Raw genomic sequence first — 71,701 nt, 5'->3', positions numbered from 1 at the left:
AGGGAATACGCAGGAAACCTGGAATCAGGTGGGAATAAGCAGGAAACCTGGAATCAGGGGGGAATACGCAGGAAACCTGGAATCAGGAGGGAATAAGCAGGAAACCTGGAATCAGGAGGGAATAAGCAGGAAACCTGGAATCAGGAGGGAATAAGCAGGAAACCTGGAATCAGGAAGGAATAAGCAGGAAACCTGGAATCAGGAGGGAATAAGCAGGAAACCTGGAATCAGGAGGGAATAAGCAGGAAACCTGGAATCAGGAGGGAATAAGCAGGAAACATGGAATCAGGAGGGAATAAGCAGGAAACATGGAATCAGGAGGGAATAAGCAGGAAACCTGGAATCATGAGGGAATAAGCAGGAAACCTGGAATCATGAGGGAATAAGCAGGAAACCTGGAATCAGGAGGGAATAAGCAGGAAACCTGGAATCAGGAGGGAATAAGCAGGAAACCTGGAATCAGGAGGGAATAAGCAGGAAACCTGGAATCAGGAGGGAATAAGCAGGAAACCTGGAATCAGGAGGGAATAAGCAGGAAACCTGGAATCAGGAGGGAATAAGCAGGAAACCTGGAATCAGGAGGGAATAAGCAGGAAACCTGGAATCAGGAAGGAATAAGCAGGAAACCTGGAATCAGGAGGGAATAAGCAGGAAACCTGGAATCAGGAGGGAATAAGCAGGAAACCTGGAATCAGGAGGGAATACGCAGGAAACCTGGAATCAGGAGGGAATAAGCAGGAAACCTGGAATCAGGAGTGAATAAGCAGGAAACCTGGAATCAGGAGGGAATAAGCAGGAAACCTGGAATCAGGAGTGAATAAGCAGGAAATCTGGAATCAGGAGGGAATAAGCAGGAAACCTGGAATCAGGAGGGAATAAGCAGGAAACCTGGAATCAGGAGGGAATAAGCAGGAAACCTGGAATCAGGAAGGAATAAGCAGGAAATCTGGAATCAGGAGGGAATAAGCAGGAAACCTGGAATCAGGAGGGAATAAGCAGGAAACCTGGAATCAGGAGGGAATAAGCAGGAAACCTGGAATCAGGAGGGAATAAGCAGGAAACCTGGAATCAGGAGGGAATAAGCAGGAAACCTGGAATCAGGAGGGAATAAGCAGGAAACCTGGAATCAGGAGGGAATAAGCAGGAAACCTGGAATCAGGAGGGAATAAGCAGGAAACCTGGAATCAGGAGGGAATAAGCAGGAAACCTGGAATCGGGAGGGAATAAGCAGGAAACCTGGAATCAGGAGGGAATAAGCAGGAAACCTGGAATCATGAGGGAATAAGCAGGAAACCTGGAATCAGGAGGGAATAAGCAGGAAACCTGGAATCAGGAGGGAATAAGCAGGAAACCTGGAATCATGAGGGAATAAGCAGGAAACCTGGAATCAGGAGGGAATAAGCAGGAAACCTGGAATCAGGAAGGAATAAGCATGAAACCTGGAATCAGGAGGGAATAAGCAGGAAACCTGGAATCAGGAAGGAATAAGCAGGAAACCTGGAATCAGGAGGGAATAAGCATGAAACCTGGAATCAGGAGGGAATAAGCAGGAAACCTGGAATCATGAGGGAATAAGCAGGAAACCTGGAATCAGGAGGGAATAAGCAGGAAACCTGGAATCAGGAGGGAATAAGCAGGAAACCTGGAATCAGGAGGGGATAAGCAGGAAACCTGGAATCAGGAGGGAATAAGCAGGAAACCTGGAATCAGGAGGGAATAAGCAGGAAACCTGGAATCAGGAGGGAATAAGCAGGAAACCTGGAATCAGGAGGGAATAAGCAGGAAACCTGGAATCAGGAGGGAATAAGCAGGAAACCTGGAATCAGGAGGGAATAAGCAGGAAACCTGGAATCAGGAGGGAATAAGCAGGAAACCTGGAATCAGGAGGGAATAAGCAGGAAACCTGGAATCAGGAGGGAATAAGCAGGAAACCTGGAATCAGGAGGGAATAAGCAGGAAACCTGGAAACAGGAGGTAATAAGCAGGAAACCTGGAATCAGGAGGGAATAAGCAGGAAACCTGGAATCAGGAGGGAATAAGCAGGAAACCTGGAATCAGGAGGGAATAAGCAGGAAACCTGGAATCAGGAGGGAATAAGCAGGAAACCTGGAATCATGAGGGAATAAGCAGGAAACCTGGAATCAGGAAGGAATAAGCAGGAAACCTGGAATCAGGAGGGAATAAGCAGGAAACCTGGAATCATGAGGGAATAAGCAGGAAACCTGGAATCAGGAGGGAATAAGCAGGAAACCTGGAATCAGGAGGGAATAAGCAGGAAACCTGGAATCAGGAGGGAATAAGCAGGAAACCTGGAATCAGGAGGGAATAAGCAGGAAACCTGGAATCAGGAAGGAATAAGCAGGAAACCTGGAATCAGGAGAGAATAAGCAGGAAACCTGGAATCAGGAAGGAATAAGCAGGAAACCTGGAATCAGGAGGGAATAAGCAGGAAACCTGGAATCAGGAAGGAATAAGCAGGAAACCTGGAATCAGGAAGGAATAAGCAGGAAACCTGGAATCATGAGGGAATAAGCAGGAAACCTGGAATCAGGAAGGAATAAGCAGGAAACCTGGAATCAGGAGGGAATAAGCAGGAAACCTGGAATCAGGAGGGAATAAGCAGGAAACCTGGAATCAGGAGGGAATAAGCAGGAAACCTGGAATCAGGAAGGAATAAGCAGGAAACCTGGAATCAGGAGAGAATAAGCAGGAAACCTGGAATCAGGAAGGAATAAGCAGGAAACCTGGAATCAGGAGGGAATAAGCAGGAAACCTGGAATCAGGAAGGAATAAGCAGGAAACCTGGAATCAGGAAGGAATAAGCAGGAAACCTGGAATCATGAGGGAATAAGCAGGAAACCTGGAATCAGGAAGGAATAAGCAGGAAACCTGGAATCAGGAAGGAATAAGCAGGAAACCTGGAATCAGGAAGGAATAAGCAGGAAACCTGGAATCAGGAAGGAATAAGCAGGAAACCTGGAATCAGGATGGAATAAGCATGAAACCTGGAATCAGGAGGGAATAAGCAGGAAATCTGGAATCAGGAGGGAATAAGCAGGAAACCTGGAATCAGGAGGGAATAAGCAGGAAACCTGGAATCAGGAGGGAATAAGCAGGAAACCTGGAATCAGGAGGGAATAAGCAGGAAACCTGGAATCAGGAGGGAATAAGCAGGAAACCTGGAATCAGGAAGGAATAAGCAGGAAACCTGGAATCAGGAGGGAATAAGCAGGAAACCTGGAATCAGGAGGGAATAAGCAGGAAACCTGGAATCAGGAGGGAATAAGCAGGAAACCTGGAATCAGGAGGGAATAAGCAGGAAACATGGAATCAGGAGGGAATAAGCCGGAAATCTGGAATCAGGAGGGAATAAGCAGGAAACCTGGAATCAGGAAAGAATAAGCAGGAAACCTGGAATCACGAGGGAATAAGCAGGAAACCTGGAATCAGGAGGGAATAAGCAGGAAACCTGGAATCAGGAGGGAATAAGCAGGAAACCTGGAATCAGGAGAGAATAAGCAGGAAACCTGGAATCAGGAGGGAATAAGCAGGAAACCTGGAATCAGGAGGGAATAAGCAGGAAACCTGGAATCAGGAATGAATAAGCAGGAAACCTGGAATCAGGAGGGAATAAGCAGGAAACCTGGAATCAGGAGGGAATAAGCAGGAAACCTGGAATCAGGAGGGAATAAGCAGGAAACCTGGAATCAGGAGGGAATAAGCAGGAAACCTGGAATCAGGAGGGAATAAGCAGGAAACCTGGAATCAGGAGGGAATAAGCAGGAAACCTGGAATCAGGAGAGAATAAGCAGGAAACCTGGAATCAGGAGGGAATAAGCAGGAAACCTGGAATCAGGAGGGAATAAGCAGGAAACCTGGAATCAGGAGGGAATAAGCAGGAAACCTGGAATCAGGAGGGAATAAGCAGGAAACCTGGAATCAGGAGGGAATAAGCAGGAAACCTGGAATCAGGAGGGAATAAGCAGGAAACCTGGAATCAGGAGGGAATAAGCAGGAAACCTGGAATCAGGAGGGAATAAGCAGGAAACCTGGAATCAGGAGGGAATAAGCAGGAAACCTGGAATCAGGAAGGAATAAGCAGGAAACCTGGAATCAGGAGGGAATAAGCAGGAAACCTGGAATCAGGAAGGAATAAGCAGGAAACCTGGAATCAGGAGGGAATAAGCAGGAAACCTGGAATCAGGAAGGAATAAGCAGGAAACCTGGAATCAGGAGGGAATAAGCAGGAAACCTGGAATCAGGAGGGAATAAGCAGGAAACCTGGAATCAGGAGGGAATAAGCAGGAAACCTGGAATCAGGAGGGAATAAGCAGGAAACCTGGAATCAGGAGGGAATAAGCATGAAACCTGGAATCAGGAGGGAATAAGCAGGAAACCTGGAATCAGGAGGGAATAAGCAGGAAACCTGGAATCAGGAAGGAATAAGCAGGAAACCTGGAATCAGGAGGGAATAAGCAGGAAACCTGGAATCAGGAAGGAATAAGCAGGAAACCTGGAATCAGGAGGGAATAAGCAGGAAACCTGGAATCAGGAAGGAATAAGCAGGAAACCTGGAATCAGGAGGGAATAAGCAGGAAACCTGGAATCAGGAAGGAATAAGCAGGAAACCTGGAATCAGGAGGGAATAAGCAGGAAACCTGGAATCAGGAGGGAATAAGCAGGAAACCTGGAATCAGGAGGGAATAAGCAGGAAACCTGGAATCAGGAGGGAATAAGCATGAAACCTGGAATCAGGAGGGAATAAGCAGGAAACCTGGAATCAGGAGGGAATAAGCAGGAAACCTGGAATCAGGAGGGAATAAGCAGGAAATCTGGAATCAGGAGAGAATAAGCAGGAAACCTGGAATCAGGAAGGAATAAGCAGGAAACCTGGAATCAGGAAGGAATAAGCAGGAAACCTGGAATCAGGAGGGAATAAGCAGGAAACCTGGAATCATGAGGGAATAAGCAGGAAATCTGGAATCAGGAAGGAATAAGCAGGAAACCTGGAATCAGGAGGGAATAAGCAGGAAACCTGGAATCAGGAGGGAATAAGCAGGAAACCTGGAATCAGGAGGGAATAAGCAGGAAACCTGGAATCATGAGGGAATAAGCAGGAAATCTGGAATCAGGAGGGAATAAGCAGGAAACCTGGAATCAGGAGGGAATAAGCAGGAAACCTGGAATCAGGAGGGAATAAGCAGGAAACCTGGAATCAGGAGGGAATAAGCAGGAAACCTGGAATCAGGAAGGAATAAGCAGGAAACCTGGAATCAGGAGGGAATAAGCAGGAAACCTGGAATCAGGAAGGAATAAGCAGGAAACCTGGAATCAGGATGGAATAAGCAGGAAACCTGGAATCAGGAGGGAATAAGCAGGAAACCTGGAATCAGGAGGGAATAAGCAGGAAACCTGGAATCAGGAGGGAATAAGCAGGAAACCTGGAATCAGGAGGGAATAAGCAGGAAACCTGGAATCAGGAGGGAAATAAGCAGGAAACCTGGAATCAGGAAGGAATAAGCAGGAAACCTGGAATCAGGAGGGAATAAGCAGGAAACCTGGAATCAGGATGGAATAAGCAGGAAACCTGGAATCAGGATGGAATAAGCAGGAAACCTGGAATCAGGAGGGAATAAGCAGGAAACCTGGAATCAGGAAGGAATAAGCAGGAAACCTGGAATCAGGATGGAATAAGCAGGAAACCTGGAATCAGGAGGGAATAAGCAGGAAACCTGGAATCAGGAGGGAATAAGCAGGAAACCTGGAATCAGGAGGGAATAAGCAGGAAACCTGGAATCAGGAGGGAATAAGCAGGAAATCTGGAATCAGGAGGGAATAAGCAGGAAACCTGGAATCAGGAGGGAAATAAGCAGGAAACCTGGAATCAGGAAGGAATAAGCAGGAAACCTGGAATCAGGAGGGAATAAGCAGGAAACCTGGAATCAGGAGGGAATAAGCAGGAAACCTGGAATCAGGAGGGAATAAGCAGGAAACCTGGAATCAGGAGGGAATAAGCAGGAAACCTGGAATCAGGAGGGAATAAGCAGGAAACCTGGAATCAGGAGGGAATAAGCAGGAAACCTGGAATCAGGAGGGAATAAGCAGGAAACCTGGAATCAGGAGGGAATAAGCAGGAAACCTGGAATCAGGATGGAATAAGCAGGAAATCTGGAATCAGGAGGGAATAAGCAGGAAACCTGGAATCAGGAGGGAAATAAGCAGGAAACCTGGAATCAGGAGGGAATAAGCAGGAAACCTGGAATCAGGAGGGAATAAGCAGGAAACCTGGAATCAGGAGGGAATAAGCAGGAAACCTGGAATCAGGATGGAATAAGCAGGAAACCTGGAATCAGGATGGAATAAGCAGGAAACCTGGAATCAGGAGGGAATAAGCAGGAAACCTGGAATCAGGAAGGAATAAGCAGGAAACCTGGAATCAGGATGGAATAAGCAGGAAACCTGGAATCAGGAGGGAGTAAGCAGGAAACCTGGAATCAGGAGGGAATAAGCAGGAAACCTGGAATCAGGAGGGAATAAGCAGGAAACCTGGAATCAGGAGGGAATAAGCAGGAAATCTGGAATCAGGAGGGAATAAGCAGGAAACCTGGAATCAGGAAGGAATAAGCAGGAAACCTGGAATCAGGAGGAAATAAGCAGGAAACCTGGAATCAGGAGGGAATAAGCAGGAAACCTGGAATCAGGAGGGAATAAGCAGGAAACCTGGAATCAGGAGGGAATAAGCAGGAAACCTGGAATCAGGAGGGAATAAGCAGGAAACCTGGAATCAGGAGGGAATAAGCAGGAAACCTGGAATCAGGAGGGAATAAGCAGGAAACATGGAATCAGGAGGGAATACGCAGGAAACCTGGAATCAGGAAGGAATAAGCATGAAACCTGGAATCAGGAGGGAATAAGCAGGAAACCTGGAATCAGGAGGGAATAAGCAGGAAACCTGGAATCAGGAGGGAATAAGCAGGAAACCTGGAATCAGGAAGGAATAAGCAGGAAACCTGGAATCAGGAATAAGCAGGGAATCAGGAGGGAATAAGCAGGAAACCTGGAATCAGGAGGGAATAAGCAGGAAACCTGGAATCAGGATGGAATAAGCAGGAAACCTGGAATCAGGAGGAATAAGCAGGAAACCTGGAATCAGGAGGAATAAGCAGGAAACCTGGAATCAGGAGGGAATAAGCAGGAAACCTGGAATCAGGAGGGAATAAGCAGGAAACCTGGAATCAGGAGGGAATAAGCAGGAAACCTGGAATCAGGAGGGAATAAGCAGGAAACCTGGAATCAGGAGGGAATAAGCAGGAAACCTGGAATCAGGAGGAATAAGCAGGAAACCTGGAATCAGGATGGAATAAGCAGGAAACCTGGAATCAGGAGGGAATAAGCAGGAAACCTGGAATCAGGAGGGAATAAGCAGGAAACCTGGAATCAGGAGGGAATAAGCAGGAAACCTGGAATCAGGAATCAGGAATAAGCAGGAAACCTGGAATCAGGAGGGAATAAGCAGGAAACCTGGAATCAGGAGGGAATAAGCAGGAAACCTGGAATCAGGAGGGAATAAGCAGGAAACCTGGAATCAGGAGGGAATAAGCAGGAAACCTGGAATCAGGAGGGAATAAGCAGGAATCAGGAGGGAATAAGCAGGAAACCTGGAATCAGGAGGGAATAAGCAGGAAACCTGGAATCAGGAGGGAATAAGCAGGAAACCTGGAATCAGGAGGGAATAAGCAGGAAACCTGGAATCAGGAGGGAATAAGCAGGAAACCTGGAATCAGGAGGGAATAAGCAGGAAACCTGGAATCAGGATGGAATAAGCAGGAAATCTGGAATCAGGAGGGAATAAGCAGGAAACCTGGAATCAGGAGGGAAATAAGCAGGAAACCTGGAATCAGGAGGGAATAAGCAGGAAACCTGGAATCAGGAGGGAATAAGCAGGAAACCTGGAATCAGGAGGGAATAAGCAGGAAACCTGGAATCAGGATGGAATAAGCAGGAAACCTGGAATCAGGATGGAATAAGCAGGAAACCTGGAATCAGGAGGGAATAAGCAGGAAACCTGGAATCAGGAAGGAATAAGCAGGAAACCTGGAATCAGGATGGAATAAGCAGGAAACCTGGAATCAGGAGGGAATAAGCAGGAAACCTGGAATCAGGAGGGAATAAGCAGGAAACCTGGAATCAGGAGGGAATAAGCAGGAAACCTGGAATCAGGAGGGAATAAGCAGGAAATCTGGAATCAGGAGGGAATAAGCAGGAAACCTGGAATCAGGAAGGAATAAGCAGGAAACCTGGAATCAGGAGGAAATAAGCAGGAAACCTGGAATCAGGAGGGAATAAGCAGGAAACCTGGAATCAGGAGGGAATAAGCAGGAAACCTGGAATCAGGAGGGAATAAGCAGGAAACCTGGAATCAGGAGGGAATAAGCAGGAAACCTGGAATCAGGAGGGAATAAGCAGGAAACCTGGAATCAGGAGGGAATAAGCAGGAAACATGGAATCAGGAGGGAATACGCAGGAAACCTGGAATCAGGAAGGAATAAGCATGAAACCTGGAATCAGGAGGGAATAAGCAGGAAACCTGGAATCAGGAGGGAATAAGCAGGAAACCTGGAATCAGGAGGGAATAAGCAGGAAACCTGGAATCAGGAAGGAATAAGCAGGAAACCTGGAATCAGGAGGGAATAAGCAGGAAACCTGGAATCAGGAGGGAATAAGCAGGAAACCTGGAATCAGGAGGGAATAAGCAGGAAACCTGGAATCAGGATGGAATAAGCAGGAAACCTGGAATCAGGAGGGAATAAGCAGGAAACCTGGAATCAGGAAGGAATAAGCAGGAAACCTGGAATCAGGAGGGAATAAGCAGGAAACCTGGAATCAGGAGGGAATAAGCAGGAAACCTGGAATCAGGAGGGAATAAGCAGGAAACCTGGAATCAGGAGGGAATAAGCAGGAAATCTGGAATCAGGAGGGAATAAGCAGGAAATCTGGAATCAGGATGGAATAAGCAGGAAACCTGGAATCAGGATGGAATAAGCAGGAAACCTGGAATCAGGAGGGAATACGCAGGAAACCTGGAATCAGGAGGGAATAAGCAGGAAACCTGGAATCAGGAAGGAATAAGCAGGAAACCTGGAATCAGGAGGGAATAAGCAGGAAACCTGGAATCAGGAGGGAATAAGCAGGAAACCTGGAATCAGGAGGGAATAAGCAGGAAACCTGGAATCAGGAGGGAATAAGCAGGAAACCTGGAATCAGGAGGGAATAAGCAGGAAACCTGGAATCAGGAGGGAATAAGCAGGAAACCTGGAATCAGGAGGGAATAAGCAGGAAACCTGGAATCAGGAGGGAATAAGCAGGAAACCTGGAATCAGGAGGGAATAAGCAGGAAACCTGGAATCAGGAGGGAATACGCAGGAAACCTGGAATCAGGAGGGAATAAGCAGGAAACCTGGAATCAGGAAGGAATAAGCAGGAAACCTGGAATCAGGAGGGAATAAGCAGGAAACCTGGAATCAGGAGGGAATAAGCAGGAAACCTGGAATCAGGAGGGAATAAGCAGGAAACCTGGAATCAGGAGGGAATAAGCAGGAAACCTGGAATCAGGAGGGAATAAGCAGGAAACCTGGAATCAGGAGGGAATAAGCAGGAAACCTGGAATCAGGAGGGAATAAGCAGGAAACCTGGAATCAGGAGGGAATAAGCAGGAAACCTGGAATCAGGAGGGAATAAGCAGGAAACCTGGAATCAGGAGGGAATAAGCAGGAAACCTGGAATCAGGAAGGAATAAGCAGGAATCCTGGAATCAGGAGGGAATAAGCAGGAAACCTGGAATCAGGAGGGAATAAGCAGGAAACCTGGAATCAGGAGGGAATAAGCAGGAAACCTGGAATCAGGAGGGAATAAGCAGGAAACCTGGAATCAGGAGGGAATAAGCAGGAAACCTGGAATCAGGATGGAATAAGCAGGAAATCTGGAATCAGGAGGGAATAAGCAGGAAACCTGGAATCAGGAGGGAAATAAGCAGGAAACCTGGAATCAGGAGGGAATAAGCAGGAAACCTGGAATCAGGAGGGAATAAGCAGGAAACCTGGAATCAGGAGGGAATAAGCAGGAAACCTGGAATCAGGATGGAATAAGCAGGAAACCTGGAATCAGGATGGAATAAGCAGGAAACCTGGAATCAGGAGGGAATAAGCAGGAAACCTGGAATCAGGAAGGAATAAGCAGGAAACCTGGAATCAGGATGGAATAAGCAGGAAACCTGGAATCAGGAGGGAATAAGCAGGAAACCTGGAATCAGGAGGGAATAAGCAGGAAACCTGGAATCAGGAGGGAATAAGCAGGAAACCTGGAATCAGGAGGGAATAAGCAGGAAATCTGGAATCAGGAGGGAATAAGCAGGAAACCTGGAATCAGGAAGGAATAAGCAGGAAACCTGGAATCAGGAGGAAATAAGCAGGAAACCTGGAATCAGGAGGGAATAAGCAGGAAACCTGGAATCAGGAGGGAATAAGCAGGAAACCTGGAATCAGGAGGGAATAAGCAGGAAACCTGGAATCAGGAGGGAATAAGCAGGAAACCTGGAATCAGGAGGGAATAAGCAGGAAACCTGGAATCAGGAGGGAATAAGCAGGAAACATGGAATCAGGAGGGAATACGCAGGAAACCTGGAATCAGGAAGGAATAAGCATGAAACCTGGAATCAGGAGGGAATAAGCAGGAAACCTGGAATCAGGAGGGAATAAGCAGGAAACCTGGAATCAGGAGGGAATAAGCAGGAAACCTGGAATCAGGAAGGAATAAGCAGGAAACCTGGAATCAGGAGGGAATAAGCAGGAAACCTGGAATCAGGAGGGAATAAGCAGGAAACCTGGAATCAGGAGGGAATAAGCAGGAAACCTGGAATCAGGATGGAATAAGCAGGAAACCTGGAATCAGGAGGGAATAAGCAGGAAACCTGGAATCAGGAAGGAATAAGCAGGAAACCTGGAATCAGGAGGGAATAAGCAGGAAACCTGGAATCAGGAGGGAATAAGCAGGAAACCTGGAATCAGGAGGGAATAAGCAGGAAACCTGGAATCAGGAGGGAATAAGCAGGAAATCTGGAATCAGGAGGGAATAAGCAGGAAATCTGGAATCAGGATGGAATAAGCAGGAAACCTGGAATCAGGATGGAATAAGCAGGAAACCTGGAATCAGGAGGGAATACGCAGGAAACCTGGAATCAGGAGGGAATAAGCAGGAAACCTGGAATCAGGAAGGAATAAGCAGGAAACCTGGAATCAGGAGGGAATAAGCAGGAAACCTGGAATCAGGAAGGAATAAGCAGGAAACCTGGAATCAGGAGGGAATAAGCAGGAAACCTGGAATCAGGAGGGAATAAGCAGGAAACCTGGAATCAGGAGGGAATAAGCAGGAAACCTGGAATCAGGAGGGAATAAGCAGGAAACCTGGAATCAGGAGGGAATAAGCAGGAAACCTGGAATCAGGAGGGAATAAGCAGGAAACCTGGAATCAGGAGGGAATAAGCAGGAAACCTGGAATCAGGAGGGAATAAGCAGGAAACCTGGAATCAGGAGGGAATAAGCAGGAAACCTGGAATCAGGAGGGAATAAGCAGGAAACCTGGAATCAGGAGGGAATAAGCAGGAAACCTGGAATCAGGAAGGAATAAGCAGGAAACCTGGAATCAGGAGGGAATAAGCAGGAAACCTGGAATCAGGAGGGAATAAGCAGGAAACCTGGAATCAGGAGGGAATAAGCAGGAAACCTGGAATCAGGAGGGAATAAGCAGGAAACCTGGAATCAGGAGGGAATAAGCAGGAAACCTGGAATCAGGAGGGAATAAGCAGGAAACCTGGAATCAGGAGGGAATAAGCAGGAAACCTGGAATCAGGAGGGAATAAGCAGGAAACCTGGAATCAGGAGGGAATAAGCAGGAAACCTGGAATCAGGATTTCTGGAAAAGCAGGGAATTTTGGTAAAGTTTTGCAACCCTAGGTGGGACTGTTCTATATGAGTGTCTCCTTGGGATACTCATCTCCATATACCCAGATGTGGACAGAGACATTAAAGAGAGAGAGAGAGAGTAGCAAGGCACTCAACAAATTAAGACGGATATGTGCCGGGGAATTGTGAACAATCTTTTCCTGGGACATATTTAAAGGGTGAACGGGCAAGACAAAATATTTAAGTACCTTTGAACAGGGTACTGTAGTAGGTGCCAGGCTGCCCGGTTTGTGTCAAGAACTGCAACGCTGTTGGGTTTTTCACTCAACAGTTTCCTGTGAGTATCAAGAATGGTCCACCACCCAAAGGACATCACTATTAGGAAGGTGTTCCTAATTTTTGGTATACTCAGTGTCTATCATGTGTATATAACAAATAAACAAACTTGAACTTGAACTCGAGAATAGTTTGCCAAGAAGTGCTTAGTCAGATTTCTCCTAACATGGAGCGGAAGCTCAGGAAAACAGGCGAACAGGAGTGTGAACCTTGAGGGGTCTGGGAAGTCCTGTTGGATTCACTGTCACTAACGTATAGTATAGGTGGCCCTGTAGGGCCACAGGGGAGACCCCCACAGAGATAGCTCCGGGGCTGACGAAAGAGAGAGAGAGAGACATATTGTGTGTGTGCGTGCACTATTGGTGTGTGCATGTGCATGTGTGTATATCGGCAACAGATGAAGTCAAACTGGTGATTGGACTCGGAGTCTGAGGTGCAGCAGAATTCCCTAGTCTCTGCCAATCCTTTTGAGTAATGACATCACATCAGTTCCCAGACAGACACAGTAGCAACCACCTAAACAGTTTATGGTTTATGTGACCTCTGAGGGCAAACAACCACAACCTCAGACAGACACACACACACTCACACTTTGGTTTCACTATGGCGCCTCCTTGTGGGCGATACATGTTGTACCCAAAACCTGGACATTTTGGTGTTTAAGGTCATTTTCCCCAGACAGTATATGGATCCCAATGCCCATATGGGATCTATAATCAACTATATTGACCAAACCTGATCAGACAGGTACATTGAGTTGATTTAATGATACAGTCAAACAGGCACATGGACACCAAAGGGATCTCAGCTATATGATTGCATGTCATTGTGGAACTCAAAACTGTGTGTGTACGTGTCTGTGTAAGCTGATATGAATGCAGAAGGATAGAGAACCTCAATAACAGTCACATTCACACATCATACGCTATGCCATCCTTTTTTCAAGCCAGAAATAGATCATTCGTGTTTCAAATGTAGTGTAAGCACATCCAATGACTTGCAGGTGCTAGGTTAAAAAAAAAATGAACTCGTGAAATAATGAATAGACACCCGCACAATGGTGTCAGTGACTTGGTGCATTATGGCCCCATTGTTTTACAGCGCAACAAATCAACCCAAAACGATGAAGACCTTAAAATGTTCATCAGTCGGTCTTTGACAGAAAAAGAGTCAAAGCCACTTGGTGTTTGCTTGCCAGACTCACTGCTGTCACACAGTATTTAGCAGGACCCGGCACTTCATGATGATTTCCTTGGCCTGGTGTTCATTACTTTGGAAGAGGCTAGGAAATAACCCTCATCTAACTTCAAACAATACCCCTGACTGCTGTCTCCTCACATCCTTAAAGAGTGAACATTATTCATGTTCTCCAGTATCCGTTTCAACAGTGAAGCAAGCTGTGGGAATATCAGTGTGAAACATCACTTGGAGGCTCTGGAGAGTGAGGAAGAAGCCTCATGAAAGACTGAGGGGGCAGAGCGACATAAACAGACAAGACAGGAAAGACAACACTAAGGAAAAGGATACGAGCAACAGTGGGAACGTTCCAGGAATGTTTATTTAACGCTATTTGAGTTGATGCATTACAGATATGAACTCTTGGGAGATTGAAACTGATATTGCAATGTTTTACATGGCAAAGAAGAAACAATAAATACATGGCTAATAAAACACTTCATATTTGCTGAACAACAATGCCTGGGGTAGCATTCACAATGACGACATAAAGAGCAACTTGACAAAGCAACATTTGAATACTGAACTGCAATTTATCTGGTTCACCTACAGTACATTTTCTTACCGACAGTTTTCAAATGCAGCTCAACGGCATGTTTTAACATGAAATGCATCAGTTCGGCAGAGTCAAACCAACACTTCTGCTTCGAGGGGAGGTCAAACACATGGCCACAAATCAAGACCGCCTTGTTTACAAGGATCTGGTCCAGGAAGTGATCTACCTGACCCCGGAATCCATGGCCATAGCACAACTCCCTCATATAAAATGCTGACTACTGTATCAGTGAGCTGTAGTTTAGCAAAAGAGTGAGCAGAGTCTGGATGGCAGTGTGGCATAGGTCAGGAGGAGGAGTCTTACAGAACAAGAACAGGCACATAAAGACTGACAGAACTAAAACTACAACCCCCATAATCCACAGCCGTCTGGGGGTTGAGATGCTGGGTGCATCTCCATAGTCTACCGTGACTTCATGGCCTTGTCTCCTTTGTCGAAGGATTTTTACATACTGCTCTCACCACCACCAATTCTGTTCAGTACAGATGAGGGGAAGGGCATTTTATTTATTTTTTATTTCAACCTTTATTTAACTAGGAAAGTCAGTTAAGAACAAATTCTTATTTACAATGACGGCCTACCCCGTTCCTAGGCCGTCAATGTAAATAAGAATTTGTTCTTAACTGGCCCTATGGGACTCCCAATAACGGACGGTTGTGATGCAGCCTGGAATCGATCCAGGGTCTGTATTGATGCCTCTAGCACTGAGATGCAGTGTCTTAGACCGCTGCGCCACTCTGGAGCATGAGAGGAAGCCACGACAGACTATTGAGACGTACCTATAACATCTGGTAGGTCAAACTTTTTTTGGTCTGGGATGAGTTTGTTGTGTCTAGTGTGGACTACGTCCGAAATGGCACCTTTTTCCCCAGGACCAGGGCCCAAAGTAGTGCACTATTTAGGGTATAGGATGACATAGATAGCAGATGCAGACTAGAAGTAGACACTGTCTGATCTGGCGGTTTATTTCTCAGTGGAGAAGGCTCTCTTCATGAGCGGTGGTGGGGTCTTCCCTGCATCATATACTGATTCTGGGGGTGGGGAGCTGAGACAGCACCAGTCAGGGATACGGCCTGTCTGGTTGTAGTAGTCACGGGACACGGAGCGGCTACCCAGGATGTCCTGCAGTGCTCCAAAGATTGCTCCTAAACAGGGAGAGTAAAGCAGGAGACACAGGGTTATTCACAGCTGGTTTAGACCTAATCAGTCAGGGGGGGCAGGTTGATCTCCAACCCATGGCCATGAGCTGTAGTATCAATCACCTCACAGCTTAGCTATTATTGTATTCCTACACACATCGGATCCATACAGCTCTACAGTGTCTAAGGTCAAGGCTGGTTATCAGATTAATCTGTGTCTCACCTCCAAGCCATGCGGTGCAGTTGGGTTTGGCTGGAGGACTGTGCAGCCTGAAGCTCTTGGTGGCCAGGGCGTCGCGGTACTTGGGTTTCTCCACCAGGAGGCGTATCTCAGCCAGGAGCCGGTGCAGGAAGCCAGGCAGCATGGCCGTGCCCCCGATGATCACCAGGTTCTCAGACAGAGCCTTACGAGTGTCGATGGGACACTAAGGGGTTTATTCAGATGGAAACACATGTGGTTACAAATGTATCAAATCAGTCATATTTTCTCAAATGTCCTGTTCACAAAATTAACAGCAAAATTAAACTCCCAAGCATGTTATTAATGTCTATGGGACAGAAATGGAGATTTAATAAGATATATATTTTTTTAAACATGATCAGAAATGTATCAATGAATCAAATCATTCAAATTTTGTTGATTTCTGCGCAACTAAATCAGTTGTACTTGCTAAGTGCTTCACAGCAAACTGTGCCAAGCAGAGGAAGCAGTGGCAAGGAAAACTCTTTAGGGCCTGGGTGGGAAGAAACCTAGAGAGGAACAAGACTCTGACTAGCCAGGTAGAAGTAGATCAGCATCCATGCAGTATGACCGCAATGTACGTATGGACTGAAATTAGAGAGGAAAATGGTCACGCAAATGTATAAATGCTGACATAGGCTCAGCTGGACATGAGCATGATAAACGAGGTTCAGGTTGCCGACTTCCCTGCCGCCCTGATACTACTGAGCGGGACAGAAGTGCTGGTCTCTCAGGAGAGAAACCTCATTGACATTGTAAACTGCAGAGAAGTGGAGTGGACTGTTAACTAGCTTCCTGCGACTGTCTGTCAAACTAGTCCACTGAGACCAACGAGTGCTTATGGTACTGTGCTTACAGAAGCACTGGGCCAGCAGCAGGAGTACTGGAAGCTGCACTGCCTATTGAGATTAATGGTCTGTCGTTGGTCTGATCAGGCTCCTCTCAAAAGGAACCAAGCCGATTTCACCTCGGCGAACCAGAGTCTGGGAGTGTTGCTATGGTAACAGGGTTAAAGTAAGTCTCTCGTACGTTTCAGGGGGAAGCGTTCGTCATCACAAAATGGAAAATAAGGAAGGAAGGAATTATAGTCTGATTTTAATGAGAAGACGCAGATGTCTGATGAAAGGCCGTTGTGACCGACGCAACATTGTCTAGTGATTACTGATGAAGACAGTGTTGCAACTTATCAATTCAGTACCCACATATTTCAGCAGCATCTCATCTCTTTGCTGTTCGAACAGAAACAAACCAATGCAAATGTTACCTTGACCAGAGCGTCAAGCACCAGAGAGGCCACACTCTTCTCCTCGTTGTCCTGCTCGAACAGCATCTCCATCACAGAGTCCCTGCAATACATCTGTATTATGATTCCTTACAAAACAGAACCATCCCGTCACTCAAAGAGTCTCTGCAATAAAGTCTTTGCAAAAAAAAAAAAAAAAGAAAGACAACCCTCATTTCAATTCAATAAACATTTTTGGGACCTCCAAGGCGAAATCGCAGCGTCTCATTAGCCGCCATTGAGAAGAGCAGACAGACGCTCATGATGAATGACCTTGCAGAGACAGCCCAAATTCAATAATAGAAGGTGACCCAGATATTAAAGAGGAGACACAGAACCAGATATCTAGGTTTGGAAGTGTACTGGACATGAATGAAATGGACAACCCATTTGCCGTGTCTTGTAATTGTATCATTACTTGTATTCAGTTGAGGATATGCTCCATATTTGAGGATATTATCGTAAAGCATAACAGCTATTCAGGGGGGTGGAGGGATCAGGAGGACAAACAGCTACCTGATTGGTCCCTTAATATGCAGAATCTTCTCCCCATCCAATGGGTAATCAACATCAGGGGGTGGTGTTGGACGCTACCAGGGGAAGAACATGGATGTTAGGGTCTCAAATGCACTGGACTATAATACTCACGATAATACTCATCACGCCACCTTTAATGAAAGGGCATTCATTGGAAGAACACAGCAATAACTACTCTTTGAAATACCGGACACAATCCAAACACAGACATGACTGACTGGCCAGTTTTTGAGGGGGGTCAAAGGTCACTGACCTCAGCCGTGCCACCCAGGTTAAACTTGGCCTCCTGGATCTTCAGGCCTCTCTGTAGGTCACTGATGAAACAGGTCCTGACTGGACAACAAGACAACACAAACAGCATTAGAGGGTCAATGTGAATATACTAAACACCACCAACATACATGAATGTAGCAAAAATCCATTCCATTTAACTGCCAAACAGGAATCGAGTCCCAGCACTGTCTGTTTTGTCTGTATGAAGGCAATAAATAAATGAAAAGTGGTTTCAGTCTCTTTTGAACATACCCTTGATATCCTCTACAACCTCCTCTGGGATGGAGCCTGGAAAAGAAAGACAGGATGAAAAGAAAGTGACTTATTTTTCTGTGACCCACTTAAGCCTTCCTTAAACACAAACCTCACAGAGCCCTTCATTTCACGTCAACGCTTCTGCTACTGTACTAAACGACTGAGTCTCGTTGCAGTCGAACGGGGCACGCCATGGGGGGGTTGCATCTGAGACAAGGAGAGGAAACCACAATCGACGACGGAGGTGCACTCACGGGTTTAGGAATTATGGAGAAAGTGAAGAGTGGATTATATCCACTCTTGATAAGTGCAGTTCACTAAGTCCCAATTTGATAAATACCTTTTACCTGCTCCAGATATGTTTGCTAGTTTAATGTATGCATTCATAACAGTCGAACCAACGCATAGTCTACATTATTAATTTGACTGTAATACTCCATTCAGTCGTGCCGTGGTTCTGCAGTGGTGTGGTTCAGTAGTGCAGAGAGAGAGGCGGTTTATGCTATGCCTGTTTTAATTATTGATGCCTATCCGAACTGCCGAGCCCTGCGTCAGCTAGCTAGAGAGCTACTGCTGCTCTTCATGATGATTCACTCTCAGAGCAGAACCCCCAGGATGCAGTACAGAAGGAGAGAAAGAAGGCCATGTGTATATGCATCATTCAAAAGACAGAAGGAGCGGGCCTCGCCTTCCTTTCACATCACGCCATAACAAGGACTTCTGAATACAAAGTGTTGCATGATTGATTCACCCAGAGAGAGATTAGAACTTTCATTCCTTTCTTATAACATTTACATTTAAGTCATACAACAACGGAACACCAGCATCACTATGAAACTCATTTTGAAAAATGAATTAACAAGATTGTCAACAACAGCTATACACAACGCATGATATAGCCACAGAAAAAAAGAGAATCCACGGTGGTAGCAAACTAACATAGTTTATACAATGACAAAGCACTGCTTCAGTTGTGAGGTAAGTTGCTGGTGTTATTGACAAGTAGGCTTCTGATGTGGGGGTCTTACCAATGACTGTAGGCAGACTCTGTCCAGTACTGGAGTCTGAGTCTACTGTACACTGTTCCACCAGGAGCCCATCCAACTCCCTGAAGGGTAGAAAACACACAGCCACTTAGAAGAAAGGGGGACAAGTACCTCAGAAAGCACACACCTTGATACACTTCCTTCTGTCAAGGCCGGGAAAAACAAGAAACTACGGCTTGAAACACACAGTTCTCAAGGAGGTGAACAACAGGTTGTTTCCCTGAAGTTCAGCATATGAGGCAAGCAAAGTAACACATACGCGAACATACTTCACATGATTACACCATCCAATTGTATTTGTATTTTTAAAACACACGCACACTACTTACTTATGAATGGCCTTTCCACCCAAAGGCAGAGCTTCCCAGGCTGGCAGGATGGGAATGCACTCATACACAGGCAGCACCAGGGTCTCCGTGTAGCCACAGTCCATCACCAGGCCTGAGTTGATGCCCAGAGACATGATGGCCATAAGGTGGCTGGGGGCAAACAGCACCGAGGGCACCTTGGAAACACAGATGCATTATGGGTAAGACAAATCCAAAACATCCTCGCCTGATCTGAAAATATAAAATCCTTGCCCCTGTTGTCTTCCACCTACTGTTAGGAGTGGGCAATATGGAGATGGCTCCATCTAGCTTCCCAATTGGCTTAGGGGAGCATTGCATTCACCATGTTGCTTACACCCATCTAGTCAGGGTGGAGTCGGTTTTTGTACCAGGTTCATTACATCAGCAATCACCTGCCTCCGGCAAAGTGGTTCTAGACTTATATGGTTGAAGTCGGACGTTTACATACACCTTAGCCAAATACATCTCAACTCAGTCTTTCACAATTCCTGATATTTAATCCTAGTAAAAATTACCTGTCTTAGGTCAGTTAGGATCCCCACTTTATTTTAAGAATGTGAAATGTCAGAATAATAGTAGGAAGAATGATTTATTTCAGCTTTTATTTCGTTCATCACATTCCCAGTGGGTCAGAAGATTACATACACTCAATTAGTATTTAGTAGCATTGGCTTTAAATTGTTTAACTTGGGTCAAACGTTTTGGGTAGCCTTCCACAAACTTCCCACAATAAGTTGGGTGAATTTTGGCCCATTCCTCCTGACAGAGCTGGTGTAACTGAGTCAGGTTTGTTGGCCTCCTTGCTCACACACACTTTTTCAGTTCTGCCCACATATTTTCTATAGGATTGAGGTCAGGGCTTTCTGATGGCCACACCAATACCTTGACTTTGTTGTCCTTAAGCCATTTTGCCACAACTTTGAAAGTATGCTTGGGGTCATTGTCCATTTGGAAGACCCATTTGCAACCAAGCTTTAACTTCCTGACTGATGCCTTGTGATGTTACTTCAATATATCCACACAATTTTCCTGCCTCATGATGCCATCTATTTTGTGAAGTGCACCAGTCCCTCCTGCAGCAAAGCACCCCCACAACATGATGCTGCCACCCCCATGCTTCACGGTTGGGATGGTGTTCTTCGGCTTGCAAGCCTCTCCCTTTTTCCTCCAAACATAAGGATGGTCTTTATGGCCAAACAGTTATATTTTTGTTTTATCAGACCAGAGGACATTTCTCCAAAAATTACTATCTTTGTCCCCATGTGCAGTTGCAAACCATAATCTGGCTTTTTTATGGCGGTTTTGGAGCAGTGGCTTCTTCCTTGCTGAGTGGCCTTTCAGGTTATGTCGCTATAGGACTCGTTTTGCTGTGCATATAGATACTTTTGTATCAGTTTCCTCCAGCAACTTCACAAGGTCCTTTGATGTTGTACTTCACTTCTCCTTCCTGAGCGGTATGACGGCTGCGTGGTCCCATGGTGTTTATACTAGAGGTCGACCAATTAATCGGAATGGCTGATTAATTAGGGCTGATTTCAAGTTTTCATAACAATCGGTAATCTGCATTTTTAGACACTGATTATGGCCGATTACATTGCACTCCACGAGGAGACTGCGTGGCAGGCTGACTACCTGTTATGCGAGTGCAGCAAGGAGCCACGGTAAGGTGCTAGCAGGCATTAAACTTATCTTATGAAAAACAATCAATCTCAACATAATCACTAGTTAACTACACATGGTTGATGATATTACTAGTTTATCAAATCAAATTTTATTTGTCACATACACATGGTTAGCAGATGTTAATGCGAGTGTAGCGAAATGCTTGTGCTTCTAGTTCTGACAATGCAGTAATAACCAACAAGTAATCTAACTAACAATTCCAAAACTAATTTCTTATACACAGTGTAAGGGGATAAAGAATATGTACATAAAGATATGAATGAGTGATGGTGCAGAGCAGCATAGGCAAGATACAGTAGATGGTATCGAGTACAGTATATACATATGAGATGAGTATGTAAACAAAGTGGCATAGTTTAAAGTGGCTAGTGATACATGTATTACATAAGGATGCAGTAGATGATATAGAGTACAGTATATACGTATACATATGAGATGAATAATGTAGGGTATGTAAACATTATATTAGGTAGCATTGTTTAAAGTGGCTAGTGATATATTTTACATCATTCCCCATCAATTCCCATTATTAAAGTAGCTGGAGTTGAGTCAGTGTGTTGGCAGCAGCCACTCAATGTTAGTGGTTGCTGTTTAACAGTCTGATGGCCTTGAGATAGAAGCTGTTTTTCAGTCTCTCGGTCCCAGCTTTGATGCACCTGGACTGACCTCGCATTCTGGATGATAGCAGGGTGAACAGGCAGTGGCTTGGGTGGGTGTTGTCCTTTATGATCTTTATGGCCTTCCTGTAACATCGGGTGGTGTAGGGGTCCTGGAGGGCAGGTAGTTTGCCCCCGATGATGCGTTGTGCAGACCTCACTACCCTCTGGAGAGCCTTACGGTTGAGGGCGGAGCAGTTGCCGTACCAGGCGGTGATACAGCCCGCCAGGATGCTCCCGGTTGTGCATCTGTAGAAGTTTGTGAGTGCTTTTGGTGACAAGCCAAATTTCTTCAGCCTCCTGAGGTTGAAGAGGCGCTGCTGTGCCTTCTTCACGATGCTGTCTGTGTGAGTGGATCAATTCAGTTTGTCTGTGATGTGTATGCCGAGGAACTTAAAACTTACTACCCTCTCCACTACTGTTCCATCGATGTGGATAGGGGGGTGTTCCCTCTGCTGTTTCCTGAAGTCCACAATCATCTCCTTAGTTTTGTTGACGTTGAGTGTGAGGTTATTGTCCTGACACCACACTCCGAGGGCCCTCACCTCCTCCCTGTAGGCCGTCTCGTCGTTGTTGGTAATCAAGCCTACCACTGTTGTGTCGTCCGCAAACTTGATGATTGAGTTGGAGGCGTGCGTGGCCGCGCAGTCGTGGGTGAACAGGGAGTACAGGAGAGGGCTCAGAACGCACCCTTGTGGGGCCCCAGTGTTGAGGATCAGCGGGGTGGAGATGTTGTTGCCTACCCTCACCACCTGGGGGCGGCCCGTCAGGAAGTCCAGTACCCAGTTGCACAGGGCTGACGCTTAGCTTGTTTGATAGCCTTGCGGAGGGAATAGCTGCACTGTTTGTATTCGGTCATGTTACCAGTCACCTTGCCCTGATTAAAAGCAGTGGTTCGCGCTTTCAGTTTCACGCGAATGCTGCCATCAATCCACGGTTTGTGGTTAGGGAATGTTTTAATCGTTGCTATGGGAACGACATCTTCAACGCACATTCTTATGAACTCACACACCGAATCAGCATATTCGTCAATGTTGTTGTCTGACGCAATACGAAACATGTCCCAGTCCACGTGATGGAAGCTTGTCCTGCGTTGCATAAAATCGATGTGGTGCCTGTTAATTTATCATTGAATCACAGCCTACTCCGCCAAACAGATGATTTAACAAGCGCATTCGTGAAAAAAGCACTGTCGTTGCACCAATGTGTACCTAACCATAAACATCAATACACAAGAATATATTTTTTTAAACCTGCATATTTAGTCAATATTGCCTGCTAACATTAATTTATTTTAACTAGGGAAATTGTGTCACTTCTCTTGCGTTCTGTGCAAGCAGAGGCAGGGTATATGCAGCAGTTTGGGCCGCCTGGCTCATTGCGAATTGTGTGAAGACCATTTCTTCCTAACAAAGACCATAATTAATGTGCCAGAATTTCACATAATTATGACATAACATTGAAAGTTGTGCAATGTAACAGCAATATTTAGACTTATGGATGCCACCCGTTAGATAAAATACAGAACGGTTCCGTATTTCACTGAAAGAATAAATGTTTTGTTTTCCAAATGATAGTTTCCGGATTTAACCATATTAAATGACCTAAGGCTCGTATTTCTGTGTGTTATTATATAATAGTTAAGTCTATGATTTGATAGAGCAGTCTGACTAAGCGGTGGTAGGCACCAGCAGGCTTGTAAGCATTCATTCAAACAGCACTTTCCTGCATTTGCCAGCAGCTCTTCGCTGTGCTTCAAGCATTGTGCTGTTTATGACTTCAAGACTATCAACTCCTGAGAATAGGCTGGCAATACTAAAGTACCTATTAGAACATCCAATAGTGAAAGGTATTTGAAATACAAATGGTATAGAGAGAAACAGTCCTATAAAACTTCAACCTAAAACTTCTTACCTGGGAATATTGAAGACTCGTGTTGAAAGGAACCATCAGCTTTCATATGTTCTCATGTTCTGAGCAAGGAACTTAAACGTTAGCTTTTTTTACATGGCACATATTGCACTTTTACTTTCTTCTCGAACACTTTGTTTTTGCATTATTTAAACCAAATTGAACAGGTTTCATTATTTATTTGAGACAAAATGTATTTTATTGATGTATTATATTAAGTTAAAATAAATGTTAATTCATTATTGTTGTAATTGTCATTATAACAAATATATATGCGCATATCTCGACTAGAGGTCAACTGATTATGATTTTTCAACGCTGATACCGATTATTGGAGGACCAAAAAAAGGCGATAGCGATTAATCAATTTTTTAAAATAAAAATCCTAATCAGTCGACCTCTAGTTTATACTTGGATACTATTGCTTGTACAGATGAAAGCAGTATCTTAAGATGTTTGGAAATTGCTCCCAAGGATGAACCAGACTTGTGGAGGTCTACAATTTTTCCCATGGAAGTCTTGGCTGATTTCTTTTGATTTTCCCATGATGTCAAGCAAAGAGGCACTGAGTTTGAAGGTAGGCAAATGATGTCAATTAGCCTATCTGAAGCTTCTTAAGCCATGACATCATTTTCTGGAATTTCCCAAGCTGTTTAAAGGCACAGTCAACTTAGTGTATGTAAACTTCTGACCCACTGGAATTGTGATACAGTGAATTATAAGTGAAATAATCTGTCTGTAAAAAATTACTTGTGTCATGCACACAGCAGATGTCCTAACCGACTTGCCAAAACTATAGTTTTAACAAGACATTTGTGGAGTGGTTGAAAAACTAGTTTTAATGACTCCAACCTAAGTGTATGTAAACCTCTGACTGCAACTGTAGATCCGTGGTCTCAGACAGTACCTCAAACTGTTTGAAGAAGACCTTGGTGAGAGTTTCTCTGAAGTGAGAGGGGCAGAGGATTGACTCGATGATCACCACTCTCCGGTCACGAGGGTTGACCAGCAGATGCCTGTGCGGGGCAGGAGGGGAGTAGACAGACATTTATTCTAGACTACACAGTCACTCAATCATCCATGTTATTATGACCTAGGATGCATCTCCAAAATGGCTTCTTCCCCATGGTTACTTTCAGATTCTCTCTATTAATGTCAGTCATTGAACACACTACTTCGTCAAAAGAGCCTCACCTGAAGTAGAGCATGTGGATGAACTCCTTGAGGTTGGAGTAGAGCTCCTCTGTGTTGATGTTGTACTGAACTACTTTGATAGACTGACAGAAGACACACACCGTCAGTAATGGTTATAGGCGAAGCTGTCCATTTTAACAGGGTCTGTCAATAAGTTAAAAAGCACTAGTCATTCGCTCAGTAACTAACTCACCTGTTGTAGTCCAGGCTTCTGGATCTCGCTGGGAATTATGAACCTGGGCCCCGTCTCTCCAGCAAAGCCACATCTGCATCATCATACAAAACCATTTAGTTTGGTGGGTGAAATCATTAGCACTTGTCAGACAGTGTCAATACTCATTGAGTCCACATTCATTGACAAAAGGCCTTCGTGTGTGTCAATATACAGTACAGAAGCAGAGTTGTCATTGAGGGTCTCATCTGTTTCTCATATGACCTGCCCCAGGCGCCAGACTGCTGCTGTTCGCCAGATAGCTTGCTAACGTTAAACATCATTGCTAGCCCTTTTCAGCAATAGCACATTACTAACACATTTAGGCTGACCAAATAATGTGGTCTAAACAGTGGACACTCGGTCTATATTTACTTAAATCCATGAAACCTTGAATTGATGTTCATTACTTAGCCGTTATAACTGCAAGTGGCCAATGTTGCTAACAGTAGATAACGTAGTCGGCTAGCCAAAGTTAGCTATGCTAGCTAACAACATAGCTAGCTAACTAAATACTCACTTTGTGTAGGCTGCTCCTAAATCAATGACTACTGCAGTTTTCTCCCCTCCACTCCCCAACCCTTCAAACAAGGGCATTTTAACGTTTATATGTATTTAATCGTTTCCAATATGGAGAATTTACAAAATATACGACATGCAAGTGCAATGACATGAATTCCTGTTGGGTTCGGCTGTATCCTTTCAGTTTGAGGAATGACGTCCGTGGAACTCGCCTGCTTAAAAATAGTTGGCCCTCTGTAAATTCATTTATGGGATGATACTTTTATGTTTTAAATTAAATCAAACAAACATTTGAAATACATTTTTACAAAATCTACCTGTCTATAGTCACATCCAAACATGTATAAAAGGCAATTGTACAGCCCATATATGCACTGAGAATATGAACTGTCTATAAAGAACTTGAAATTAACGGCATAGCCTATCCCTATACTGCCCAAAGTATCTAGAAATGAAAGGATGATGAAAAGAGAGACGTTCTGTGTTTTTTAAATTTGCCATGAAGTTATGCCTTGAGTAAAGAGATAGTTGGTCTGACACTATTTTTTATTAGGTAATTTCCTTACATTTGGCTATTGTAGGGGCGGGGTGGTTAGAGCGTTGGACTAGTAACCGGAAGGTAGCAAGTTCAAACTCACGAGCTGACAAGGTACAAATCTGTCGTTCTGCCCCTGAACAGGCAGTTAACCCACTGTTCCTAGGTCGTCATTGAAAATAAGAATTTGTTCTTAACTGACTTGCCTGGTTAAATAAAGGTAAAAAATAAATAAAATTGTTCCGATTTCACATTTATGAATGTATTAATTGTAACGTTCTAAGAGACGCACAACACAGGTTCCAAGGAGCTGTCCATTTAGCACCACCTCGAACAAAAAACTACATTTGAGGTTCTACAAATAGAATTTGGAGAGAAAAAAATACACCACTAAAACAATTACCTGTTATTCAACGCACTAAACGTGAAATATTACTGAACGTTGTTCATAAATCATATCTCTCCACGCACTCAATCACAGATGAAGATTGAGACATTGCCAGTTCAGCAACACAGTCGCGCGCATGCACACGCACTCCGAAGCATACATTGGTTGATGCTGATCAGTACAATAATAAAGACTAGGCTATTCCTTTAGCTTGCTTCCGGAGCGATATTGGCAGTTTATTGATATGATATTGAAGCTGTTGTAAAATTACAACCCTTTGTTTAAAGGAAAGCCTTTAAAGGAAAGCCTGGGGAGGGGGGGGGCATACCGCCCTTTGCAATGAGGTAAACATCATTCCCTTCTTTGACTCTGGCAGGTAAGGACCATGCATTATTATACTACGTGCATCCTAACCTGTCCTTAGACTTTTCATCTTACCTAACATATTTTTATTTATTGATCTATTTGAAATATAAAAATGATCTGCATTATTGCTCGAACAGTTGTTAGGCTACAGTAGCGAGAGTGCTTCTCATCCTATGTTGCATAGTCTCAAACGTACATATGAATACGCGGATTTGAATGCACGAGAAGACTAGAATCTCGGCACGGGATGTGTACGCTAAAGCTGATTGTGCCTGCGCCGCAGTGGCGTGGATCAGGATGATATGATGTTTGTTTACCGGAGGTCTATTAAAATCCTCATAATTGGCTCATAACATGTATTCTGGGTGTCAAGCAGCAGGCTGCTCTCTTGACTCTTGTTGAGTGCATTAATTACCATTGATTAGCGATGGACAGCTTTGTGCGCAACACAGCAGGGGGTCGGTGGTGTTTGGTAAGAGTTAGGTGTGTGTGTGTGTGTGTGTGTGTGTGTGTGTGTGTGTGTGTGTGTGTGTGTGTGTGTGTGTGTGTGTGTGTCAGAATTTGATGTTGATGTCTGTGAGATACCTGTCTGACACACGCAGCAATACATGGAGGCTGAGGTAAGCAGGGTGTTTCCCAGGCAACCCAATGGGAACTACAATCTAGAAAAATGTTCCTTGTAGATCATCAAAGTATGGTACCATTTAAACGTTTTAGTGCGGTGTCCTATTCTCTTCATTACTTCACATTTGAACATGTTCTTTCTGTTATTATAATGGTATTACAGGTTTTTTTCCCCCAATGGCTTTGGTGCAATTTTCCCAAGTATGGTACCAGTCAAAAGTATGGACACACCAACTCATTCAAGGGTTTTTCTTTATTTTTGACTATTTTCTACAATGTAGAATAATAGTGAAGACATCAAACCTATGAAATTACACATATGGAATTGTGTAGTAACCAAAATGTATTTTATATTTTTCAAAGTAGCCACCCTTTGCACACTCAAAACATCTCATCTAGAAATACATGTTAAACATTGTAACACATGGTCATATAAAGTAATTGCTTTTCAAAATGCAATACTCACATTACTTTTCATATGATTGTCTTCTCATTTGTTAAAATACATGTTACTAAATTGATGATCACTTAACCATTTGCTAAACCTATATATTTTGAACTGGTTTGTCGACAACAGATGTTGAGAATTTCATAATGAAAATGTACATTAGGAACACCTGCAATTCCATTACTTAGATTGACCAGGTAAATCCAGGTGAGAGCTATGTACCGTTATTAATGTCACTTGTTAAATCCTCTTCAATCAGTGTAGATGAAGGAGAGGAGACAGGTTAAAAAAAGATTTTTATGCCGTGAGACAATTTTAATTTTTTTTTCACCTTTATTTTACCAGGTAGGCTAGTTGACAACAAGTTCTCATTTACAACTGTGACCTGGCCAAGATAAAGCATAGCAGTGTGAACAGACAACACAGAGTTACACATGGAGTAAACAATTAACAAGTCAATAACACAGTAGAAAAAAAGAGAGTCTATATACATTGTGTGCAAAAGGCATGAGGAGGTAGGTAGATGGTCATGTACAGGTAGAGATATTGGTGTGCAAAAGAGCAGAAAAGTAAATAAATAAAAACAGTATGGGGATGAGGTAGGTAAAATTGGGTGGACTATTTACCGATAGGCTATGTACAGCTGCAGCGATCGGTTAGCTGCTCAGATAGCAGATGTTTGAAGTTGGTGAGGGAGATAAGTCTCCAACTTCAGCGATTTTTGCAATTTGTTCCAGTCACAGGCAGCAGAGAACTGGAACGAAAAGCGGCCAAATGAGGTGTTGGCTTTAGGGATGATCAGTGAGATACACCTGATGGAGCGCGTGCTACGGGTTGGTGTTGCCATCATGACCAGTGAACTGAGATAAGAGCTGAGCAGAGCTTTACCTAGCATGGACTTGTAGATGACCTGGAGCCAGTGGGTCTGGCGACGAACATATAGCGAGGGCCAGCCGACTAGAGCATACAGGTCACAGTGGTGGGTAGTATAAGGTGCTTTAGTGACAAAACGGATGGCACTGTGATAAACTGCATCCAGTTTGCTGAGTAGAGTGTTGGAAGCTATTTTGTAGATGACATCGCCAAAGTCGAGGATCAGTAGGATAGTCAGTTTTACTAGGGTAAGTTTGGCGGCGTGAGTGAAGGAGGCTTTGTTGCGGAATAGAAAGCAGACTATAGATTTGATTTTCGATTGGAGATGTTTGATATGAGTCTGGAAGGAGAGTTTACAGTCTAGCCAGACACCTAGGTACTTATAGATGTCCACATATTCAAGGTCGGAACCATCCAGGGTGGTGATGCGAGTCGGGCGTGCGGGTGCAGGCAGCGAACGGTTGAAAAGCATGCATTTGGTTTTTACTAGCATTTAAGAGCAGTTGGAGGCCATGGAAGGAGTGTTGTATGGCATTGAAGCTCGTTTGGAGGTTAGATAGCACAGTGTCCAAGGACGGACCGGAACTATACAGAATGGTGTCGTCTGCGTAGAGGTGGATCAGGGAATCGCCCGCAGCAAGAGCAACATCATTGATATATACAGAGAAAAGAGTCAGCCCGAGAATTGAACCCTGTGGCACCGCCATAGAGACTGCCAGAGGACCGGACAGCATGCCCTCCGATTTGACACACTGAACTCTGTCTGCAAAGTAGTTGGTGAACCAGGCAAGGCAGTCATCAGAAAAACCGAGGCTACTGAGTCTGCCGATAAGAATATGAGACATGGATTGTGTATGTGTGCCATTCAGAGGGTGAATGGGCAAGACTTAAGTGCCTTTGAACGGGGTATGGTAGTAGGTGCCAGGCGCACCTGTTTGTGTCAAGAACTGCAACGCTGCTGGGATTTTCTTTCTGAAGACACTGTGTGCAATACAATACGGTAAAATACAATGCATGATTACAATACAGCTGGAAGATGAATGATTACCATCCCCATGAGTTTTACCACCCTACTTCAGGTCATGGTCGAGGCATGCAATGACATCAATCCAGATCTATGTCAGTGTAACCGATGTAAAATGGCTAGCGAAATGGCTGTTGTAGATGTGTGCAGAGGGTCCCTGGTTCGAGCCCAGGTAGGGGTGAGGAGAGGGACGGAAGCTATACTGTTACATCAGGATTGGATTCATCAAGACAAAAATACATTTGACTATTACTTAATCTAACTGTACAGTACTGTAGCATATTACATTTGAAAAATATATCTTGCATTTTCTGCTATTGGATTAACTGGTTGTTAAAGCAACTGAAGATATCATTATGCTGTGTGTTGGTGATCATGGTCTTTCAAAGTAAACATATTTTGAATCAATGGTTATGTGGTGAATGATGTCTCCTAACAAAATGAATGCACAGTAAACAGTTTTGAGTGTTACTACTCTGGAGTTTTGAACCTAAGAGTATTGAACATTCACCACATAGTAGCACCAGAGCGATAAACAAACAGTATCTATTTGTATGGTACATTTGATATGAAAATGCACTCACTGAAACTGTTATGTGAGGGTTAGGCCTATCTATCTAAACATATTAACCTGCAGTATTCGACAGAGTCCAACTGAACAAGACTGAGTAGTTCTGGAGAGAAAACCTGCTATTAATAGTAATTTTAAAAGTGCAAGGGTTTGCTGTGTCAGGCTGTACTGTGTGTGTGTGTGTGTGTGTGTGTGTGTGTGTGTGTGTGTGTGTGTGTGTGTGTGTGTGTGTGTGTGTGTGTGTGTGTGTGTGTGTGTGTGTGTGTGTGTGTGTGTGTGTGTGTGTGGAAAGGAATGGACTAGAAGCACAATAGCCAGAGAGAGGGATAGAAAACAGCAAGGGGTAGAGAGATAGTCCAAATGTTCCACAAAGCTGTTTAAGAAACTGCCAGTCTGCAGCATCAAAGGAAAGGCTGACAGAAAAGCTCATATAATTCTCAGCCTCAATTACCTTAGGTTAGGCTTCAGCAACAAATGAGTGGTGAAATTCTCAAACAAATTCTCTATTCCTATAAGTGCAGTGTGCCTCACAGTCGTAATTCGAACACCTTATCTGGCTTCAATATCTACATGCTCCAGTTTAATTGAACCTTTATTTAACTAGGCAAGGAAGTTAAGAACTAATTCTTATTTACAATGATGGCCTACCCCGGCCAAACCCGGACGATGCTGAGCCAATTGTGTGCCACCCTATGGGACTCCCAATCACGGCCGGTTGTGATACAGCCTGAAATCGAACCAGGGTCTGTAGTGACGCTTCTAGCAGTGAGATGCAGTGCCTTATAGCGCTGCGCCACTGCACCACATATTCACAGCAGTTCTAAGTCATTGCATTTATCAGGAGCTGAATATATCCCTTTGTTTTTCACCCCTTCTCTTTCCTAAGCTGAATCTCCATACCATTTGGGTGTGACCTGCCCCTGTCGCCTGACCCCTCCCTTCTAGCCACTGCGACCCCTCTCTCCTTCTCCATGTTTACTTTGTGGTGAGAGATGGGAGAGATGCTCTTCTCTGTGACCCTCCATCACCTCCTTCTGGCAGGGGTTTGTCTCTGCGTCTACAGCACCCCAGTCCCGCCCCTCCACGACTACGCACCCTCCACACAGGACAGTGGCTGTGATGGACACGCTGGAGAGCCAATGGAGGGAGAGCCCTGTTTAACACCAGCAACACCTGTCAGTGTCATATCAACAAGTGTTCAATCTGGACCCTCTGATTCTGGCAGACTGTCCTATGGGATGGCAGAACACAGGACTGGCAGCTGGACTGACCTATCAGAGAATGTAGGAGCAGGGGGAGGCACTGGCCCAGATGTGGACGGAAGCGAACTAGGGGGGATAGAGCCAGTGACGCAGGTAGGAAACAGGGACAGTCATGGACGAGGAGTGGCTGGGGCTGAGAGCCAGGGGAGGGAGGCTAAGACGGGGGCTGCCTCTGAGAGCTTGTTTGAGGGGAAGGAGACTCACAGACAGCCTGCAGAAGCTCCAGAACTCTACACAGACAAAGAGATGAGAGTAGGGCCCGAAGAGAAAACCATGGAGAATGTACCTATTACCACCACTGGGGCAATGTTAGCTTCCATAGGAGAGAAGCACGGGATGACAGAGGCTGTGAATACATCTAGAGCTGCTTTACATGATGCCTCCGCAGCAGCCAGAGCCCCAGAGCCAGACAGCCAGTCAGGGACGCACCCAGTTGGGGAGAGGAGAGACCTCATCCTAGAAGAGAGGCCAGACCTCCATGGAGGAGAGGAGGGGGAAGTCAGACAGAGCTTGACCGACGTCAGAGCTCCTCTTCTGGGCCAGGAGACAGAGACAACCAGACCAAGCTCCTTATCTCCCCAAAGCATCCTTAAACACTCACCTTTGACCTCCATCCCTCCGTCAGTATGGGGATCCAGAGGAGAAGCTTCATTGCTGCCCCCTAGTGGTCTAGAGGCCACCGGCCCTGCCACTCCGCGGCACCAAGATGGAGAGACAGCGCCTGCTCTCTCAAACCCCTCCCTGGCCGACCTTGGACCGGCCCTGACAGGATCCTCCAGACAGGATGACCCTGACAGCCTCTGGACTGAACCACTGCAGCGAAATGAGGGTGAGTATGCAGTATGCTATGTTCCAATTAGTACATACTGGATATTTTAAAGAGCCACCGGGGGCCACCTGGAGTTAATCTACTCTACAGTTGCACTTGATATTCTCTGTTGAGTTTTTGCACATTCCCACACAAACAGACTTGCTCTGCCTCACAACAAGGTAAGGTGCTGCTCTGGCTGTTATTGTGTCACACCATAGAAATCCATTACATGGGTTCAGTGGCAGAGAACCGTATTTTTCTGCCTCTTTGCGTTTCGCCAGGTTTCATGAGGTTTCATTCAAAAGAGAAGGGGAAATGAAAGTGACACGTCTAGCAGCAGAGATCTCCTTTGATGATCAGAGTGACACGGGAGAGGCGTCCCCTTGGTTTTCCACGCTTCACTTTGAACCATAGCAGGCAGGGACCCAGGGAAGCAGTCTAATTATTTTCTATTTCTGACTGTGGAAATAAACCCACATGACTGCCAGCAGACAGCAGTGACAGGGACTGTAATACAAGTCTCTGGGGGATTCACTCAGCCTCCATCTCTCTCCCTCTTCCTCACACAACATCCATATAAATTCCTTCCCTCTTTGTGCTCCTCTCTCACCCTCTTGCTCTATCCCTTTCTCTCTCTCTCTCTCTCCATCCCTCCTTCCCTCCGAGCGGAACAGTAAATACCTAGGCAGGGTCAGCCAGGCAGGTTATTACTGTGTGATGCAGTAGACTAGTGGATTAGAGGAGTCTGCCTGAGCCAATATGTACAGTGCATTTGGAAATCTTTCAGACCCCTCCCCTTTTCCATATTTTGTTACGTTACAGCCTTATTCTAGAATGGATTAAAAAAAAATCTATACACAATACCCCACAATGACAAAGCGAAAACAGGTTTTAAGAAATGTTTGCCAAATGTATCTTATTTTCAGAAGTATTCAGACCCTTTGCTATGAGACTCGAAATTGAGCTCAGGTGCATCGAATTTCCATTGATCAGTCCACCTGTGGTCAATTCAATTGATTAGACATGATTTGGAAAGGCACACACCTGTCTATATAAGGTCCCACAGTTGACAGTGCATGTCAGAGCAAAAACCAAGACATGAGGTCGAAGGAATTGTCCATAGAGCTACGAGACAGGATTGTGTCAAGGCACAGATCTGGGTAAGAGTACGAAAACATTTCTGTAGTATTGAAGGTCCCCAAGAACACAATGGCATCCATCACTCTAAAATTGAAGAAGTTTAGAACCACCAAGACTCTTCCCAGAGCTGGCTGCCCGGCCAAGGAGAAGGGCCTTGGTCAGGGAGGTAACCAAGAACCCGATGGTCACTCTGACAGAGCTCCAGAATTCCTCTATGGAGATGGGAGAAGTTCCAGAAGGACAACCATCTCTGCAGCACGCCATCAATCAGGCCTTTATGGTAGATGAGGCCAGACGGAAGACACTCCTTAGTTAAGGCGCATGACAGCACGTGTGGAGTTTGCCAAAAGGCACCTAAAGGACTCTCAGACCATGAGAAACAAGATTCTCTGGTCTGATGAAACCAAGATTGAACTCTTTGGCCTGAATGCTAAGCGTTACGTCTGGAGGAAACCTGGCACCATGCTTATGGTGAAGCATTGTGGTGGCAGAATCATGATATGGGGATGTTTTTCAGCGGCAGGGACTGGGAGACTAGTCCGGATGGAGGGAAAGATAAACAGGGCAAAGTACAAAGAGATCCTTGGCAACGCTCCCCACCCAACCTGACGGAGCATGAGAGGATCTGGGAGAAACACCAAATACAGGTGTGCCAAGCTTGTAGCGTCACACCCAAGAAGACTCCAGGCTGTCATCCCTGCCAAAGGTACCACAACAAAGTACTGAGTAAAGGATCTGAATACTTATGTAAATGTGATGTCAGTTTTTAGTTTAAGCAGCTTTTGCTTTGTCATTACGGGGTATTGTGTGTTTTTATGAAGTTTTTTATGAAGAAAAAAATCAATTTTAGAACAAGGCTAACGTGAATGTGGAAAAAGTCATGGGGTCTGAATACATTCCGAATGCACTGTGCATGCCGGAAAGAGATGCAGAAAGAAACATTCAGATTGAACCTTCATCAGCTCCATAGAAAGGTAGGTGAGTAAATCAAGTTACTGTGTAAGAATAACCTGTCCCAGAAAGCTGCACTGATCATGGATACTTGAACACCATATGGTGGATTCCATCCATGGATATGATATGTGATTTATGCATTTTTATTTTATTTGTCAGAGCAGTTAGAATGTAGCTGAGAACTGGAATCAGTGTTGTGGGCCTGAAACTGATCTACTATCACCAGTACACATTCCACAATGTTTCTAGCCACAAGCTGATCTCTTGCAGTCACTAAACCAGTAATAATTGCCTATGGACAATCAGTGAGTCCTGACCCAACATCTTTTGGTGTGTGTGTATTTTACTAACAGCCATGGATGCCAGTGCCCCTCCCTTGCAGGACGCGGCCACAGAGAGCACGATGTCCTCGGAGGACCTCCCTCTCATCTTCGAGCCCTTTGATGTAACACCCGAAGGGGCGGGGGTAGCAGCGGCCACTCTCTCGCCTGACAACTCACAGCCGTCTGTCGCCATGGTTACCACGGGGATGCTGCTGTCAGAGGCGGATCTCGACCAGGCGGTCACTGCGGATACAGACGACACAGGGCCATCCCGTGTTCCGTCCCCAGTGCTACCAGATTGGACGTCGCCATGGCAGACATCCGGGGCCGGGATCTCCGAGCCAATCAGCCCCTCTGGTTCACCAATAGACCCGCCGCCTTCAGAGGCAGAACAGCTAGTACACCAGTCTGACACAGGTGAGACTTCATTCTTCCACACACTTCCATTCGTCCGCTTCATCTTTTCACCATATTGCTTACAGTCACTCGATCCGTTCAGATCTAGAAGTTTCTAGAATAGTGTCTAAAGCAGGGGTAGGCAACTAGATTCAGCTGCGGGACAATTTTTGTTAGAGTGAATGGCCAGAAAAGAATAATAATTTTACACAGCAAATTGACCACAATTAAGCCCAAAAATAGATTGTATTTGAATATAAAAATAATTTCACAACTTCATTACATTGAGACATGATCACGTCTCTTCTTTTACATGTTTTGTTTTTACAAAAAGGATAGATGTTGATGTTAGACTTCACTATGTCTACTATAATGATCCCGCTGTGATGGTTATATTTAGATGGCGGTAAGACCATACAGAACCTAGAGGAAACCCCGCCAACATCCGAAACCAATCCTATAAGCACCACCTCCCAGCAGATTACCATGACAATGGTCACCAAGACAACCAAACTGCCTGCAACCAAATCAGGTCTGGAGGAACTGGAGTCTGAAGGTAGGAGTCACAATAATACACACATAATACACCAATGGACACATTGTTTTCACAGTGTAAGGTTGAAAGTTCAAATGTACAGGAAGTTGCAGTGGTTGTATTCCTTCCTTCCTGTAGAGGAGCCAGAAGAGGATGAGGAGGATGAGAACACGGAGGAGTCAGAGGAAGAGGACAGTGAAGAGGACCTGAATGAGACCCCCATCCCTGCCCCCACCCGACCTCCCTACAGCCTCATCCCCCCACCCCCTGTCTGGGTGCAGCGCAACCAGGGCCTGAGTGAGAGGATACTCAAAAATCACACACATGCATTCATACACATGTAAAACTGACTTTGGCTATTTGTGGTCGATCAAATATGAGGTAAATATTTTCAATTAGGAAAAGAAGTGTAATTGAAATAGTGGGTACAAATCCATTGTGTAAGTCTAATTGAAATAGTGGGTACAAATCCATTGTGTAAGTCTAATTGAAATAGTGGGTACAAATCCATTGTGTAAGTCTAATTGAAATAGTGGGTACAAATCCATCGTGTAAGTCTAATTGAAATAGTGGGTACAAATCCATTGTGTAAGTCTAATTGAAATAGTGGGTACAAATCCATTGTGTAAGTCTAATTGAAATAGTGGGTACAAATCCATCGTGTAAGTCTAATTGAAATAGTGGGTACAAATCCATCGTGTAAGTCTAATTGAAATAGTGGGTACAAATCCATTGTGTAAGTCTAATTGAAATAGTGGGTACAAATCCATTGTGTAAGTCTAATTGAAATAGTGGGTACAAATCCATCGTGTAAGTCTAATTGAAATAGTGGGTACAAATCCATTGTGTAAGTCTAATTGAAATAGTGGGTACAAATCCATCGTGTAAGTCTAATTGAAATAGTGGGTACAAATCCATTGTGTAAGTCTAATTGAAATAGTGGGTACAAATCCATCGTTCTAATTGAAATAGTGGGTACAAATCCATTGTGTAAGTCTAATTGAAATAGTGGGTACAAATCCATTGTGTAAGTCTAATTGAAATAGTGGGTACAAATCCATTGTGTAAGTCTAATTGAAATAGTGGGTACAAATCCATTGTGTAAGTCTAATTGAAATAGTGGGTACAAATCCATCGTGTAAGTCTAATTGAAATAGTGGGTACAAATCCATCGTAAGTCTAATTGAAATAGTGGGTACAAATCCATTGTGTAAGTCTAATTGAAATAGTGGGTACAAATCCATTGTGTAAGTCTAATTGAAATAGTGGGTACAAATCCATTGTGTAAGTCTAATTGAAATAGTGGGTACAAATCCATTGTGTAAGTCTAATTGAAATAGTGGGTACAAATCCATTGTGTAAGTCTAATTGAAATAGTGGGTACAAATCCATTGTGTAAGTCTAATTGAAATAGTGGGTACAAATCCATTGTGTAAGTCTAATTGAAATAGTGGGTACAAATCCATCGTGTAAGTCTAATTGAAATAGTGGGTACAAATCCATTGTGTAAGTCTAATTGAAATAGTGGGTACAAATCCATTGTGTAAGTCTAATTGAAATAGTGGGTACAAATCCATCATGTAAGTCTAATTGAAATAGTGGGTACAAATCCATCGTGTAAGTCTAATTGAAATAGTGGGTACAAATCCATCGTGTAAGTCTAATTGAAATAGTGGGTACAAATCCATTGTGTAAGTCTAATTGAAATAGTGGGTACAAATCCATCGTGTAAGTCTAATTGAAATAGTGGGTACAAATCCATTGTGTAAGTCTAATTGAAATAGTGGGTACAAATCCATCGTGAAGTCTAATTGAAATAGTGGGTACAAATCCATTGTGTAAGTCTAATTGAAATAGTGGGTACAAATCCATTGTGTAAGTCTAATTGAAATAGTGGGTACAAATCCATTGTGTAAGTCTAATTGAAATAGTGGGTACAAATCCATCGTGTAAGTCTAATTGAAATAGTGGGTACAAATCCATTGTGTAAGTCTAATTGAAATAGTGGGTACAAATCCATTGTGTAAGTCTAATTGAAATAGTGGGTACAAATCCATTGTGTAAGTCTAATTGAAATAGTGGGTACAAATCCATTGTGTAAGTCTAATTGAAATAGTGGGTACAAATCCATTGTGTAAGTCTAATTGAAATAGTGGGTACAAATCCATCGTGTAAGTCTAATTGAAATAGTGGGTACAAATCCATTGTGTAAGTCTAATTGAAATAGTGGGTACAAATCCATCGTGTAAGTCTAATTGAAATAGTGGGTACAAATCCATTGTGTAAGTCTAATTGAAATAGTGGGTACAAATCCATTGTGTAAGTCTAATTGAAATAGTGGGTACAAATCCATTGTGTAAGTCTAATTGAAATAGTGGGTACAAATCCATTGTGTAAGTCTAATTGAAATAGTGGGTACAAATCCATTGTGTAAGTCTAATTGAAATAGTGGGTACAAATCCATTGTGTAAGTCTAATTGAAATAGTGGGTACAAATCCATCGTGTAAGTCTAATTGAAATAGTGGGTACAAATCCATTGTGTAAGTCTAATTGAAATAGTGGGTACAAATCCATTGTGTGGATTCAATGTGCTTCAAAGCCACTCTCTCTTTTTCAGTGCGTAGATGGGTGGAATTGATCAGAGAAAAGGTAAGACTGCCCCCTAATGGTATTTTTTAAATTAGGATCACTATTAGCTAATGCTAAAGGAGCAGCTACTCTTCCTGGGGTCCACACAAAAGGACATAATACATAACATTTATAGAGAAGTACAACACAGAACTATAGTACATACTGTACACTGAAAATAAGGATAGTCTGCTTCATACATTTATGCCTTAGCATTCCATGCATCATTCACTCATAACAGCAATAATGAAGCCATTCATTTTCCCATATATTGCAACCCTTTTCTCAACTGTTACAAGTGCTTTGTCTAAACAGGTTCTGATATCCTAATCTCAGAGCACGAGTTGTTCTGTAAACACCAGAGAGAATTTCACAACATCAGGAACCATCCGTGTCCTTGGTTCTTCCATTTGACATCAATACTATGCCTCATCATGTGATTCATAGATGCCTCTGAATGCAAGTGCAACACATGAAAACCAAAACGCAAAAATCATGTGCTCATTAATTCCTGCTCAATTCCTCTGGCATGAACAGAGCCACATATCATATCGTATGGAGTTGCACCTACAGTACAGTACATTTCACCCCTGCTATGTTCCTCTGACGTGGATGTAGCAACCTTGACTCATATGGAGTTGCACCTACAGTACAGTACATTTCACCCCTGCTATGTTCCTCTGACGTGGATGTAGCAACCTTGACTCATATGGAGTTGCACCTACAGTACAGTACATTTCACCCCTGCTATGTTCCTCTGACGTGGATGTAGCAACCTTGACTCATATGGAGTTGCACCTACAGTACAGTACATTTCACCCCTGCTATGTTCCTCTGACGTGGATGTAGCAACCTTGACTCATATGGAGTTGCACCTACAGTACAGTACATTTCACCCCTGCTATGTTCCTCTGGCGTGGATGTAGCAACCTTGACTCATATGGAGCTGCACCTACAGTACAGTACATTTCACCCCTGCTATGTTCCTCTGACGTGGATGTAGCAACCTTGACTCATATGGAGTTGCACCTACAGTACATTTCACCCCTGCTATGTTCCTCTGACGTGGATGTAGCAACCTTGACTCATATGGAGTTGCACCTACAGTACATTTCACCCCTGCTATGTTCCTCTGGCGTGGATGTAGCAACCTTGACTCATATGGAGTTGCACCTACAGTACATTTCACCCCTGCTATGTTCCTGGGGGTGGATGTAGCAACCTTGACTCATATGGAGTTGCACCGCATTCAGCTAAATTCCCCTGATGGAACCATACTGTCCTCTACTATAAAATAAAGGCTAGAAAGTGTGGTCCTTCAGGCCGTTTGGCTATTTAGTTTAGTCAAAAAAACATGTAAAACATCTACTGAAAGAGTTTGTCTCTAGGACACTACTCTTTGTCTAGTCTGTCTCTCCTGTGTGTGTGGCCCCTCTTTCACCCATGCCCCAACCATGTTCCCTCTCCCTCCAGGCAGGGTATGTGTCTGGGATGTTGGCCCCGGTGGGCATTGGCATCGCAGGGGCCCTGCTCATCGTTGGGGCCCTCTACAGCATCAGGATGATCCATCGTAAGAGGAACAGCTTCAAACACCAGCGCAGGAGGAAGGTCAGACACACAGAGGTTAATAAGAATAATACACTAGCACTACACTATTAAATAAGGATCAGTCTAAAGTGGCTTCCTTACCTCCTCTCCATCTGCACTGATTGGAGTTTCTTTCACGTCAGTGCAGATAAGGAAAGGAGATGGAGAGGAAGAGACTATGGACTTATTGAGCTGTATACAACCTTTACCTCCATGCAATGAATGTCCTGACTTTTGGGTTTTGCCATCTGTCCGTTTCATCTCCAGCAACCCAGGGAGCCAAGCAGCAACGGGCAGGACCAAGCCATGCTATTGGCTGACAGCTCCGAGGACGAGTTCTGATCCCTCCCACAGCCCTGTGCATCACATCTCCATGACTACCACATCGCCAATCACTATGGGCCGCCTGGCTATGAGACAATGGGGGAAGTTGGCGTACTACTGTCAAGACGGGTGGGTTTTTGAAATGTAAAACATGGTAGAATGTTTGCACACCTACGTAGTTACAGGTGCAGAGGGAAAATTATAGAACATTTTAAGAGACTCCAGGCTATTGACATTCTTGTATGATCCACAATGTGTTGATCACAAACCAGTTTGAGATCCTTTCAAACACACACTGCATAAAGGGATGTCAGTTTGTTGATGCCACTTTATTTTTAAATGACTGGCTCTAATTAAAACGCTAGAGGGGACACCTACATCGCATACAATAGGCTCTCAGTTTATAAAGCTTAGCAGGGTTACATTTCAATAGTCTAAAGTGGCTTCCTCTCCTTTCCTACATTTTAGGAAGCCATTTTAGGAAGGAAGCCACTTCAGACTATAGAGATCCACTTACTGGAGTAATATTGCCACATACTATATTGTTCATAGCACATCATAGACACTGGAAGAAGAAAAAGCATAAGCTCTCGGCATCAGTTGCATTAAGTAAATATGTATTGAAAATACTGACAGCGGTTCTTGGATTCAACCTTGTCGATTGTTGAAGGCCAAAGGCATGTCATCATCCTACTTTGAAAGCAGCAGGAACCAGCTCTGTGTATCTACTGTGTGTGTGTACAGTATACTGATATTTTTCCTCTTGTTGCTCCTCCTGACAACGTTAGGTTTTTCCTCCAGTGCATGGCAAGCAACCTTTTTCATAACCGTATATACAAGGCTAATACTTAATTAATCATCTCTATATCATTTCCCATTTAATAGTCCATGACTCTACAGAAAGCCCAAGTCATTTGGAGTCATTACAGACACGCTGGCGGATTTGTAAAGGGAGACCACTTGTCTTTTTCACTCAGCCTCTGTCCTGTACTGTTTCTCCAAACAGTGTAGCAATAGAATGTTCTTAGTTTGCACTGGTACCTGAAAGGACAGCAGGTTGACGTTTGTCATGAATCTTGCCCTTGAGGTGGACCGGAGCCATTTCCGCTAGAATGGGCCAGCTTCAAAGTCAAAATGGGCTATTGTAGAAATGTATGAAAACAAAATGTAACTTTAGATTTAAGGTTAGGCATTAGGGTTAGCAGTGTGGTTAAGGTTAGGTAAACAAATCTGATTTTAGGACTTTGTGGCTGTGCCAGCTAGTGACTACTCTGTAAAGCTGCCTCAAGAACAAGATTCACGATGGTAAAAAAGAGTCAGGTGAAAGGCTCAGTATCCTCGAGTTTTGGCTATCAGCCCCCCTGACGCTTTCTGCTACAGCGTTGATGCCACTGGGATCTAAATGCATCTCTTTATTTAGTTCTGTGGTTGATCTAAACTGTCTGCCTTTTAGCACTAAATCTCACAAAGGTGTTTTCAAAAATCAAGTTCAATGTATTTAAGTAATCTTGCATTGTTATCTATAGTAGTCACTCATTTCAAGTCTGTGAAATGTGTCATTTTGTGTGACCATCTCCTGGTAGGTTGCTTGAGAAGCCTGTTAATATGCAATAATACTCTATCATATGGGTTCTGTAAAATTATGTCAACATTTGTCTTTCTTTCTATAGATATCAAATGTGAAGTATTTACCAATAAAGCTCTGTTTGGGAAGGGCTGCTTATTTTGTTTCTATTGCTAAACACTAACACTGAAAATTCAGTTGGAAGACAAAAATGCCTCATCATGAAATGATACATAAAACATTGCATTGTTTTACGTTTCAAATGTTCTGTTTGCTACGGAAGAAAGAGAACCACCAGAGAACCAAAAGTCAACCATGACAATCCACCTTACAGCATTAAAAAAATCAAATAATTTATTTCTGTTGTTTTCTTTTTCCACATTAAATAAAAAGATATCGGACACTTTCAGAAAAAAAAAAAAAAAGAGGTGACAGGGGAAGAGGTGACAGGGGAAGAGGGAACAGAACTCAAATGCAACAAAACAAACTTCCCTTAGCACATCTTACAGATCGGAGGGGGCCAGGGCTGGTCACCCCAAAACAACAAATGTTGCCCCCCTTTAGCTGGTCCTGCCCACTGAGCTAAGGTCATCCCCCGTCCCTAATGGTGAAGGTTAGGATTTGAAAAGGGTAAGCTGATCCTAGATGGGTGTGCCCAAAGGGAAATTCTAGCAAGACGAGCAGCTCAACTCCAGTCCTACGTGGCCGATCTTATCAACAGGCCAGTTGCTGTGGATATAAACAGAGTGGAACATCCAATAAAAAAAACTTGACAACTCTCATCCAATGAGATGGGAGAGGAGTGGGTGGGCTCTGGGATGAAGGGTAGCTTGGCAACCAGTGGGACGCTGGTCCTCCAGGACCAGTTAAGGGGCCTTTGTGAAATTAATTTGATTTCTCTGGAGTGAAAACCATTTATTGATTTCATATGAAGCCATAAGGGATGGGAAGTTATCAGCGAATCTGGAAGCGGCTGTTTCTTCTTTAGACCGCTCCTTTGTCGAAACAGACCAGAGCCTTAGATGTACATTAAATATATATACGAAGGACTATAGAAATGACCAATGACAGACTGCTGAGGAAGCCCTTCAACTGGAGTTCATTCAATGAGGTGCAACATTCAGAACATTGCAGCTAGAAATGTAGTGAATAGAGCCGACACAATTCTCAATTCTACAAGACCGAGAATCAGATAGGTTCTAGACAAAACATTTCTATGAGCTTTCTGTAAAAAGGGCACCCTCCTGAACAGACCTCTGGTGTTGATGGTCAAAGTGGAGCGGTCTGGTCATGGAATGCTAGAATGCTCACGGTTCCTACTGGCACTGCCAGGGGTTAACAATGTTAAAATAGTAGGGGGGAAATAAAAGACCCGTTCCATGAGAATGAGGAGCGAGGGTCAGACCAAATTAAAAAGACCCATTTCATTTGAAAATAGGACAGGAGAGAGCCTCACACCTCCAGAATAAAACAGGATTAGAGTGATGTCAGAAAGAGTCCAGATTCTACACAGGGAGCCAAATGGAAGTCTTCCCAGTGAATGGAACAGAGTGCCATGGGAACAGTTCAAAGCAGTTTCGCTCGGGAACAGTTAACCTAGCTCCCATCTGTGCTTCTGGATCTCTCATAACATCATCGCTGTTCAATATACACCGCTGGATCGGTCAAAATAAATGAGCAGAGAAAAAGAAACAGAAAACCCAGTCAATCAATCCCTCAAAAACACAATTCACAAAAAGTTGCTCTCAAAAGTCAAATCAATAGAGAACCAACACTCGTATATAAATCTGCAATGAAAAAAAAAAATTCTGATCCGTATTTTGTAACACACACAAGCTGATGTGTGGGTGGTCAGTCCGTCGGTTTCGATCCGCTCCTACTTCCCATTCTGCAATCGTAGCCAGTTGAATAGCAGACCGGCCTATTTCGACAAAGACCTCAGGTAACAGTTCCTAACTGTTGGCATGTTTTTATACCAGATGTAAAATAGCAGATGCAAACACTGAGTAAACCTGGCCCAAAATGACTTGTGTATGTCAATGTATACCATAGAACACATCATGGGTAGATACTAGATAGCTGCTCCCTCTTGGCCTTTGTGACAGCAGTCACGGCTCAGAACAGTAGTGTCTCTGCTAGGACATGATTCAGCTCTTCAGTTCTTACTGCTGCTCAGTACTATAGCTCCCGGGATCCATGTCTTCACTATACTGTAGAGGACTTAAATGGGAATGGGCGAAGTGGGAGTCTGAACAGAACCGATTCCATACCAATCTGTCAAAACACGCGTACCTCTTTCAACACAGACACACACATACTCACTGCAGCAATAGCCAAACAAAGTGCATCTGACCTTTGTTCATTTACTCTGGGAAGAAAAAAACTATGTATATATATTTATTTTTTTCATTTTTTTTTTAAAGCAGCCACAAATGCATATTTTCTTTGCCATAATTCGAGTGGATAGAAAACACCTGGTGCGTTAGTCATTCCCAGGAGGACAGTGGAGATCTAAAATGTTACTGGGGATCTGCATCAGAGTAGGGTGCCTGGGAAGTGCACACAAGGCTCGGACACAAAGGGAAAGTGAGCGAGTGTAAGAGCGTATAGTAAGGAATCTAAACAAACTCAGAAAGCAAATTGCTGATAGGAAAACTGATAACAAGCCTTCTGCCCTCTTTTACCAGAGGTGAACCAAAGATGAGCTCAAAACACACAGCGAAGCCAACAGGGGCCCAGCATTTTCAATATTACTATTCCAGCCTGACACTTTGCCATGCTGAAACAGGACTCGAGTACTCTGGATGGGGTTCATTCAGACAGACAACTGTGACGAAGATAAATTGAAAGACAGAGTGGTACTTGGGAACGAGAGTCTACAAGTTCGGAGGAATCTGAATGAACAAACTGCAATAATGGAATAGTTTCCCCTCCCACACCTACAATGACTATTTTGAATGAAACTGAATTCTCTCCTTCTAAAGGTTATTCAGCAGTGTTCCAGTGGCTGGAAGTGCATTTGGTGAAAATTTGCTTTGATCTGCAAAAAGGCCCAAACTCAAAATAGCCCCTCCTCCACTAAGCACTTCATATATGTCTAAAATGATAGAATAGGAATGATTAAAATGGTTATAGCCCCACCTTGCCCTCTGATAGGCCAGGAGGAATTGGCACCATACTGCTTACACCAGTCCAGTCCTTTCAGATCTACACGTGCCTAGGAGTTAGGACTATGGTTCTGTTTGGAACTGGGCAACGCTCAGTGTTAATCAACACACACTCATCCCGCCACTTGTGTTAAAATGAATGCATGCATATCTTTACAGGCTCCAGCTCTTTGTCTGGGGGTGAAAACTGAACAGCGAGCAAAGCAATCGGCGTGATCATCTCACACCGTAGGGGGCAACAAAAACACAGACGGGGGGAGAAACGCACACCAACACGCATAACTCAGGATTCCCATCAAGCACTACACAACTTCACAAACACTCATACCCAGTCACACCAACCACATCCCTTACACGTGCATACAAGAAATAGCCTGAACACTCACTTTTCCAAATCCACTAGGCAAAACAAACACACACACTATAGCTTTTCCAAACCCCTGTTGACTCATGAGATTAAAAAAGAAAAGCAAAAAAAACCTTGACAAATATTTCTTGAGTCTTCCCCCCCCACTTCCTTATTTTCACCCTCCTTATTCTTTTTTTTCTCCACTTCTTCTTGCCTGCATTCTGGTGGATGACTCAACGTGATGAGTTGCCCTCCGGGGGCTTGTGGGTACTGACTTGACCTCATGCCTCACACACTGCTCCGTTGGGGGGGTCAAAGTTTAGAGGCTAAAAGGTCACCAGACCACATTACACATCCCTCCCCCCTCTCACAGGGTCATACAGCTAAGGCATCAGGGGTCTCTTCATAAAAACATTTGGTGGGATTTCTGTCTGTCCTTTCAGTGCAGCCTTGACCAAAGAGCCATTATCCAAGATGTCGAGGATCGAAAAAGGAGGGGTGTATGTCTGATGGGGGTAGTGTGCGTGTGCCTATGTGTATGCATATGTATGTGAATATGTGTGCATGTGCATAAGGGTGCATGTGTGTGACTGAGACTGTGGAGTTGGTTCAGTAAGAGGGCAGCACCTGTCATCCTCCTCTCTCTAGCGGAGCCAGAGTTTGAGCCTCAGCGCGTCCACACCATTCAGATAATATCTGAAGAGACGCTTGTCTCGGACAAAACCCAGGTTCTCATACAGCTTCAGAGCTGACTTGTTAGTGATCTCAGTCTCAAGAACCACCTGAGAGAGAGAGGAGAGAGAAGGAAATAGAGCTGGTCATAGCTGAAGCAATACAAGCAGTGTTTGGATCATTTTGCTTTGTTTGTTTTTGTCATAAGAGAAACAACATTAACCATAAAAAAAAATGGGATGAGTCATTTTGTGTAAATTTTAGAAGATGCACAAGTTATTTTTTTATTCTATACATTGTTTTCACTAGAGCTGTTGAGCATTTTTTTATATATACTTGCATTCCATCTGGTCTGGATATACAATATCAGGTTAAATGGGTAATCTAGTATTTCTAAATACATTTTTGGACTTTAAAATGAATGCATAGCTGTAGTCAATGATTATTGAAGAAGAACTTATAAATGCCTAATAAGCTTCGATAAACTCCCCCATCTCTCAGCTGTTCACGAAAAAAGTGGCAGGTGACCACTTTGTGGTGGTTTGAATCCAAGTTTGTGCCTTTAATCCATCAGTACCAATGCAGTCAGGGCCACTAACTGAGTGAAGGACCCAGATGGACAACAGGGCCCTTGGCACATCACCGTCAGACAGCCAGTACCAATCTTCTTACCTCATCACAGTCCCCCTCTACCATGGCATAGATGGCCTTCTTCACTAGGTTAGTACCTGAGAAAAACAGACAATTACTTCAGTGGGAATGCACATGTAGAAGTTTGCAGAGAGAACATTGAATTGATAAAGCACTGAGATATGTAAAAAAGTATTATTGCGAAGTTGACTATTAAGATGTGATAGGTCATCATGTGAAAACGACAAAGAGTGTGCCTGTTCTCACCAATGCTTTTCCTCCGGTGTTTGGAGTCCACAGCCAGCATGGCGATGTAGCCACGACGAAACATCTTCTTGTGCATGTCCAGCTTGCACACAATGCCCCCCACGCACTCCTGCTCCACCATGGCCTGGAAATTAACAAACATGTTTAAGCTGTGTCTAACCTAAAGTTTTTAAAGCTTTCTTTTGACCCAACAAAACCTATGCTTCTAGCCTATAAGCATCCAGAACACATCTACCCTGACCTCTAGGTTTGATTAGACGGCACATGGCACTTCCCCCTTCCTGGAGTTCACTGACAGCAGTAGACTGAGAAATCATGCTGAATATAAACGAGCATGGTCACAATGGCTAATTCCTCTATGGAGAGGGAGACAGATCAAGAACACATTTCTGAATTTGTCGACCTAAAATGCTTTCGAATTATCCAAGAGTTCACCTCAAAACACCAAATTAAAACACATTAAACAAGACGAGAAAAAGTGAATGACTTGAAAGAGACATGAAACCAGTGTTTCACAGTCAGAAAGCATCGGAGGCTCCAACACTATTTATAAGGAGTCCCAAGGCTGTCAAATGGGATTTGTGTGTGTGTGTGTACATACATGCCACATCATGTTCAACTGTAGCTGTGTGACACACCTTGAGGTGATTAAATATAGTGCACGTTTACACTAGAAGTCACACCCGAACCAACCCTAGGCCTGACCCACCGGCCCTTTTAGTCCAACCTAAGAACAAACTCAAGTTTCACTGTCAGATAACAACAAGGAGGAAAGAGGGTGGAAGGGCTACTCTTCTCAGTTAGCCTATATGACACTTGTCTGAATCCACCTAAAGAGAAGCCTACAACTTACCTGGAACTTGAGGAATGTCGAATGAGTAGGATTAGATTACAGACCGACAGGATAATAACACAATAGAAGCAGACGCAGTAACAATAGCCCTACATCAGAACTGTGCTATGGGACACTACTGGTCTGTTTATTTAGCTAATGTTGCCCAATCACACCTAAGTCAAGTCATGAAGGTGTTTTACTATAGATCAGGTGAATTCAACTCTTACCCTACGAGATCCGGAGCCTGCTGGTTTTCTATTCAACCTGATCATGATTTGCACACACCTGGTGTCGCAGGTCTAAATCAGTGCCTGATTAGAAGGGAACAATGAAAAAAATGCAGTGGTCCAGAGTTGAGTTTGAGGGCTATAAATAATGTCATGTCAGCAGCATACCACCCTGCATACCACTGCTGGCTTGCCTCTGAAGCTAAGCAGGGTTGGTCCCTGGATGGGAGACAAGATGCTGCTGGAAGTGGTGTTGGAGGGCCAGCATGGGGCACTCTTCCCTCTGGTCTAAAGAGATCCCAATGCCCACCGGGCAGTGAAGGGGACATTGCCCTGCAAAGGGTGCATTCTTTCTGATGGGACGTTAAACAGGTGTTGTGACTCTCTGTGGTAATAAGAATTCCCATGGCACTTATCTTAAGAGTAGGGCTCTTAAACCCTGTGTCATGTTTAAATTCCCAACCTGGCCGCATTCCTAATTGCAATTTATCACCTCTCCACCTGATAGCTGATGTATGGTGAGCGTTCGCACACAAAAGCGGTCACAGTGCATTACCCAGGTGGTTGCTGCACATTGGTGGTGGATGAGATGAGTTTCCCCCTTACTACATAAAGCGCTTTGAGCACCTCAGTTGCTACAAAAGTGCTGTATAAATCCAATCAATTACTATGTCATACTCACCAGAAAGCAGAGTTGCGGCCAGTTGTGGATGAAGTACCTATAGGTATAAATGGAATAGGGCTCAGATAAGTCCTTGGTGATCAACCTCATGATTCCTGGCATCTGTAACTCGGATTCGTATCGGACATAATGAATCCCCTGGCTCTCTTCCTCTCCTCGGCAAGGCGAACAGTTAAGATCCAGCCTCGCTAATTCTGACACCGGCGGCTGGTTTGGGGCGTCGGGTTCACTATCTACTCCAGCCCGGGGCTCACCGGGGCCTTCGCAGTCTGGGGACTGCTGGCTCGGTGGATGAGGGGCTTCCGTGGGGTCGCATTCCCCTTTCCTAACGTTACCACAGGGGCTGTCTCCCGTTACAGGGTGGCTTTGGATAGCCTCAGTTCTTGTGATAGTCAGCATACCGTTCATGCTATTGTTGTTCAAGTGAGGGTGGCTGCCTTTCGAACACGGACTGTGGTCCTCATGTTGGCAGCAATGGTCGCTATTGTTTTTGTCGCTCGGGTCGTCTCCAAAACTACTGTTGTCACAGTACTCCGTTGACGTTCTCAGATTTTTGGGTCGATTTTCCGACGGACAGACCAAGCCGTTAATTTTCTGTTCTTGCAGGGCTTGCGTTTTGAGGTGTAGCGCAGCCGGGTTAGCATGGGATAGCATGTTTTTCTGTTTTTTCTTACTTGACCGTTTGTCCTCGCTGACCTGCTGCTCCTGTCTTGCTACAGAGCCCTCCCGACCGCAGCCAGAGTGCTCCCCTTGCCCAGGTTCGAAACTCCCATCCCCGGGGAAGGGAATAATTTCAGCCGGGGATGCTGGCAATGCGCTGCTAGGCCCAGTCGGCACTGCAGCCATCCCACTTCATCAAGGGGGCGATACACGTTTAAAAAAAACGCTAAATAAAGTTTAATCTACAAGATGAAAGGGTTTATAAACGAAGCTCACTTCCCTTATGCGATAATTGTGCAAATCCGAGGGTTTCAGAAACAATTTCTGTTTTACTTCCGACGCCTATCGTTGCTTTCTCCTCGGTTTCACCGCTGCCGGAAAGTACTGTCGCAGCAAATGCCATTGCAGCTGAAAGAGGGTGGTACTTTACGACAGTCATGGGAATCATGACTGTTAGTGCTATCTGGGATCCCTGGGACGTTCATGCCCTCAACCCTGAACGTAACCCTAACCGTAACCATTTTAAATGTCAACTTTAATGGAGTAACGTCAGAAGACAGTGCTCCCTCAGGTAGAAGATGGTTGAAACTGAGGTTTTGTTTGAAACTGCTAGAGAGTCTGAAAAGATTTGGCATGTGTCCTCAGATCCTCAAAAAGTTCTACAGCTGCACCATCGAGAGCATCCTTGACCGGTTGCAACACTGCCTGGTATGGCAACTGCTCCGGGCTCCGACTGCAAGGCACTACAGAGTGTAGTGCGTATGGCCCAGTACATCACTGGAGCAAAGCGTCCTGCTATCCAGGACCTCTATACTAGGTGGTGTCAGAAGGCCCTAAAAATTGTCAAAGACTCCAGCCACCCTTGTCATAGACTGTTCTCTCTGCTACCACACGGCAAGCGGTACCTGAGTGCCATGTCGTGTCGAGTCATGTCGAGTGCCTGAGTGCCAGGACGTAAAGGTTTTTAACAGCTTCTACCCCCAAGCCATAAGACTCCTGAACAGCTAATCAAATGGCTACCCAGACTATTTGCATTGTCCCCCCACCCCCTCTTTTACACTGCTGCTACTATCTGGTTATTATCTATACATAGTCACTTTAACTCTACCTACATGTCCATATTACTGAATTTACCTCGACTAACCTGTGCCCCAGCATATTGACTCTGTACAGGTCTCGCCTGTATATAGCCTCACTACTGTTATTTTACTGCTGCTCTTTAATTATTTTTAATTTGTATTTTTACTTATCTATTTTTACTTATCTATTTTTTTAACTGCATTGTTGGTTAAGGGCTTGTAAGTAAGCAATTCACTGTAAAGTCTACACCTGTTGTATTCGGTGTATGTGACAGATAGAATTGGATTTGATTTGAAGCTAATAGTACAGAAAGTGAGAATAGGTGGGTTACAGTGGCGAATAAAAAGGGAAACAAGAGAAGCAAAGCTGTGGCGGAAAACAGGAAAAACCACTAGACTCATTTTTAGTCGGGGTAAGTATTTCGGATCAATGCTACTTGGGAAATCCGTTTAAGGTCTCGAGGAAAGTCTGGAATGTGTTGGAAGAAAGTGTGTGTTACTACGACTTCCGCCGAAGTCGGTCCCTCTCCTTGTTCGGGCGGCGTTCGACGTCACCAGCCTTCTCTCCATCGCGATCCACTTTTCACTTTCCATTTGTTTTGTCTTTGTCTGACACACCTGGTTTCAATTCCCCAATTACTTGTTCATAATTTAACCCTCTGTTCCCCCATGTCTGTTTGTGAGTAATTGTTTGTATGTAGTACGGTCCGTTAATGTGGGCTCTCTTTATTGTATCGCATTTGTATATTTTGAGTAAAGTATGTTTATTTACTCATATCTGCTGTCCTGCGCCTGACTCCTCTACACCAGCTACACACAGACCGCATTACAGTGTGGAGTCGGTGAAAGTCACAAAAAAGTGATTTAATTATGTTTTTTTTGTGTCTACAGAGCAGAAAAAGAGTGTTTTAAGACTTAAAAAGATATCGGAGTATAAATGTTTCCTGTGTGGATTTTCATAGCAGGGCGACTGTCAAATGGGTTATTTATTGGGTGGCGCAAGAAATAAAGGCAGAGGATATAACTGAAGACATTGATTGAGTGGTTGGTGCACCTCGACTGACCTGTATGGTGGATGGAAAAAATAAATGAACTTCATCCATGCTACTGTTCTTTGATGAAGTCTCCCATTTTCATATCAAGTTAGAATTCATCAGATACGCTTTAAGAGCTTTTGTGCGCAAGCCCCTTCAGTGTCATAAAATGTCAAATATTTGGTCATGTGTGTGCAGAAGGGAAGGGAATCATATGCCAGATCTGTTAGTGACCTGTTCGGGTGAAGGAGAATGAGAGGAAGGGGTGTCCATCTTGTCTCCTGTCTGGAGGCGGTGAGAGAATTGGAAGGAACGAGTGGTGGGGAAGAAACAAGAAACAACAAGAAACAACAGTAGAGCCACCACGACCAGTGAAGGGTTCTCATCAACGGAGGGATAGTGAAATGCTACATGTTAAAAAGGCGGACTTTGTATTATTTATTGCAATGGTCGTAAACTGTACATCACAAGCGGAGAAGAAGTGTATACGAAAATTGGAATCATTGTCGGATTTCAGGCCATGCAAGAAATCCTGTTGGTGGACCCTGAGCCTGTGAAGGGATGTATTGTGTAATGGACTGTGATTGAAGAAGTGGGATGGGTTTTGTTAGTTGAAGTGTTTCATTTTGCATGATGTCGTTTCCCCCCTTTCCCACAATGTTTTTGTTGTTTCTTATTCAATACCCCGTCCAGATGGTGGCGGTAATGCACCGTTAACATTGGATGCCAAACGCCGTTAAACCCCATCGAAGAAGAAGGTAATGTCATAGTTGGGACGTCCGGAGGAAATTCATAACGGAGAGGAAGAGGTGAAGCGAGAGGATTCCGCCCAAAGTCTGGGCGGGTGAGAGAAGCAGACCAAGTGTTTTTTGTATGGAGGCCTATTATAGTGTCGAATTACGCGATGCTTATGTTTAGGCTGTTACAAATGTACTAACATAAGTGGATGCACGTGGCATTCCGGCAACTTTGAGAAAAACGAATTGTGCCTGTTCACACGATTATCCGCCCTCTCATTGGCTACAATGGTAGACCTGATCTCGCCTACTCCCGCTTGCCTTCCATCTTTGAGGACATGTATTTCCGTTGTTAGGGCGGTCACCTGACTATCTTGTCAATTTAATAGATAATCTTTGATCAAAATCAATGTGAGGTTTTCACAGCTCTCTCAAGCATCAGCAAAGATCGCACATTATTTTACATCAATGCATTATCTGGAATAACTGGAGCCCACTGTTTTCGTCATAAATATACAATTCAAACCTCTGCAAAGCTTTGGAAGTTATTAGGTGGACTGGCTATTCCAAATAAATGACAAAATAACAAATGAAATAGTGACCAGATAAATAACCAATCATTTCGAGGTATTTCATTCAAGTCAAGTTCATGAACGTAGGCAGGCCGACTTCCAGAGCCCATATACTCTCTTGCCAGCAGAGGGTGCTACTGTTATGTGCGTTGAAATATGGTGCGATTGTCTAGTTTCTCGCAAAGAATTTTGCAGTGCTATTGATGAAGTAATGTAAAGTGTGTGTGTAATGGATAGACTGGTCTCATTGGCCAGATCTCCCTTGAAAAATACGTATTTTTACCTCAATGGGACGTCATGGATTTGATAAAGGTACAAAAAAACACAAAAAAAAACTGATAATCACTGCAAATACGTTAACCAGTATAACAACTGCTTGCAATATTATTTTCACGGAGACATGGACAGATAGTGATTGTATATGCATGCACACACTGCCTGACCCCTACTACTATACTGGGGAAGCCCTTGGTAATGCTAGGCAGCAGACGGGGCACAGAGGGTAGGTAGTAAAGAGTAGGGGGTGGGGGGCAGCGATGCTGGAGGTTACAGGGCAGGGGGTACACACTCCAGCTGGAGCACAGTGAGGGGGTGGCAGTGCCCAACTGGGCATCAGAGGGAGGTGGAGCTCTCCCCGTTGAGGGTGATAAAGGAGGAAGCTAGGAGGCGATACTCCATCCAGAGGGGTGTGTGTGTGTTTGGGGTGAAGTTGGGGGGGGGGGGTTGTGGCCAGGACTGTTTGGGTGTTTGAGCAGGTGGAGGAGATTAGATGCACTGGAGAGGCTGGATAAGGGTTCACCAGATTATGATGTAAACACACACACACTCTGTCTCCCCAGAGTTCCACCCCATTCAGTTGAACTCCTGTCAGGTGAATTGGACATGGAATTCTCCACATGAAAGCAATTCAACTCCAGAATTGACTGGAAATTAGATAGAGTTGATCCCGACTCTGACGCGCGCGCGCACACACACACACACACACACACACACACACACACACACACACACACACACACACACACACACACACACACACACACACACACACACACACACACACACACACACACACACACACACACGTGCATGAACTAACTGGGTTGTGTGATGCTCTCTTAAAGACAGATGGCAGTGTTGCCCTATAACTTTGTCAAGTCCTATCTGAAGCGCTGTCAGGCTCAGAGTTTCTCTCAGTGTGTGGGGATAGATGATGGGCGGCACTATGATGACCAGCGCATATGTCCGTATCCCCAGGCACAACGGACAGCCGTGATACCACAAACTCTCCTTGCTGCTCATTGTGAGGCTCAGCACATTTCTCATCATAGTTGAAGAGATCTCCCATCAACCATTGATGAAGGTAAACACTGATTAGATGTGAAATTGTTGAGCTGATGGACTTGTTTCAATGTGTTGACATGATGAAGCTGTGATGTGTCACTAGGAGATGCGGTCTGAAGAATGCCCCCCCCCCCTTATCTTTCTCTCAACAACACTTGATTTATATTTGCCCCTGTAAATTGATTTCATTACAAGAGGCCATTGCTTTAAAGAGGACTATAAGTGTCTCTGTGGCCCACGGTCATATTTCCTATCTTGCCAACCCTCACGTTTCAGGGTGTGTGTGTGCACGTGCATGCGGCCGTGTGTGTGTCATGCTTGTACTGTAATGAGTATGAATAAAGTGTGTTTGATTTGGACCAGAAAACAGAAAGCAAGGGAGAGAGGGAGACAGAGAGAACCCACCCTTTGAAAGCTATAAGCCTTGGGGCTGAGAACTCTCTGAAGAGCTGGAATCAGACATGCACAATCAGTTCCCCTCTTTAAATCTCCTTTCCAGGCCTATCTACTTCAACAGCCTGCCCTTAATTACCTTCTCTATCACTTAGCAGACTGGGATTGGGCTAAAAGAGCAGGGCCACAGATAGTACAACTAACCACAGTCTCTATCTATTTGCCTGTGTCACTCCTCCATCTTTCCCACTATGTCGTCCTGTCTCTCTCACTCATTCCGTCTATTCCTCTCTAGTAAAAGCTGCATGATGTTCTGACCGTATAGTGTAGAGGTTAGATTGGTGGATTGAATGCAGTATGCCTCCCCCTTTCAAATAAAACAATCATCTGCTCTAAAGAGGCCAATTGTGCACGGCTGCACGCTGAATGGGCTGGCCAAAATTAGCCTCTCCGCACACCACTCCTTGAGCAACTGTGTGTTCAGAACACAGTAACTAAAAAAACAATGAGTTTCACACAAAGCCTCCTCCGCCTGGAGACGCCAACCACTGCCAAGTGCATTAACTCCTCTCCTCCCCTCTTCTTTACTCTCTTCCCCTCTCCTCCCCTCCTCTTGCTTCACCTCGCCTCCCCCAATGGAAACAAAATGTCTCCTCCCAAACTCTGAACCAATCTCTCTGTCACTCCCTCTCTTCCACTCCCCTTCTCTCACTTTTCCTCCCTCACACTCCCATACTCTCCTTCTATTACTCATTTCAGTCGAGGGCCAATCATGTAACAGCCTGCACCTTTCCCCAGAAAACAATACATTATTGCTATCTCTCTCTTTCCCTCTCTCTCTCCTCTCTTTTTCTCTCACTCCTCTCTCTCTCTGTCGCTCTCTCTCTCTTCCTCCCCCCCTCTCTCCCTCCTCCAGTCTGTCTCAGGGGCCAGGGCCCGGGGTACAAGGGCCTTAATGGGGACCACTGTTACTGTTTCTCCACTCCTGACTGTCTGTTTGGCTCGCACCCCTCTCTTTCTCTCCCTCCGCTCCGCTCCACTCCCCATCCCTCCTTCCTTCTCTCCCTTTGTTTGTCGCCTGGTCCAGGAGAGCCGGGTTTAATTAGTTTCTGTTGGGTTAATTAAGGGGGAAAAGTTAGGGGGTCGGACCCGAACAAAAGCGGGTCAGACTGACTGGACGGACGCAGGTGCTTGGGAGCGGCTGCCAAATTCCAGCGTTCAGATGAAAATGGCCTCTCAGCGCCTGGAGTGGAGAGAGCTGTCAGACTACCAGAAACTCACCGTCTGGGGAAGGATTTCACCGCACACGTAACAGCAACCCAATGTAGGAATGTTAGAATAGGTTTTTGCATTTACTTTTTAGACTGCAGTGGATGGAATACATTATTATGAAAATGAGTTATTTTTAGAAACTTGAAATGTTAAAGAAACTAGAATGTTTCTACAACTAGCTTTATAAACAACATAACACAGAGGCATTGGAGCTGGCTAATCGGAGGCACGTTGGCTGGAATCAACTGTATCTTTCCTGTGGTGCTGTTTTATATTTTCTTCTGATGCTGCATTAGTTACTGATGAGCCAGTTGTGCTGTCTTTGCCTGGTTGCCAGTCCCCTTCAGCTTTAGCCAACTTTCCTGTCTGTTGCTCTCTTGCCCGACAAGGTGCTGTGTTCTCCTATATCGCCCCCAGTCCTCCAACCGCCCCTTTCATGCCCAAGTGCTGCTGTAGACGAAAGGACAGTCATTTTTCTTCCCATTCTGCAAGAGGTGTGATACACACATCAAATGATTAAAGCGTCAATCTGCGATTGCTACATCATTTTAAATTTTTTTTTGAAATGAATGGTATGTGCCCATTGATTCTTGAAGAATATAACATGAGCTTAGCTCAATTGTCCTACCCCATCAGAACCCATAATATATGTTTTTTTTTACTCCTTTGTTTCTAAACAATAGTTTAAAATGATCATTTTGATATCATGGATGGTCAGTCCGTCCATCCGTAGCATTGTCTATGAATTTGAGAGGTGGGGAGCCTCTTTTGTTATTGTTTCAACTACTGATTGGCTCCGTAAGGTTAGGACTACTGACTGTGTTTATCAGTGTATTTACTCTAAACGGACTGCAGGATATCCTCAACACATCCCATTCTCTGAAATACAAAGCACCCGTTGCAGTCTTCATCCCCTTCCTGGTGTTCCACGGTCATGAATGAGGAACACTAGGAAGGGGAAGAAGACGCTGCAACGGCTGGAAACAGAGAGAGATACACAGTGGGACCTTTTGACAACGCTTGTGGAGTCAAGCTTTGACTGAGAGGAGGAAGGAGAGGGATTGGATGAAGCGATATCACCGAGTATTTAAGAGGAGCGAAAGGGATTGGCATGATATGGGGATGACAAAGAGAGGAATGAGAGGTGAGGAGAGGAAGGGCGATTGGTGTAATATACAGAGATAGAACAAATGTAGAGGAGAGAGAAGTAAAGGAGAGAACAGAAAGGGTGATAATGGAGATGAAAAAGAGAAGGTTGGAGGAGAGGAGTGCAGTGGGCAGCCCTGGCAGCATAGGGGCCCCTCACGGAGAGACAGTCCTGGGGCTCTTTAGACGGGCGCCAACACAGCAGGGAGGAGAGACAATCACTCAGCACCAGACTCCACGCACGCACAGAGGTGGAGGGATGGATGGAGGGATAATGGGGAGAAAGTATGGGGGGAGAGAAGGAACATGGAAAGATGGGCTGGGAGAGTAAGAGAGTAAGGGAGGTGAGTGGGAAGGGGAAAGAAGGGTGAGATTGAAAAAGGAAGGGAAGGTATGGGTGAGAGAGATGGAATGCTGAAAGACAGAGAGAGAGAGGGGCAGAGAGAGAGAGAGAGAGAGGGTGAACTCCCTCTATACCAGCTAGTCTTTATCAGCACTCCAGATCGTGGCGTATGAACAGTGATCCAAGTCAACCATCTGCTGAGGACAGATAAGCCTGGGAGAAACGGCCATTGAGCTGTCACTCAGGAAGGAGGAGAGAGGAAGAAAGAAAGAGAGAAAGAGTGGAGAGAGAGAAAGAGGGATGGAAAGAGAGGGGAGGGGATATAAATAGAGAGATTGGAACAAATTAGTGAGAAAATCAGCAAAAGGTAGACGACGAGAGAGAGGGGGTGAGAAAACAGGAAGACATGGAGCACTATTTATAATGAGGAAGTTGGAAGAACCATGGTGATTGTTTTCATTGTCAGGGATCTGAATGTCAGTAAATCAGATGAAGTCTTCTTTCTCCCCTTGTCTCACCCTTCATTATCTTCTGATCCATACGTTCTCTAGACGTTATCCATACATCATCTATACGTTATCCATACATCGTCTATACGTTATCTATATGTTCTCTAGACGTTATCCATATGTTATCTAGACGTTGTCTATACGTTATCTAGGCGTTATCTATACGTTCTCTAGCCGTTATCCATATGTTATCTATACGTTATCCATATGTTATCTATACGTTATCCATATGTTATCTAGACGTTATCCATATGTTATCTAGACGTTATCCATATGTTATCTAGACGTTATCCATACGCTATCTATACGTTATCCGTACGTTATCTATACGTTATCCGTATGTTACCTATGCGTTATCTATATGTTATCCGTATGTCATCTATACATTATCTATATGTTACCTATGCGTTATCTATGCGTTACCTATACACTATCCATACGTTATCTATACGTTATCTATACGTTATCCATAAGCTATCTATACGTTATCCGTATGTTATCTAGACGTTATCCATATGTTATCTAGACGTTATCCATATGTTATCTAGACGTTATCCATACACTATCTATACGTTATCCATATGTTATCTATACGTTATCCGTATGTTACCTATACGTTATCTATACGTTATCCGTATGTCATCTATACATCATCTATATGTTACCTATGCGTTATCTATACGCTACCTATATGTTATCCATATGTTATCTAGACGTTATCCTTATGTTATCTAGACGTTATCCATACGTTATCTAGACGTTATCCGTACGTTATCTATACGTTATCCATATGTTATCTAGCCGTTATCCATACGTTATCTATACGTTATCCATATGTTATCTAGCCGTTATCCATACGTTATCTATACGTTATCCATATGTTATCTAGACGTTATCCATATGTTATCTATGCATTATCCATATGTTATCTATACGTTATCCATATGTTATCTATACGTTATCCATATGTTATCTAGACGTTATCCATATGTTATCTATACGTTATCCATATGTTATCCAGACTTTATCCATACGTTATCTGGATGTTATCCATACGTTATCTATACGTTATCCGTATGTTACCTATGCATTATCTGTGTGTTACCTATACACTATCCATACGTTATCTATACGTTATCTATACGTTATCCATACGCTATCTATACGCTATCTATACACTATCCATACATTATCTATACGTTATCCATATGTTATCTATGCGTTATCCATATGTTATCCATATGCTATCTAGACGTTATCCATATGTTATCTACACGTTATCTATATATTCTCTATACGTTATCCATGTGTTATATATACGTTATCTGATCATTATCCATATGTTATCTATTCATTATCTATACATTATCTATACGTCATCCATATGTTATCTAGACGTTATCCATATGTTCTCTATACGTTATCCATATGTTTTCTATACGTTAGCCATATGTTATCCATATGTTATCTAGAAGTTATCCATATGTTCTCTCTACACTATCCATATGTTATCTATACGTTATCCATATGTTATCTATACATTATCCATGTGTTATCTATACGTTATCCATATGTTATCTATACATTATCCATATGTTATCTATACGTTATCCCAAACTGGTACTCTACTGTTCCCAGTCTGCAGAGGCAACAGAAGAGATGTGTTGATACACTCAGTAAACATGCCATAATCTGTTCTCCAACCCACTGACCTTAACCCGGATTTATCGCAGCATAATACCCTCTCTCTACTCACCAACACTCACATCCAAGCCCCACAACACGCTTCTCTGTGACAGGATGTTGTCAGGTTGCTCTCAGCCTAGGGGAGTAGAACTAGTTGTAAGATAAACGGGGCTCCCTTGGGGGGGATGAATATCTCAAAAAGAGGATATATAAGATCAGTCAGGTAAACAAGACACACTTCGCCTGGGAGATATGGGATGTGTCCCATATGGCACCCTATTCCCTATATATACAGGGCTCTGTTCAAAAGTGGTGCCGTATGTAGGAAATACGTGCCATTTGGTACGCAGAGTGGGGTCTAAGGATAAATACCCCTGGGGTGTTGACCTTAGAATTAGCTCAGGTGATTACCTTAAATCACTTAAAAATACACAGATAAACCATTCATATCCTCATCATACCCATGTAATAGGGTGTGCCGCGTGTCTGTGTGACTGTGTGCGGGGCCTATTTCTGTCAGAGGCCTACTCTCAATGTGTAGGTCTCGCTCTCCACGTGAGTGTGCATCTGAGCGATTTGGTGGTATGATGGGACGAGGGCTAGGACTGGGGCTGGTGCTTGGGTTGATGTTCGGGCTGGAGTATAGGGCTGGGCCTGGGGGGGGTTCAGACCTGGGGGGTTGGGGGTTGGGGAGAGAATTAGCCAGGGCCAGTTGGATCATTTTACAGCCGGCAAGCCCCCCCCCCCCCCCCAGTCTCCTGGACAATGAGGATTAAACTTCTCTTGTTCTTCAACTCTGAAAGCGGCAGGGCGACAAAGAGACTATTCCTCCTGGGTCTCTGGCTGGGAGCTGGGAGAGAGAGGCGGATGAAGACGGAGGGAGGATGGGGGGATGGGGGAGGGATGGAGCAGGGGGTCCATCACAAAATTAATCCCTTCACAATTTCCTCTGGGTTGCTAAAGTGAGATATGAGTCAGACATGAAACGCTGCAGTCATCTAAAGAGGAGGCCGATAAAAGCAGACATTAAACTAATGGAGCTCGTCATTAGCTCTTCCATTAAAGGGGATTGGTAGTCCGTGTGCTCCTGTGGCGATCGGAGAGGGAGATGAATCGATTCATTACGTTCCAATAATACTCCTCCCACACCCACGCATGAGTCCTCTGGTTCTTATCCCACGAACAACCTTTAGGCTCAAGTACTTCCTGACGTGGGCTGTGAGTGTAGACCACCACTCAGTTTTCCCAGGTCACTCTCCTCTTTCGTGCCACTTGAGGTGTGACAATAACGCCAAGGAGAGACATGCATAGGTGACACTTCAAAAATAGTTATATAGTCACTGATACGTACAGTATGAAGTCATCAGAAAGCATCATAGTCTGAGGACATAAACAGTTTCCCTTTTCTCACTGGGATAAATACATGACAGTCTGTTGCATCTCCCTGCAACTCTCTGGAAACAATAGGTATTATAAAATGAATAGACTCAGGATTATGAATGGATCAGGGATTGGTACTCAGATTAAATATTGAGTGTGGTCATAGCCTGAGGTGTGGTGAATAGGGCTCACTATGTGGCAGGGTGTCAGCCTCAGGAGCAGCTAGTGGGCTCAATATGTTACAGGGTCTTATTGCCTTCTTATTCTTCTCATTGCCTTGTGCTTCATTTGCGTAAATGCTTCTTTGTCTAACAACTTGAATTTTATTTGAAATTAGGAAGAGAAAGAAAGAGATTGAGAGGGAGAGAAAAGAGAGGGAGAGAAAAGAGAGGGAGAGAAAAGAGAGGGAATGTCTTTAGGGATTCCATATCCATCTTGGTTCCAGTTCTGTTTCTCTGATAGGAGGGTGAGAATAGAGGAGAGAAAGGGAGGAGAGGAGGGAGAGAGGCAAGGATAGGAGGGTGAGACCAAGGACCAGTTCAGTGCTGGAATCGGCAAATGAGAAAAGGGAGGGGCCTGTCTACTAAAAGGCCTTTTTTTATAAACTTTTTAGGGGGCGAGAAAAAGAGCAAAAGAAAAGAGTGTCCTCGCCTCCTGGATGCAGTGTCAACCCGCATCAGTGTCTGGTCTGGCAGCTCTGCTCGTACTGCAGGCACCAGCTCACAATGGAGGGCAGCAATGGCCACCACACCTCTCACATCCTATCAATGTCCTCCTGGACAGGACCAATGGAGGGGTAGGTAGCAGCAGGCTCGGGGTGCTCGAGGTTCAGGGGGCATTTTTGAGTGGGCTTGAATTATTGATCGGTGAACTATAGGAATTCTTTGGCTTTACTGAAAGATCGATATTTCAGCACAGTGCAAGACAGTTTATGGTAGGCTACTTATGGTCTTTTATGAAGTGATGGGTTTAAGCAAGGTGCTTTTAAAAAGGTGTAAATAAGTGGGACTAACAGTTGGGGGATACAGAGGAATAATATTGTAGAAAACACACAGAAACCGCTCAACGAACGTGAGCAACATGCCGTGATCCTTCGATTCCCTCGCTAACAAACGTGAGCAACATGGCTTGATCCTTAAAGACCCCGCCAGTCCCCCCAAAAAATCCATACTCTGAATAGACACCCCCTGAATCGCATTGTTGAACAAATCCTGTATTAAAAGAGAAGAGTTGATTCTTTCTCTTGAAGACTTTAGTTAAGCTAGTGCCTCTGCCACTTTGGAGGCTCCAGCTTCATCTATGTCTGAGTAAATCCTTTCCTCGATGCCGATTGGCTGAAGACAAGGGGGACATCTTTTTCACACGCTTCCTTACGGAATCCCCCCCCCCCCAAACCAGTGTTTACCCGTCACCAGACAATGGTCCACTACTGGCAATTAAACAGCATTTTCGGAGGAATCCGTGGCACTGGCCTAATGGCATTACTGTTGGACGATTCAATCCCTGAATAGTCAACAGGATTTTGCCTCTCACCGGGAAAATCCTACCTCATCGAATTACCCGTATTACATAGCTTTACCCAGGCTTATGATTCAGGGTTCACAGATTACTGCTCCTCAAAAGATGGCGGGAGAAGAGAGTGATAGGCCGGAGGAGTGGTGTGTGCGTGTGTGTATAAGTCTGTATTTGTGTGTGTGTGTGTGTGTGTGTGTGTGTGTGTTTGGGGATGTCTACTAGGCCTTTACAAGTAAGCAAGCCCTGGATTCTCAGAACCGACAGTCCATTTTCTTGCCCACCGGTCCATCTAATTCTTATTAGTTCTGGGTCTGGTTTGTTCACTGTTTTGGATGAAATTCTTAATCAGTTTTGAACACTCACTTCACTCCCACTCATTCTACATACAAACCTATGCAAAACCATGGCAACTCAACTATACCAAGTTTGCTTTGCAGAGAATGGGACAGCTCACACCGTACATACACATGAGGCAAACCGCACATGGTGACCTCTGACCTTTGGTGGGTCAGTTCAGGCCCGGGCAGCTCGTAGAACCAGGAGAACCGGGCCAAGTGCATTATCTCACAATGAAGGACTAATTAGTGTGTTCCAATGCCTCAAATCACACAGCAACAGACTAGCTGCCCGTCTCTGTGCTCCTCTCTCGCCTCTCACCCAACATCTTAATTACTCTTTTATTCTCCCTCTGTTTCTCTTCGTCCGTTTCACTCTTCCTCTCTCATTGTCGTTCATAACTCTCTCGTTCTTTGCCACGGCCCATTTCGCACATAAAAGCTGGATGGTAATTGCTTGCTATGGAAATATTGGGCATGTGATTAACAGTGTGCCTAGACTGTGTTCGGATGGACTGGTTTGGGTCTTGCTGACTGTACAGGGTGGTGTGGAGTCAGCAGAGTCAGTATACCAACGAGGAGCAAACAGTTGCTGTGGTTGACACTGTTGCTGTTGTTTCTGAATCATTCATATCCAAGGTAATATTCAGGGTCGTCATACTGGCAAGTCTATACTGGCAAGTCTGGCAATTAATCTAACTATTTTACTCAAACTACTTTCCATTAGCAGAAGTGTGTGTGTCAAAGGTTATTTAGCATGATAGAATACAAATGACCCATATGCTGAACATTCTTATCCAAATTAAAACAAACATTGGCTGCCTATTAGTAAAACCTTATTGAACATACATAGACCATCAAATATTACACAAAGACTTATGTCATGGATTTTGGTATATTTATTGTAGCATGGGTGTAAAATGTTTACAGAATATCTTCTTGAGGCTTCTATCCAAAATGAGCACTTTTTTGGTTCTAATTACTGTAAAGAACAAAAAAGTTAAGTACGAAAATGTATGCGCTCACTATTGTAAGTCTCTCTGGATAAGAAAGTCTGCTAAAATGACTAAATTGTCAAATGTAAGAATAATAATATGAAATTTTGGCCAAGCAATTGTCAGTTCCGCATTAAGATAAAATAGCAGGAAGCCAGGCTATTTATTGAAAGCATTGTGAATAAATGAGGTCATGATTGCCTAATAACAGAAGTTTATGATACAGATTAATAGGCGTGTTATCAGTAGTGTAGTAGGGAGACTTTTAACCCCTTTTCTCAATCTGGCATTCATTAAAAAGTAATGACAGGACATTATTATCTACTAACTAGGCATTTAACAACAAGGGTAAACATTAATAGGCTTCTGGGATACCAATAAAATATGTTAATGAGATGTAAATGAGGCCTGAGTTGGACTGGGAGAATTTCCATATTTTTTTAACCCTATAGCATTTCTCTTGCCATCTAACCCTTTTCTATTTTCCTATTAAAACAACAAAAGGCTGAGTCCGTTTTTCTTTTTCATCTATTCACAGTTCCTCCTTCTTTCTGTCCCTCTGCATGAATATGCAGTTGGTTAACTCCTTCGTTTACATCCTTCCTTTTTCTAGCCCTATGTCTTTGCCGTAAACACAGGTGATGTTTGATTGTTTTCAGATTACTGTCCCGTGTATAGCAGGTATTCCCAAACTGGGGTCCGTATTTTTCTTTTTCACTTTTTTTTTTCCTTCAAATTTTCAAACAGTCCATTTATATATTTTCCAATGGTGCTATACATTTGGGTGAGTTGTTTTTCTTTCTTGCCTGAGTAGCCTTGTTTCACATCCAAAAATGTAATTAAACCATCTAGTGTTCATCGAAATAACAGCACAATGTCAAATACAGGAAGTCGAGTCAAATAATTAACATCCAATCACATTAACTGTTACTCTCTCGCGGGAATTCCGCTAACGATACGTATGTGGCCAAATGTAGCTGCTGCTCATTCTGTTTGCCTGAAAATTGATAAATGGTTTTAAAAAAGGAAGGCCCACGTCCATAGAGACACATACCAGCTCTACAGGTAGTACTGCAACTACCAGCAGTTCTACACCTGCACATGTGATGACACAAGTTGTTCTGCTTCCACAAGCACATTCAATGCTAGCATCAGTAATTCTACATTTGTTGTTAGCCCAGCTAGCATGGACACTGACAGTTGTGAATCTGATGCAGCCGAAGAGCTACTGCCCCCTTACCCGGGAAAGCACCGAACAACAGACAGGGACGTTGTCACGTGTGATATGAGTGGGCATTCTATGTTTCATGTCTAGTTTGTCTAGTTCTATGTTTGGCCTGATATGGTTCTCAATCAGAGGCAGGTGTGAGTCATTGTCTCTGATTGGGAACCATATTTAGGCAGCCTGTTTGGTGTTGGGTTTTGTGGGTGATTGTCCTTGTTTCTGTCTCTGTGTTACTTTGCACCAGTTTAGGCTGTTTCGGTTTTCATGTTCCGTTTATTGTTTTTGTATTGATTCATGTTTCCATTGTTTTATGAAACATGAATCTAAATAACCACATTTTGGTCCGACTCTCCTTCACATGAAGAAAACCGTTACAGACGTTGGACCATCGAAGAGGAGCAAATATGATGAGAACTACATTGATTAGGGGTTCACTTATATTGGGAGTAGTGCCTTTCCTCAGCCACGGTCTGTTATATATGCAAAGGTACTATCCCACAACTCGATGAAACCTTCACTCTTGTGCAGACATTTAGAAACATAACATGTCAATTTGAAAAACGTTCGACATTCGAGTATTAAGACAGGTATAAAAGCAACAGACACCATTAATAAGAATGGACTAGAAGCGTCTTATATGGTGAGCTACTGACTGGCTAGGACAGGCAAGACGATACTATTGTGGAGGACTTAATTCCTCCTGCTGCCGTGGATATGGCTGGGACAATGCTGAGGGAAAAGGCCCAAAGAAAAAATACAGACAATGCCTTCATCAAACAACACTGTTTCATGACGCATTGGTGACATGGCAGGAGATGTATTGAAACAATTGCTGCTTCGCATACAAGCCAGGGAATTCTATGGGTTACAGCTGGATGAGTCAACAGACGAGGTGGGCCTGGCACAGCTCCTGGTACATGTCCGTTATGTTTATGGGGGGTCAATTAAGGAAGACATCCTCTTCTGCAAACCACTGGAAACCAGGACAATATGAGAGGATATTTTTAAAGTACTGGACAGCTTTGTGACTTCAAATGGGCTTTGGTGGTCAAGATGTGTTGGTATCTGTACTGATGGCGTAAAGCCATGACAGGGAGACATAGTGAAGTGGTAAGCGCGTGCAAGCAGTTGCTCCCGACGCTACTTGGGTCCACTGCAGCCTCCACCAAGAGGCTCTTGGGTCCACTGCAGCATCCACCAAGAGGCTCTTGGGTCCACTGCAGCCTCCACCAAGAGGCTCTTGGGTCCACTGCAGCATCCACCAAGAGGCTCTTGGGTACACTGCAGCATCCACCAAGAGGCTCTTGGGTCCACTGCAGCCTCCACCAAGAGGCTCTTGGGTCCACTGCAGCATCCACCAAGAGGCTCTTGGGTACACTGCAGCATCCACCAAGAGGCTCTTGGGTCCACTGCAGCCTCCACCAAGAGGCTCTTGCTGCCAAGGGAATGCCTGACAGCTTGAAAGACGTTTTGGACACTACAGCGAAAATGGTTAACTTTCTTAATGCAAGGCCCCTGAACTCTTGTGTATTTTCGGTACTATGCAATGATATGGGCAGTGACCATGTAACGCTTTTACAACATACAGAAGTGCGCTGGTTACTAAGGGCAGAGTGTTTACACTTTTTTTTTAAATTGAGAGACAAGTTTTCTTTACTGAGCAGAATTTTCAATTGTCTGACCACTTGCATGATGACGAGTTTATCACACAACTGGCCAACACACAGTCGTTGTATGATTTGTTTTGTGTGCAAATGAACTCAAGCTTACGGACAATGTCAAATGTGATATAGCGAAGCACCTGAGCAATTACGCAGTTACTTTCCCAAAATGGATGACACAAAGAACTAGATTCGTTATCCCTTTCATGCCCTGCCTCCAGTCCACTTACCGATATCTGAACAAGACAGCCTCATTGAAATTGCAACAAGCGGTTCTGTGAAAATTGAATTTAATCAGAAGCCACGGCCAGATTTCTGGATTGGGCTGTGCTCAGAGTATCCTGCCTTGGCAAATCAATCTGTTAAGACACCGATGCCCTTTGCAAACACGGACCTATGTGAGAGTGGATTCTCGGCCCTCACTAGCATGAAAACTAAATACAGGCACAGACTGTGTGTGGAATATGATTTAAGACCGAGACTCTCTCCAATACAACCCAACATTGCAGAGTTATGTGGATCCTTTCAAGCACACCCTTCTCATTAACCTGTGGTGAATTATTCACAATGTAAGATTGTTAAATAAAGAGCAAAATGATTAATTATTATTATATTATTATTTGTGACCCGGCCCTTTAAGAGCTCTTTGTCACTTCCCACGAGCCGGGTTGTGACAAAAAACTCATTCTTATGTTTAATAAATGTATCGTATAGTCTGTGTGTAGCAGGCTTACAATAATGGCAAAAAACAACATTTGAGAGTGCGCTGATGTAACAGTATAACTTTAGACCGTCCCCTTGCCCATACCTGGGCTCAAACCAGGGACCCTCTGCACACATCAACAACAGTCACCCTCGAAGCATCGTTACCCATCGCTCCACAAAAGCCGCGGCCCTTGCAGAGCAAGGGGAACCACTACTTCAAGGTCTCAGAGCAAGTGACGTCACCGATTGAAACGCTATTTAGCGCGCACCGCTAACTAAGCTAGCCGTTTCACATCCGTTACACTGACACTGGTGCTAGAGGGGGTACACAGCTTGAGGTTGAATGTTTGAAGGGGTACGGGACTATAAAAAGTTTGGCAACCACTGCTATAGAGTAATGCAGACTTTCGAGTACTCTCTTGGTAGTTACAGAAAGCTAAACATGTTCACAGTGAAGAAACTCAATAAAATAGTGTCATAATTCTTAGAAACAGTGTTCATCCAAACGTTATCCAAGTTCTGACATTTGCGTCTTGGCAGAACTCTGGCATCTTTCAGAGACTTTCAGTTTGCACTTAGTACCTCTGCGCTTTGTCCGAAAAGTAGGGAAACGTCGGAAAAAGAGGCAATGTCTGGTTTTCCAAATGGTGGGAGCCTTGGAGTGCTTGGGTAGTGTTTGGAGTGGTGGGGGGTGCAGGGGCAGGGGGTGCAGGGGATGCAGGTCGGCTGTTCAAAGGCTGCCTTTTTGTATTGTTGGTCAGTAGGGGATTAGGGCCTTCAATGCTGCAGAATAGCCCCTCTAATTAAAAAGGAGAAGGAGGCTGAAAAATAGCGAGAGGCACAGGAGGAAGAGAAAAGAGAGGGAGAGGGGAGAGCAAATTTGGACGGAAAAGAAAGAAAAGAAAGAAAAACTGTTTTCAGTGTCACTCCTGAAGCCGGACCCAACGATTCAGCTTGGATTAACTTTCCTCCTCTTCCAACCCTCTCCATCTTTGTTTTGCTCCCCTGCTCTTTTTCCAACTTTGTTCATCTGTTTTTGTTTTGTCTTTTTTTCTCTTTACCTCTGTTTTCTATCTTAAGTAAATACACAAAGGACACTGTACTAGCCAAATTCTAAATCTGTTTCTTTGGATTCAATGCTTTAGCTGATAGCTCACAAGCCGTTTGAGATTGATTTCAGCTGATCCATTTCTGAATAGAATTAAACTAAAATTGAATACTTTTCCATGACCTGTGAACACATCATGGACTATTTTGAATTCCTATAACCTCATATCATTTTCACAGACACTTGAGCTATATGCAACTCTAAGTTAGTGTTTTAATCAATAAAACCTGTTGGTGGTTACACTGTATGTGAGTACTGTGTATGTGTGAATGGGCATGTGTGTACATAGGTGTGCATATCCGTTGGTGAACCTGTGTGTGTGTTTGTTTGTGTGGGCGGTCAGTGACATCAGAATGTGAATAGGTGTGTGTGTGTGTGTGTGTGTGTGTGTGTGTGTGTGTGTGTGTGTGTGTGTGTGTGTGTGTGTGTGTGTGTGTGTGTGTGTGTGTGTGTGTGTGTGTGTGTGTGTGTGTGTGTGTGTGTGTGTGTGTGTGTGTGTCATTGCCTCCAGATGCCGAGCGTTAGTAGGTGGGCTGTTTGCTGTTTGGATCACAGGGTGTGTTTTTGTTTGGCCCTCCTCCATCCCGCCCCCTCCCTACCTCTCACTGTGGGGGTCTGGGCCCTCCAGGGACCAGAGCCTGAAAAGTACTGTCCAGGTTGGAGGCCTCTCGTTGGCATAACACTACCCACAGGCCCTGGGAGGTTCAGCCAGGTCACCCTGTGATACAAGTCAGTATTCAACGTCCATCCATGTCTGAGGATGTCAGGAGACCATGTGAAAACTGGCCACTAGGGGCAACAGTAAGCACTGTTGCCTTCAAGTAGATTTTGGATTTGCTTGGGCATTGTGGAACGGGATGGAGCATGGGTGTAATCATCAGCCCCTGATTTCCACAGTTGCAAGATCAAATCCAGTAATAGAAAGTTGCTAGATGAGTGAGCACAGTGCTCAACGATGACTGGTTACAGCTCTACCTCTTGTTGCTGCTAGATGAGTGAGCACAGTGCTCAACGATGACTGGTTACAGCTCTACCTCTTGTTACTGCTAGATGAGTGAGCACAGTGCTCAACGATGACTGGATACAGCTCTACCTCTTGTTACTGCTAGATGAGTGAGCACAGTGCTCAACGATGACTGGTTACAGCTCTACCTCTAGTTACTGCTAGATGAGTGAGCACAGTGCTCAACGATGACTGGTTACAGCTCTACCTCTTGTTGCTGCTAGATGAGTGAGCACAGTGCTCAACGATGACTGGTTACAGCTCTACCTCTAGTTACTGCTAGATGAGTGAGCACAGTGCTCAACGATGACTGGTTACAGCTCTACCTCCTGTTGCTGTTAGATGAGTGAGCACAGTGCTCAACGATGACTGGTCACAGCTCTACCTCTAGTTACTGCTAGATGAGTGAGCACAGTGCTCAACGATGACTGGATACAGCTCTACCTCCAGTTGCTGCTAGATGAGTGAGCACAGTGCTCAACGATGACTGGTTACAGCTCTACCTCCAGTTGCTGCTAGATGAGTGAGCACAGTGCTCAACGATGACTGGTTACAGCTCTACCTCCAGTTGCTGCTAGATGAGTGAGCACAGTGCTCAACGATGACTGGTTACAGCTCTACCTCCAGTTGCTGCTAGATGAGTGAGCACAGTGCTCAACGATGACTGGTTACAGCTCTACCTCTTGTTACTGCTAGATGAGTGAGCACAGTGCTCAACGATGACTGGTTACAGCTCTACCCCTAGTTGCTGTTAGATGAGTGAGCACAGTGCTCAACGATGACTGGTTACAGCTCTACCTCTTGTTACTGCTAGATGAGTGAGCACAGTGCTCAACGATGACTGGTTACAGCTCTACCTCTAGTTACTGCTAGATGAGTGAGCACAGTGCTCAACGATGACTGGTTACAGCTCTACCTCTAGTTACTGCTAGATGAGTGAGCACAGTGCTCAACGATGACTGGTTACAGCTCTACCTCTTGTTACTGCTAGATGAGTGAGCACAGTGCTCAACGATGACTGGTTACAGCTCTACCTCTAGTTACTGCTAGATGAGTGAGCACAGTGCTCAACAATGACTGGTTACAGCTCTACCTCTTGTTGCTGCTAGATGAGTGAGCACAGTGCTCAACGATGACTGGTTACAGCTCTACCTCTAGTTACTGCTAGATGAGTGAGCACAGTGCTCAACGATGACTGGTTACAGCTCTACCTCTTGTTGCTGCTAGATGAGTGAGCACAGTGCTCAACGATGACTGGTCACAGCTCTACCTCTAGTTACTGCTAGATGAGTGAGCACAGTGCTCAACAATGACTGGTCACAGCTCTACCTCCTGTTGCTGTTAGATGAGTGAGCACAGTGCTCAACGATGACTGGTCACAGCTCTACCTCCAGTTGCTGCTAGATGAGTGAGCACAGTGCTCAACGATGACTGGTTACAGCTCTACCTCTAGTTGCTGTTAGATGAGTGAGCACAGTGCTCAACGATGACTGGTTACAGCTCTACCTCTAGTTACTGCTAGATGAGTGAGCACAGTGCTCAACGATGACTGGTTACAGCTCTACCTCTTGTTACTGCTAGATGAGTGAGCACAGTGCTCAACGATGACTGGTTACAGCTCTACCTCCAGTTGCTGCTAGATGAGTGAGCACAGTGCTCAACGATGACTGGTTACAGCTCTACCTCTTGTTGCTGCTAGATGAGTGAGCACAGTGCTCAACGATGACTGGTTACAGCTCTACCTCTTGTTACTGCTAGATGAGTGAGCACAGTGCTCAACGATGACTGGTTACAGCTCTACCTCTAGTTACTGCTAGATGAGTGAGCACAGTGCTCAACGATGACTGGTTACAGCTCTACCTCTTGTTGCTGCTAGATGAGTGAGCACAGTGCTCAACGATGACTGGTTACAGCTCTACCTCTTGTTGCTGCTAGATGAGTGAGCACAGTGCTCAACGATGACTGGTTACAGCTCTACCTCTTGTTACTGCTAGATGAGTGAGCACAGTGCTCAACGATGACTGGTTACAGCTCTACCTCTAGTTGCTGTTAGATGAGTGAGCACAGTGCTCAACGATGACTGATTACAGCTCTACCTCCAGTTGCTGCTAGATGAGTGAGCACAGTGCTCAACGATGACTGGTTACAGCTCTACCTCCAGTTGCTGCTAGATGAGTGAGCACAGTGCTCAACAATGACTGGTTACAGCTCTACCTCTTGTTACTGCTAGATGAGTGAGCACAGTGCTCAACGATGACTGGTTACAGCTCTACCTCTTGTTACTGCTCGCAGTGGTTCCCAAACTTTTTATAGTCCCGTACCACTTCAAACATTCAACTTCTGGCTGTGTACCCCCTCTAGCACCAGGGTCAGCGCACTCTCAAATGTTGTTTTTTGCCATCATTGTAAGCCTGCCACACACACACTATAC

At 44.3% G+C, this 71,701-nt stretch overlaps 3 protein-coding genes across 4 annotated transcripts; 1 reads left to right on the top strand and 2 right to left on the bottom strand.

Moving 5' to 3' along the window:
• Window positions 1-13,833: 13,833 nt before the first annotated feature.
• Window positions 13,834-25,600, bottom strand: LOC135505701 (actin-related protein 10-like). The gene is made up of 12 exons (XM_064924749.1): window positions 25,384-25,600; window positions 24,846-24,918; window positions 24,653-24,735; window positions 24,366-24,474; window positions 19,188-19,363; window positions 18,841-18,920; window positions 17,810-17,845; window positions 17,538-17,617; window positions 17,264-17,337; window positions 16,730-16,811; window positions 15,448-15,649; window positions 13,834-15,230 (listed from the first exon to the last, which is right to left on the bottom strand). Exons 1-12 carry the CDS (start codon window positions 25,458-25,460, stop codon window positions 15,049-15,051), a joined length of 1,254 nt encoding a protein of 417 aa, XP_064780821.1. The 5' UTR covers window positions 25,461-25,600; the 3' UTR covers window positions 13,834-15,048.
• An 850-nt stretch (window positions 25,601-26,450) lies between these two features.
• LOC135505699 (armadillo-like helical domain-containing protein 4) lies at window positions 26,451-41,888 on the top strand. 2 transcript variants are annotated; one of them, XM_064924747.1, is made up of 8 exons: window positions 26,451-26,684; window positions 31,101-32,305; window positions 34,735-35,121; window positions 35,501-35,656; window positions 35,774-35,932; window positions 38,254-38,285; window positions 39,738-39,872; window positions 40,119-41,888. In XM_064924747.1, exons 2-8 carry the CDS (start codon window positions 31,207-31,209, stop codon window positions 40,191-40,193), a joined length of 2,043 nt encoding a protein of 680 aa, XP_064780819.1. In that variant the 5' UTR covers window positions 26,451-26,684; window positions 31,101-31,206; the 3' UTR covers window positions 40,194-41,888. The 2 variants fall into 2 exon arrangements, with proteins under 2 accessions (XP_064780819.1, XP_064780818.1); XM_064924746.1 differs by having other exon boundaries at window positions 39,738-39,887.
• A 1,682-nt stretch (window positions 41,889-43,570) lies between these two features.
• On the bottom strand, window positions 43,571-49,608 carry LOC135505700 (N-alpha-acetyltransferase 30-like). Its single transcript, XM_064924748.1, has 4 exons — window positions 48,569-49,608; window positions 46,825-46,948; window positions 46,600-46,655; window positions 43,571-46,037 (listed from the first exon to the last, which is right to left on the bottom strand). Exons 1-4 carry the CDS (start codon window positions 49,412-49,414, stop codon window positions 45,900-45,902), a joined length of 1,164 nt encoding a protein of 387 aa, XP_064780820.1. The 5' UTR covers window positions 49,415-49,608; the 3' UTR covers window positions 43,571-45,899.
• Window positions 49,609-71,701: the final 22,093 nt, after the last annotated feature.

Source organism: Oncorhynchus masou, chromosome 19 (assembly GCF_036934945.1).
Source record: "Oncorhynchus masou masou isolate Uvic2021 chromosome 19, UVic_Omas_1.1, whole genome shotgun sequence".
Classification (NCBI taxonomy): Eukaryota; Metazoa; Chordata; class Actinopteri; order Salmoniformes; family Salmonidae; genus Oncorhynchus; species Oncorhynchus masou.
Note: the sequence above shows the minus strand (reverse complement) of the source record. Positions and strands in the feature narration are given on the sequence as shown.

Excerpts from the sequence above, each read along its gene's own strand:
- LOC135505700 (XM_064924748.1), bottom strand. The coding sequence starts at position 49,414 with ATGGCTGCAGTGCCGACTGGGCCTAGCAGCGCATTGCCAGCATCCCCG. Across the intron at positions 46,949-48,568 it reads GGCCGCAACTCTGCTTTCTG|GCCATGGTGGAGCAGGAGTG; the intron begins GTGAGTATGACA and ends GTTAATTTCCAG. Across the intron at positions 46,038-46,599 it reads TAGAGGGGGACTGTGATGAG|GTGGTTCTTGAGACTGAGAT; the intron begins GTAAGAAGATTG and ends TCTCTCTCTCAG.
- LOC135505701 (XM_064924749.1), bottom strand. The coding sequence starts at position 25,460 with ATGCCCTTGTTTGAAGGGTTGGGGAGTGGAGGGGAGAAAACTGCAGTA. Across the intron at positions 24,919-25,383 it reads TTAGGAGCAGCCTACACAAA|ATGTGGCTTTGCTGGAGAGA; the intron begins GTGAGTATTTAG and ends ATGATGATGCAG. Across the intron at positions 18,921-19,187 it reads GGTGGAAAGGCCATTCATAA|GGAGTTGGATGGGCTCCTGG; the intron begins GTAAGTAGTGTG and ends TCTACCCTTCAG.
- LOC135505699 (XM_064924746.1), top strand. The coding sequence starts at position 31,207 with ATGGGAGAGATGCTCTTCTCTGTGACCCTCCATCACCTCCTTCTGGCA. Across the intron at positions 38,286-39,737 it reads TGGAATTGATCAGAGAAAAG|GCAGGGTATGTGTCTGGGAT; the intron begins GTAAGACTGCCC and ends CTCTCCCTCCAG. Across the intron at positions 39,888-40,118 it reads GGAAGGTCAGACACACAGAG|CAACCCAGGGAGCCAAGCAG; the intron begins GTTAATAAGAAT and ends TTTCATCTCCAG.